Source organism: Cibotium barometz, chromosome 25 (genome assembly GCF_041138505.1).
Source record: "Cibotium barometz isolate CiBa-2024 chromosome 25, ASM4113850v1, whole genome shotgun sequence".
NCBI lineage: Eukaryota > Viridiplantae > Streptophyta > Polypodiopsida > Cyatheales > Cibotiaceae > Cibotium > Cibotium barometz.
This window is the reverse complement of record NC_141070.1, coordinates 4,561,131-4,633,219: the sequence shown is the minus strand read 5'-3', so window position 1 is coordinate 4,633,219 and position 72,089 is coordinate 4,561,131. Positions and strand designations below refer to the sequence as shown.

The following is a 72,089-nucleotide window of genomic DNA, read 5'->3' as shown; positions in this document are numbered from 1 at the left end:
GTCTAGAAGTAGATGGTAAGAAAGTGCGCTTGCAAGGTGAACATGACGTACCCGCCTCACCTCTTATATGCTCTATGGAACTCAATCGCCTTGTACAAGCTAATGAAGTAGAAAACATCTTTTTGTGCTACATGTTTCTTGATAATGTCATTTCTTTTTCCGCATGTGAAAACATAGGTGGTGTGAGTGAGCATAGTGTTTACATGACTTCTTTCAATCGAAGCATGTTAACAATAGAAAAGTTAATGAATCCTTAAAGCAATTGTTACAACAATTTAAGGATGTGATTCCAAATGAATTACCGAAAGCATTACCTCATGTTCGCCACGATGTTGAGCATCCAATCGAAGTGATACCTGGCTCAAAGCCCAGTAAGTAAGCCTCCTTAGCGACTTAGTTTTAAGGAAGCACAAGAAGTAGAACAACAGTCAAAGGAATACCTCAAAAGTGGATTCATTAGACCAAGCGCTTCGCCTTAGGCTTCACCAATTCTATTGGTGAAGAAAAAAGATAAGTCTATGTGGTTATGTGTAGACTACCGTGGTTTGAATCAAATCACAATTAAGAATAAGTAACCTTTGCCATGAACAAATGAGTTGTTTAAACAACTCCAAGGGACAAAGTACTTTACGAAAATCGATTTACAATCTGGATATTCTCAAGTGAGAATTCGGGAAGCAGATGTCTAAAAGACTGCTTTTCGAACTAAGTTTGGTCTTATAAGTTTTTAGTCATGCCCTTTAGTTTAACTAATTCTCTGGCTACATTCATGACACTCATGGATAGTGTCTTGAAACCTTATTTAGGAAAATTTGTCATGGTTTTCCTAGACTATATCCTGATCTATAGTCGCCAACTAAGAAAGAACATCTCGAACACGGCAAGTATTTGAGTTATTTAGGAAGCATTCACTTTATGCAAAAGAGAGTAAATGTGAATTCTTTGTCAAATAAATTCAATATTTAGGCCACATGATCTCGGAATAAGGCATTCGTATAGATCCAGCAAAAGTTGAAGCCATATTAAAATAGCCACATCTCACAAACTTAGAAGAATTTCAAATTTTTCTTGGTTTGTTTGGATTCTATAGAAAGTATATTCGAGATTATGCTAAGATAGTTGTTCCCATGATGGATGAGCTTAAAGGAAAGGGAAAGACCTTCGTTTGGGGGGATTCCCAACAAAGAAGTTTTGAAAAACTTAAGGTAGCTATAGCTACAGCTCTCATTCTCCAAGTTGTCAATCCGAATCAACCCTTTGTGGTAGAGACAAATCCCAGTAATGATACAATAGGAGAAATCCTCTTACAAGGGGGGAAACCTATTGCATTTGAAAGTAAAAAGTTGGACAGAGCTCAACAAAATTATTTAGCTTATGAAAGGGAGTTATATGCTATTATTCATGCCTTAAACAAGTGGAGGTATTATTTATATGGTGCCAGATTTGAGATAGTCTTTGATCATGAGAGTATCAAATGGCTATCTAGTCAAAAAGAGTTGAAAGGACGCAAAGCTTGATGGACAGAGTTGCTCCAAGAGTTTGACTTTCAATTGAGATATAGAAAAGGACATTATAATGTGGTAGCCGATTCATTGAGTCGCATGCCCATGGTTAACGAGTTGATTTTTACTCAAATTTTAGAATCACTTAAGGGAACGTACGTTGATGATCTGCATTATGACCACATGTGGAGTGTCGTAGAGAAGAGGGATCCCTTGACTATAAATCACTTCCACTAGCGGTAAGTCTCGAGAGATGTCTCAAGGAGACATGTCACTTTTACAAGTGATGAAAGAAATCATTGGAATAATTTTTCCATCGATAATAGTTACTTACTTTACAAAGGTAGAGTATGTATATCTTCGGACTTAGACATTAGGCCCCAAATTTTATATAAATCTCATGATAGTCTGAGTGCTGGTCATCCTAGAATACGGAAGACATATGCACTAGTTTAGAAAATTTTATTGGTCTGGCTTAAGTAAGGACGTCCAAGACTATGTCTTAAAATGCCAAAAGTTCCAGGTCAATAAAGTAGAATGCCTAAAGGTAGGTGGTTTATTAAGTCCACTAGAGATCCCAAATGGCAAGTGGGAGAGTATCTCAATGAACTTTATAGTTGGATTACCTAAAACGAATAGAGGCCACGATTCGATTTGGATGGTCATGGCGATAGGTTGACTAAAATGTGTCTATTTATTCTGCCACTAAAAACGACAGTAACTACGCCTCAATCAGCAAGGCTATTCATTGAGAATATCTATCGATTATAGTTAGTGATAGAGATACAAACTTTAATAGTCATTTCTAGCGTGCTGTGTTCAAGATATTGGACACCATGCTAAGTATGAGTACGACTGATCATCCTCAAAGTGATGTCAAACCAAGAAAGTCAACCAAGTCTTAGAGGACAAGGATAGATCAGAAGAAGGTTCTACTTGGAAAAAGGTAAGCACACTCAGAAAGAGATTTCCGAATTTCGTTTTCGAGGACAAAAACTCCTCTTAAGAGGGGAGTAATGTCAGGACAACGAAATTATTGGGAGCCTAGAGATCTTGACTATCCGGGCAAGGCACGGGCGAGGTTTAGGGGAGCCAAAAAGACTAGTTTGCGGACCCAAGAGTGGCCGGTCACTAGTTAGAGTGGCCAGGCACATGTGAAGAGCAACAAGCTAATAAAAGGGTTGGGTCCAATATTAGAGGGTCATGTATGCTTTTGCCTATGGTTGGGTGGAGAAGAGGAGAGGTCTCAACATCCCTTGTTCTTCTTGGGTAGAATCGTGTAGCTGAGGAGGCTGCCACAACATATGCTTGCAAAGGAGCATGTGGTTGGTTATTTGTTAATGCACAAATAAAAAGTAGGCCATCCTAGAAACTTGAGAATCTTCTGACATTAAACAGCTACATTGTTGATAATGATGTCCACTGCACCATCTACTCACACACACTATGTGGAGAAAATAAATGAATATGGTGTGGGGAGTAGATTCATAACCACACACTTTTTTGTCAATGTGATAAAAAGGGAGAAGTTGTTACATTATAGATTAGCCTTCTTGATTACTTTCTTTTATGAATGTGTATTTAGAGCAATCCATTTGTTGGTTGACTAAGAGAAGTGGACATGATTTTTTAAAAAATAAAGTGTGCCTACGTGGATGACACTTGTTGTGGGAAATGTGGAGAAAAGTGATGATGAAGAACCCATCACAAGTCAACAACAAAACAATATCACTTGCATTGGTATTGTTATTGCACAAGTAGATAATGTGTCTCCATCTCAAATTGCATAGAAATGAGGAATTGATAAGATATATGCATGTGAACCTAAAGCTTTTGATTCATTTGGATTGAATATAGAGATTAGAATATGCCTTTGATCTTTGATCACTTTCCCTTTCGATATAATTACTATGTGAATGAGGTTTGGGATTTGATGATTGTAGAGAGAGACAATGTGATGGCCAAAAGGAACTTAGAATGGTATTATGGATGACTTTTGTCATAAAAGGGTGGTAGATAGGTAACATACTTTCATTTTGGACATTAAAATCAAGACTTGTTTGCGGTATATGCATCTATTAAAGCCAAGGCTCTAGTAGTGCACAAAGATATCCTTTTAAACTTGGCTTCCACTTATGTTCATCTTTTTCCTATTAGTAATGTGTGAACTAAAAGATGTCATTAGGCATAATTTGTATATTTTTCTAAGCCCTTGTTTTAATTAATACTAGTTTGGTAATAGGATAAAAAATTGTCTGTGCACATATTTATGTCCTCTTTACTAGTTGACTTTATGAAATTATTTAGAACACATGGATAATGAAAATCAAAGGTTTCCTTTTTTCATATCATCAAGTACATAGTGAAGGAAAATTGGGATTTTTTGGGATCACATCGGTTATATCTAGACTTTTCAATTTCATAAGAATTCATAGGCCAAATTACAATATTCATAATGTAGAGCTGTTTGGACTATATTTGGATCAAAGGCTTTAATTAGCTAATTTCTCATTGCTTTCCAATGTTTTTGGATATGCATTGCATCACAAACATATATATGATGTAATATAATCCATCTCAGGCTCAAAAATTAATTAGAACTCCAAAATTTAGTCTTAATAAAAATTCTAAGGTATTTAACTGTCTTAAAAATTTTAACTTTGAGGATTTAATAGCTAATAAAAAAATTATAGGCTAGGACCAATTCTTGCACACATGTTCTATACAATGTTATGCTTTGCTGGTGCATTTTGTGAGATCTAATCACATATACACCTATCCTTTTAGGCAATTTGTTTTAGATACAAGTTTACAAATTTGGACCATATTTATTACTATAGAATAAGAGACTACTTCATGCATGTTTAAATATCTCATAAGGCTTTAAGTGGAATATCTAGTCATTTTATATAATAATAAATACTATTTTCATAAGTCTCTCACTAGATGATCCAAATATAAGCAAGGGTTCATATATGCTATTTTGTTATCACTACAGTTTTGAAAGTTGAGACCATCACCTTACCTTGTCTTCTAACCAAATTGAAATGTTTCAATATGTATTCTTGACCGTTTACTTTAGTGGAGACATTGATTTATTAGTATAACTAAAGTAAATCACCATATAAGTTTTGTCACATCATGAATACACACGCCTTAGAAGAGAAATGCTAAAATAATGCTCCCATCCATGAGATTTGATTTTTTTAGCAAACCCCTAAAAAGATATATTTATGTCTTTTTATGTCATGCCTACCAAACTAGTGTTAAACTCTTGGCATTTAAACTTTGGTCTACCAAAAAAACTAGCCATCAAAATGTAAACTCGACTAGATGGTTCTATGTGTTTATGCTATCACATCATCACCATTTGAATAAGCTTGCCAAATTATTTAAGATTTATTAAAATTCTTTTACAAACACAAACCTCCAACATATGTGAGCAAGGTTCATAAAGAAAGGGTTTGAAAACCTATTTCTTCCGCTTATTAATAAATTACTATACTATGCTTGAGGAGAAAATAGATGAGTCATGATGGTGTTGCTTCACATATAAGCCATAATTGAGGGTGGTTGATTGTTGTACATTGCTACTTAAAAAACATCCTTGAAACTTATTACATCGTGTGATTTCTATTACCAACTATGCTAAATATACCACTGGTCATGTTGATGGCCCTATAGCAAATTAAACTAACATGGGGAGAACAAGAGCAGTTTTAAAATCATAATGTTGTTAGTATGTGGAACAAAAATCTCTTGGGTCCCTCCCTCCCTTGGTTTCTTGCTCTTCATCCCACCCTCCTACCCACTACCCACGTGGTACAGAGTCCTACCCAATCACCAAAGGTTTAAACATGTGAAAGTATTGTGACATCACATGGATTGCTCCATTTTGCCTTTAAAATATCACATAGTTTTTGGAAACCTCAATTCAAGTTAGGATTAGAGAAAAGGAGAGTTACAAAAAATGGTTGAGAAGGAGGACTTGCATGGATTGTAAGACTATGATAATTACTAAGGATACAAGGCTTATTCTTGGTAATATGTTATCCATGAAAATCATTTACCCTATAATGCGTATGATTTTAAAAATATTAGTTAAAATTTTATTTATCTAGCAATTACAAACAATGATTGGTATGAAGTTCACACCTTGGATTATTGAATGAGAGTTCCAAACCCACATAATGAACATTTGAAAATCATTAGCAAGGTTGAAAGTTATGCTTCCACCTTATAAGTCATCATAATAAAAGAGCCAGCGTGTTTTCAAGAAAGTGTGAGATTAAGATTTTTTTTGAAAAATAGAGATATGGATGTTCATTCAATATCTCATCGATAATTTCTAGTCTTGCTTCTACAAATTCACATCCATGCATAATCTTGACAAATAGCTTTCTAACAAACATAATCATTTCAAAACTTTCTAATTATTCCTAATCATAGAATACATAAACATACATGAAGGACTAGGGTTATAAGCCTTTTCACACGTTTATTTGTATCTTCGTACTCTTACTAGTCAATGCTTGACACGATTTGTGATCATAGTAGAGCTATTGATACTGTAATATAACATGCAGTAATGCTATATTGGCTAAGGTTGCCACAAGTAAAGATAAAGCCATAAAGATATAGCCATGATTCAGATCTTTGATCCCATTAGAATTCAGATAGTAACTTTGTTGTTTTTAGCTTTTGCAGATGAGCTAAAACTTTGAATCTACAACAAAAGAAACTTTTCAAGATTCTACACTAAGGGAACATATCTACACAATTTTAAGGGATATTAATGGGAGGATGTTATTTTTGCTGCGCCTCCCGTATTTAATTACTCACTCAATGTTACCAACAATTACAACATTGAGGTCTTCTACATGAATTCGATAGATATACAATTGCAAAATGCCAATAATTGTTAATCACATAATACATAAACATACATGAAGGACTAGGGTTAGAAGACTTTTCACACGTTTATTTGTATCTTCTTGCTCTTCCTAGTCAATGCTTGACATGCAAAAGAACTATTGATTACTGTAATACAACATGCAGTAATGCTATATTGGCTAAGGTTGCCATGAGTAAAGATAAAGCCATAAAGATATAGCCATGACTCAGATCTTTGATCCCATTAGAATTCAGATAGTAACTTTGTTGTTTTCAGCTTTTGCACATGAGCTAAAACTTTGAATCTACAACAAAAGAAACTTTTCAAGATTCTACACTAAGGGAACATATCTACAAAATTTTAAGAGATATCAATGGGAGGATGTTATTTTTGCTACACCTCCCATATTTAATTAGTCACTCAATGTCACCAACAATTACAACATTGAGGTCTTCTACGTGAATTCAATATATATACAATTGCAAAATGTGAATAATTATTTGTTATAACCAAGCATGATACATATATAGAGGATATTCATATTCATTTAATCTTCATTTCTCTAGTATAGCATTACTTACATAATTTTGGTCACATTTGCTTGTAATTACGTGATTAAATTGAAAGCTAGTAGGAGCCAAAAAATGATCCAAACCCATTTGTTAAGACCATGCAGACAGATTCTTGTTTGCGTAGCTAGGACGAATTCAAATATCACAAAAGAGAGATGCAGATCGACCTTACTTGTGAGATGGCAAAGGGTGCACTTGGATTAATGTCTTGTATGTTGGATTCTTTACAAAGTCTATTGAGCTCTTTCCAACGCATCTCTTGAGAAGGAATCTCCAAGGCATACATGAATTGTGACATATATTGGTCGAAAGTGAAGGAGGAGGGCAATCATTGATTCCATGTACCATTGGTTAATTTAATAGGTTGAAAGACTTGCATTCTTTTAGATTATTTCTTTTGGGGCTTGTGCTCCTAGACGCCCTTTTTTTCGCACAGGGAAGCGGTGAGCGGGTGACCGCTTTCTTAGCAAAAGGAAGCTCTTCTAAAAACATGTCATTACTTCTGGGGGTTCGTAAGGAAGGGGGTGACTGTTGACACGTTGCAAGAAAAGGCCCTCGTTGTTCAAAAAGTCGTGAAAGCGAAGCAGTCCTGCATGAAACCTTTCATTAGGCTAGAGATAACAGAGATGGAGACGATGTATTATGCTAGGCAGCCATAGAGTGGGAGGTAACTGCGAACTTTGAAGATTAGAGCACACACAGAGAGAGAGAGAGAGAGAGAGAGAGAGAGAGGCGTTGGGGTGGGCGAAAGGTCGGGGACAGTGTGCTATGTAAGCTTCATAGCCAAGCGTGGTGTCTGTGTGTTGATGAGGGCAAGGCCAGGGAAGGAAAGGGGATCTGGTGATGTCGCATTACCTGCACCGCCCATAATAAAAAACCTTTAGTGTTCTTTGTTTTGCATGTGTAGCAGGAGAGGGATCCCTGCCCTAAAGAAGAGCAATCCCTGCTCTAAAGCAATTTGGCAGTCAAAAGATGAAGGCATTGAAGGGGTAACTCAAAACCAGCAGCTAAGGTTGTGAAGGCATATCAAAATACTGCTAGAGTCATTGAGGACTCTTTTCTTCAAAGTAACATACAGGAGGTCAGAGATTGCCTAAACGTTCTGACATTCAGCAGGATGTTGAAGGTATGGAACCCCATATGACAGAAGTGACACAGAGATGTCGATGTCATGGAAGCCTAACGCAGTGAAGATGTTGAAGGCACGGAGAGGAGACGCCAGTTAGCCCGAACCAACGGGATTACAGCATGAAACCCTAGATGCACCATGAAACCCTAAAGATATGAGATTATGAAGGCCAGAGACAGGAAGAGATTGAAGGCCAATATGCAGCAGAATGTTCAAGGTAAGGATGAGACCTAAACCCTAGGTTTAAGTGTGTTTACATGGAAGCTGCTTTTGCCTGAGAGCATGAAGAAGCAAAGCAGCAGCTGCAGCTATATTGTGTTCCTGGTCAGCTATAGGGATTTCTTCTGTGTCCTGACACGTATTTCTGTGTGGCTTGCATTTGCAATCTTGGTGCAAGATTTCATGATGTTTCCTGATAGTAGGAAGGGGATTACTTGGTTTTTTCTGATGGATATGTGGTAAGTTTTGTGCCTGGAGAAGACGACAATCTCGAAGAAGGCACCACACGTTCAGTTTCTTTTATGGCTCTGTTGTGTGGGATGTGGGTTCTCTGTTGGCCGGGGGTGGGGGCAGGTTAAAGAAGCCTTTTAAAGGAATTACAAGCAGAAGGAGATACAATTGAAAGAGATTCTTTTGTGTGATCAACAGCCTTATCTTTCCATACAGCAATGGACTCGTGTCTTTCTGAAGATGTAGGAACCCTTCCTTTTGATCCAGCAGCGGTTGAAAAGTATTTCAAACAGCTTTCATGGTCCAGGCATGCTCATCAGGATATGCACAAGCGATCTTGCCTTGTGAGTGCAAGCTTCTATGACCTATCTGAGATCAAGCAGCAAGAACCTTCTCTGCTCAGAGCGCATTCGGGCCTGGATGGGGCTCTTACATCTCACCTCTTTCTTGCTGAACTTAAGGGAAAGGAGGTGTATCCAACTTCGGGCAACGGCCTTATGAAGAATAATGGGCTGATTAGATCACAATCATATCCTCTCGAAGGCTGGCACAACACTACATGTAAGTCCATTCAAAAGTTCAGCAAGACTACTCAGAGTTCGACTGCCACTGGACTCGAGGGTTGCTTTTGCACAGTGAGCAATGAGCATCTCAGCTCTTCGAAAGACATCTTTTCTGCAACATGGACAAATAGAGTAGGCAGCAGCCCCCGCCAATGTGTACCCCCTATCATGGTTGAATTATCGCAGCACGAACAAGACAAAAAATGTCTGAAAACTGAGCAGCACTCTGGGATTTCTTCTACCAAGGTAGATGTTAGGGAGCCTACTGGTGGGGCCCCTTCAACTGGTGAGATTTCGATGGAGGTGGTGGCGGAAGTTCCTCCACTGTGCTCCAAAAGATCTGTTGACAGTCCACAGAGTGCTACTGTACCTGTTGCACCTAATGTGTTGGATTCATCTTCTGCTTCAAATATTGTTTTCGAGGAGGGACCTTCAACTTCCGTTGAAGTGTATGCCCAGCTGTGTTGTTGCATGGCAGCAAGACAGTGCCCTCCCAGCAGTAAGGTACTGGCTTGCGGCCGACGTAGAGAGATGGAAGATACAGCTGTCATTGTGCCATCGTTCACTGTGCTACCTTGTGGGGCAATGGGAATGTGTTGCTGTGAACATGATTCCGGAAAGAAAACGGCTTCTGACTTGCACTTTTTTGGCATATATGATGGCCATGGTGGTTCCCAGGCAAGGAGCTCACAAATGCTAGTATTTTGCATGCTATTAGTCCTCTTTCTTGTTCGAAAACTTTGTATATCTTGGCTTAATGATGTGCTACATGTATCATACCGCAGGCATCTACGTATTGCATGGAAAGGCTTCATCTTTTGCTTGCAGAAGAACTCCAAAACCTGGATATTGTGGAAGATGGCGATGATGATCTGGGTCATGGATGGACATCCAAGTGGGAGAAGACAATGACTGATTGTTTCTCAAAGTTAGACAAGGAGGTTGGTGGGGTTTGCCCTGATGGGATATGCGATAATGATGCCATCGAGAGCACTTGTACTTGCTGTGAAGATGCAATTGCCCCAGAGAATGTTGGTACAACAGCGGTGGTGGCAGTGGTCGGCTCATGTCAGATAGTTGTTGCTAATTGTGGAGATTCAAGAGCTGTCCTTTCCCGAGGTGGGAAGGCTGTTGCCCTGTCTAGGGATCACAAGGTGAGCAGTGATTTGTGCCTTTTAGCTATACTAGGCTACAGCATTGTCTCATCTTTCTCTCTTTCCTTCATGTGGTCATGGAATTGATCGGCCATTGCTCATGTGTCTCTCTGTTACCTTTGGTGCTATGCACAGCCTGAAAGAGATGATGAGACCAGACGCATTGAAGCTGCTGGTGGAAGAGTTATATGCTGGGATGGTTACAGAGTAGGAGGCTTTCTGGCTTTGTCCAGGGCAATAGGTTTGTTGTTATATTTGTAGCTGCTGGTTCTTTTTCGGTTTTGGTGGTTGTTATATACATAATTTTGAGCTTTTTGATTCCAATGCAGGGGATAGATACTTGAAGCGTTGTGTTATCTCTGAACCAGAGGTGACATGCGTACAGCGAGAGGAAGAGGATGATTGCTTGATCTTAGCAAGCGATGGTCTATGGGATGTGATAAGCAATGACACTGCCTGTGAAATTGCTCGGAAAGGTTTAGTGGCTGCAAGGAGAAAGCGTGAAAATAGAACTTTTCCACTTGGCGAGGACCCAGCATCATCCTCAGTGGCTGCCCTTTTGGTGAAGTTGGCTTACAGCAGAGGTAGCAAAGATAACATCAGTGTGGTGATAGTTGACTTGAAAAGCTAGGCAACAAGTCTGCTTTATGGCCTTTTTCCAAATGTGGACGCATGTTCCAAGTTCCTTTCTTTTCCAGCTCCTCTCAAAATGGTGCCTTGTTCATGCTGCAATGCTAGTTGATTTCTGGATATATTGCAAAGAGAATTGGTGGACTCCCACTGTAAGCAGTTTCATGCATGCTGATTGTTCACAATTTTTCAAGAAGCTGATAGAATGCTAGTTCTTTGGTTTTAAAGGTTCTTGCCAGTTTGTGGTGTGTGTGGATGGCCCCTCTGGCAGAGGATATAAATGCATTGTGAAACTATACATGCACATGCGTGTACGTTGTGTAAATATGTCTGATTTGTTGCGTAGCATCGGGAACTAAATGTTGGATTATTACACTTGGCAAGGAAGGTTGCATTTTAACTTTTATGCACAGAATACTGGAAAGTTTATGGGGTATTGACAGCCTTCTAGGAAACCTTTTTTTCAAGCAGCACAGTTTTTCATGAAGAGGAAGGTAAGAACTGCAGATCAAGCTGCCTGGATTAGAGCCGACAGCTTGAGAACGCTGCTTGGGTGCCCCAGCTCCAATCCGGATTGTTTGTTGGACCAGGGGGGCTGTGTTATAGCCTTTTCTTTCTCTTCCAACAATCTTTTTTCTCCCCTTCTGACCAGGATCAATGCTGCAGAGCAAGCTGTGCCACATATGCAGCCAGCCTGAGAACTTGTCCGGGCTGTAATCTCAAACCTGATTGCTTGTCTTTCCACGTAGGGTGCATTTAATAATGGCTGTTTTCCACAATCCAATCATGGAGCTCCTAAGTGCACGGGCATCTTGTGTAAAGTGAATCAAAATCCCTTCCTTCTTGTCAAAACCCCATAGATCTCCTCATAGAACGCTCTTGGTTCGAGACTCGAAACTTGCAAACAAACCAAACAAACAAGAAGGGGGTGGAGGCTTGACTCACCTCCCAACCACGATAGCCGTGGGCAAGCCCACAAGACTTGGCTGTCCCCACCGAGCCACGAGCTGAGCTAACTAGATGGACGTACCGACCAATCTCTACCTCGTAACGTCCCATACCGCCACGAAGCTAACCTCGCGGGCCTCGAGACTGTTGTCGGCCTCGGCTGCATGAAGCAGGTGCACGTCTGCACTAGATCCAGGCTCCAGACCATAGAGCTCTCACAAGTCACGTGAGACTCTATATGACTAATGACTAACCTTGGCCACCCTTTTATAGGCTCTTGGCCAGTCATCGGGCGTCCACACTTGGGCGCCCGTCCGTCCATACTTGGGTGCCCGCCCGTTAGTCTATCCCTAACTCAGCTCGCCAATCAGCCTACCTAGCTCCAAGCTTCCCCAAACCTCGAAGCTAGTCTTGTGTGCGTGTAGCACATGGTAGATACACACTGTGCACTCCTGAGCTCACTGAGAAGCCAGGGTAATCTCTCTAAAGAGTAGTCAATGTCTCCCATGTAGCGTCCTCCTCAACACGATCCTTCCACTTGATCTTGTATTCCGTGATAAGCGTATCACGCAATCTTCTTTCACGAAATCCAAGAATCTTTTTAGGTTCGTGTGGAACAAATGTCATGTCTTCGACATCTATGATTTCTTGAGAAGTAACTAACTGGTCTGTTCCACTCAGTACTTCCTTAAGTCTACTGACATGAAATACAAGATGAACTTTCACATGAGAAGGCAAATCCAGTTCATATGCAACTGAACCAATCTGTCGTGTAATACGAAATGGTCCACAGTATCTAGGGGATAATTTCGGAGATCGACATGTTCGTAAAGTCTCAGAATCTTTCGGAACTCACAAATACACCATCGTTTCTTAAGAGAACTCTCTGGGTTAACGATGTCTATTATAAAATCTGTCTCGGTCTTGAGCACTTCTAATAGATTCCTTCGCAACTTGTAACATTTCTTGCATATCTTGCAAAAAATTACGTGCTGTATCATGCTGAAGTCACGAGAATCCCACTGTAACATGTGATCTAGGTTGAAAACCATATATAAGCATGAAAGGACTAAAAGATGTACTCGTATGCTTAGTACTGTTATATGCAAATTCTAACATAGGAAGATAATCCTTCCATGAACTCTGTCGTTTGGATACATACGCCCGAAGCATATCTTCCAAAATCTGATTCACTCTTTCAGTTTGGCCATCAGATTGCGGATGAACTGAGGAACTCAAATTCAAAGTTGTTTCCAACTTCTCAAAAACAAGTTTCCAAAAATCACTCGTAAACTTAGAGTCCCTATCACTGATTATGTCCTGTGGTAACCCGTACAGTCTAAACAATTGCTCGATAAACTGCCGTGCTAATTGCGTAGCTGTAATAGTCTTCCGGGTTTGTAAAAATCTAGCCATCTTTGTTAAGCGATCTACCACAACCCAAATAGAATCGTGGCCTTGATGTGTTCTGGTAATAAAATCCATGGAAATACTTTCCTATTTATTACTTGAGATTTACAAAGGATGCAACAACCCAGTCTTCTAAAGCGTTAAGCTTTATTTGCTTGACAAACTTGACACTTGAGAACATAATCTTCTACATATCCTTTCATCTTTGGCCAATAAAAAGTGTGTTTCACTAACGATAATGTCCAGGGTGTCCAGCAGAAGGGCCGTCGTGACACTCCTTAAGAATCTTGGACCTAATGTTCGGGATCTGTGATACACAAATTTTGTCATTACGGAATAGTAAACCATTCCGAATCATCCACTGGCCTCTTGCTACCTGAATGGTAGGTTGGTCAGTCATCGAGTCTTGGTCAATCAATGAGCTCTCGTCTTGGGTCTTCTGCCAAAATGGACCAAAATAATTATCAGTTTTGCAAAGCCCTCTCAATGACGAAAATAAGTCAGAAGAAATCTCGGTGAACGACAAAGTATTCACCTCTCTAATTCGACTAAGCGCATTTGCAACACTATTCATGGATCCTTTACAATAACGAATCTCAAAATCAAAATCTTGCATTAACTCAGTCCAATGAGCTTTACTTTCTCTCAAATCATCCGCATCACATACATACTTGATTGACTGATGATCAGTCAATACCACAAACTTGGAGCCATATAAATAATGTCTCCAAACCTTGAGAGCGTGAATCACAGCATAAAGCTCCTTCTCAAGGGTTGGCCAACGAGATTGAGTGTCGTCTAGCTTTTTACTTTCAAAAGCAACAGGTCTACCATCTTAAAATAGAGCAGCCTCGATGGCATAGTCACTGGCATTAGTTTCAAGAACATAAGGCCGACTAGGATCGGGTAATGCTAAGATAGGTGCTTCCTTGACTTTATCTTTCAAAAGTCTGAAGGCCATATCCAAATCGTTATTTCAAGTGATAGGCTGATTTGACTTACGTCCACGACCTTTCAACAAATCGGTTATCGGTAGTGTGAGCTGAGAGTACTCCCGCACAGATTTTCGAAGAAAAACAACAAAATCGAGAAAAGAACGAAGTTGTTTCACTGTCCATGGTATAGGCCAGTCCAGAACCTTCTGAACTCGGTCATAGTCAATGCTCAATCCATCTCTAGTGATCTTGTGTCCCAAGTAAATGATGTCTGTCTCATAAAAAACTCACATTTACTTAACTTAGCATATAGTCGATTCTGTCTTGAAATAGATAAGACAACCGTGAGGTGTCTAACATGATTCTCAAGAGTACGACTATATATTAAAATATCATCCAGGAACACAATCACAAATTTTTTCAAATGTTCACGAAAAAGATCGTTCATCATTTGCTAGAAAGTGGCTGGAGCATTGGTTAATCCAAAAGGTAATACGAGAAACTCGTAATGGCCATACCTAGTTCGAAAGGCGGTTCTTTCGACATGCCTTTCATGAATACGTATCTGGTGATAGCCAGTACGTAAATCTATTTTCGTGAAATATTCCACTCTTGCTAACTGATCAATCAGGTCATCTGATCTAGGGAGAGGATAACGGTTCTTACTGGTGATAGCCAGTACGTAAATCTATTTTCGTGAAATATTTCGCTCTCGCTAAACCGATCAATCAGGTTATCTGATCTAGGGAGAGGATAACGGTTCTTAATTGTCAGCTTGTTCAATCTCTTGTAATCTATACACATTCTCCAGGAGTTGTCCTTCTTTCTCCTAAGCAACATAAACACAGGTGCACCCCAAGGTGATGGGTGCAAGGTGATTTACTTGGATGGATCTGGCCCATCCTCAAATAATCTTCGAGTTGTTTAGCCAACTCATCTTCCTCAGCTTGGCTCATCCTATAAGGTGGAATACTGACAGGATGAGCACTAGGGATCAAGTCAATACGATGATCTACTGCCCTTTCACGTGGTAAACCCGATGGCAGTTCCTTAGGAAATACATCTTGAAATGAATCAAGTATCTTCTATAATTCTTTGCTTTCAAATACACTTAATTCATTGACATCCATGGAAGGTATGAGAAATGAAGAAAGTCGAATCAATACACAATGGAAAGTGGTATACAAAGAAGAATCCATTATATTTCCAAAATCAACTGTATTTACAAGAGGTCCCTGAAAGGGATGTACACAATCACCTAAGATACTATATTGGGTGTTCCTACGTTGAAAAGAAAAAATATGACTAGACCAATCTATTTGGACTTGAAGAGTCTTAAACCACTCAATCCCTAATAACAAGTCTACATGTTCTAGGTGCATAATATAGCATTCCAGAGTATCTTTGTAGTCCTGAATCCGGATTGGTAGCATCTCCACCTTTCGATCCCAGACTTGCCGATCCGCAAGTAGGCGTACCTCATAGGTATGATCGCTGGGTGTCGTATCAAGACCCAATTATTGCACAAGTTTATAGTTAACAAAGTTGTGTGAGCTGCCAGAGTCTAGAAGAATGTGGATTCTATGGCCACTCACTTTTCCATAAACTCGGAGAAGATCATGCAAGCCAAAAACTTTCGAGTTGAACAAACAATCAGAAAATGTATAAGGGCGAGAAAGTACAGTAAAACTGACGTACCTGTCAAAGACAATAAAAACACAAAAGCAAAAGCGAAAGCGAACTTGAGCTTTTGCTTTTGTGTTTTTATATATATATATTGCTTTTGTGTTTTTTTTCAAATATATATATATAAAAACACAAAAGCAAAAGCTCAAGTTTGCTTTTGGGGAAGCTTATATAAACCGCTTAAGCGGGCTTCTTGCCACACATCTCTCAAGTTTTCAAGCTCTCAAGCTCTCAAGTTTTCAAGCTCTCTCAAGTTCTCTAGCACTTTTCTTGTGCAAGATCGAATTTTCTCTCCCCTTGCCCTCTTCAAGATGTCGATCCAAGAATCCGAGTTGGAGCCCCTTATCGAACGCGAAGGCCTGCCGGCTACTACGGAAGATACCGATGTCGATCTTTTCAACGATTATGTGTCAAAATCGTATTTCTAAGAGTTTAAAGTGGCTCTCGAAGCTTCTTCTTTGTAACGTCAAGCACAAATCGCCGCGCAAATGCAGGCTTTGCAGAACTCCATCTCTCTTTTGACCACTACCCTGTTTTCTTTAAAAAAAACACCTTTAAGCAATAAGTGGGACTTTAAACTCTTTAATAAGGTTTAATCCCTAAAAAAACAAAAGCTCAATTCGGCGCTAGAATGCTTTTATGTTTTTTTTTCCACTCGCTTGAAAATAGCGCCGCCTGTCGAACAGCCGACGGCATGCGTGGACCTCCTGTGCACGTCACCTGTGTGGGCCTGAAGATGTTGCCCGACTGCTCTGCGTGGACCTGAGGTCGCCGCCCGACTGCCTGCGACCAGCTAGAGAACCGAACCGCTTGCCTGCCTGCCTGCCTACACTGTCCACGTCAACAGCCCATGTGCTTACGCCGCCTGTACACCTGTGCCACAGCACGAGTGCAAGCCCCGGCCATTAGCACCCGACTGTGCATAAAATAGCCGGCAATCCTTTCTCTAGCTCTCTCTCTTTCTCTTACAACAATAGCCGATTGGCTTTTTTGTTTTTGTTTTTTTTTTGTCTCACAACAGTTCATACGACTGCAAAACACATCTAACCTTCTTCTTGTTAAACAAATCGACCCTTCCTAGACCACCATCTCCATCATCATGGGTTTCTTCGATGAAAAAGCAACATACTAATCTGAAAAAACAGCAGTATGCATAACAAAACAACAAGCTTCTTGAACACATACCTATCTTCGACCTCATCTTCTCTACCTACTGACTTGCTCGTTCACGAGGCACGCTTTGATACCACTGTCAAAACCCCATAGATCTCCTCGTAGAACGTTCCTAGTTCGAGACTCAAAACTTGCAAACAAACCAAACAAACAAGAAGGGGGTGCACGCCTGACTCACCTCCCAACCACGACAGCCGTGGGCAAGCCCACAAGACTTGGTTGTCCCCACCGAGCCACGAGCTGAGCTAACTAGATGGACATACCCACCAATCTCTACCTCGTGACGTCCCATACCGCCACGAAGCTACTCTCGCAGGCCTCGAGACTGCTGCTGGCCTCGGCTGCATGAAGCAGGTGCACGTCTGCACTAGATCCAGGCTCCAGACCATAGAGCTCTCACAAGTCACGCGAGACTTTATATAACTAATGACTAACCTTGGCCACTCTTTTATAGGCTCTTGGCCTCATCGGGCGTCCACACTTGGGCGCCCGCCGTCCATACTTGGGTGCCCGCCCATTAGTCTATCCCTAACTTAGCTCGTCAATCAATCTGCCTAGCTCCAAGCTTCCCCAAACCTCGAAGCTAGTCTTGTGTGCGTGTAGCACACGGTAGATACACACTGTGCACATGACACTAATCCACTACCTGGCTGTTTTCTCAAAGCTCCTTTCTCACTTTTAACCTATAAAAAGACCTTTGCACTTCTTGTTCAACCTGTTGCATTGACATAACTGTTTCCTGCTTTTTCATAGATAGATTGAGTTGGTTTTACAGTGTCTTTTGATGGTTTGATATTACAGTTTTACTTTGTGCTTTCAGTGTACTCTCTCTCTCCCTCCTCCCCCTCCTAACTCCTGTACAATTAATACAGTCCAGTAGAGACTCTCTGTAGCTAGTTGCACTTTGATGTTGCAGGCTCCAACTTGGGGGTTTTAAGGTAGTATTTTAGTTGGATGGGCATGATATCTGTACCTTACAGGAGAAATGAAATGGTGGACAAACACAGAAAGGAGGCACGCTTTTCTAGTAGAGCCTCATGTGAATTGAAGAAGTTTGTGTCAAGTTCGTACTAAAGCAGGATCTTGTGCAGACATAGAAGGGCATCTGCAATTGAGCCTTCAGGAGGTCTGTCGAGTGCTTTATGGAAAGTGGGGTTGCTTGCTTGAGAATGGATGTCTGTACACTTTGATTATGTATCGGAACTGGTTGGTGGTTGGTAAGGGCAGATTAAAAAATTTGTTGGAAGTCAATTCACATGAGGAGCCTAGGAGGAGCGGCAGCAGTACCTCCGAGGTTTTGATGAGGACCAGTTTGCAATGGAGTCACTTTGTGTTTGCCTACTGAGATATTTATTTATTTTTGCATAGAGGGCCAAAACTTGAATTAATGCCTTCTAACCTTTGGCTAAGTCCTTGCAAAACTTGATGCTAATTTCTACTTGCTTTGGAGAGCTTATTTTCGTCAAATATGAAGAACTTAATGTAAATTGAAGGTATACATGGTTTCTACTTGCTAAGATTGAAGCATTTGTTTCTTTAACTGCTTCAAATAGCCTTTACGATGGCGGTTTCCAACATTTTCTTCAAATAGTCTTTATAATGGTGATTTTCAACGACTTAATTAATTATGGAATTTTGCTAGTCATAATCATTCATGCTAATGAAATTGATTTTTTTGAGAAATTACCGGAACTCAAAACACTAATTGGGGACTTTATGTAACTCTTTTTATTATCATTTCCTCTTTATTTGGTAGAAGCTCCAATCTACCTCCATTCCAGGGTAAATTAAGGAGTTAACAACTTTTGGGATTATCAAGTTTGAGAGATTATTTGGGATTAATTGTATTGGTCATTGGATTAAATATTTTTGCATAAGGGTAGACACTCATTGGCTTAAATATTTTTGCATAAGGGTAGACACTAGCCTTGAGAATCAATAAGTTCTAAGAATCCCTTTTATTTCATTAGCATGCAGGCTAGTTCATTCCTCATGTCGATAAGAAGTTCACATGGCAGGTGAAAATCAAATGTTGTGATGAAGAATATATTACAGGGGGTTGTATGTGGAAGGGAGAAGTCTTCAGAGAACAAGAGGATTTATGGCTTAGTAGAGATGAAGACATTACCTATTATTGCATTAGGTTTGGGAGATGATTTCATTTATCTCATTATTGACAAAGTTATATCAAAAGGGATTTGGGATAAGCTATAGCCGTTTATATGGTAGTGATGTGTGGACATATGCTAATAATGAGCTGGGGAATTTTTTCCCTCTTTATAGGAGGTTCTTTCCCTCGAGCATATGTACGCACTCTTATGAGTGTGTATAAGTGACGTTATCATATCATGTCACTTGTACTTCACTCATTCTCATTAATCTCCTTTGAGGGTTATGCTTTGATCGATATCTTCTTGCTTGTTGCATTTATGTGTGTGTTGCTACCTTGTTTTCTACTCTAACAATTGGTATCAGAGCAAGTTCTCTTGGCTCTCACCCCCTTCTTGTCATCTTCTCCTTGAGTTGCAATTTTGAAAATCTTAGATTGAGCTATCCTCTTAGCTGGAGAAGGTATACCCTATAGTGTGTTGTTAACACTGTTAACAGTCAGGGCTCGTTCACATGCTATAGACATCCCATGGGAGTGTCAATTCGAACTATCTTTGTTTGATTTTGGGTTTTCTACACTGTAACATTTGGTGCATAGATTGGGCTATCATTATCTTTGACATTGCATCTTTGGGATTATCATCAGCTTCAACATCATCATCACATCGTTACATTTCCACACTCTACACTGCTATTTTTCATACACTTTGCATGTTTTCTTTGTCATTATCTACTATCACAACCATCTTAGTTACATTTAACGGGCATTGATAATACTTACATGTTTTGGGATATTTGTATTTTATGTTAAAGATTAGCTATTTATAGGTTGAAATGATAGGCAATGTTGTATTTCATATGCCTTCTATTGAGGATAAGCTTGATGGGACTAACTATCCATTGTGCTCATATATAATGCATCATGTATTGATTCCAAAGGACTTTGGAATGTCATCATCGGCATTGAGGCATATCCTTCCTTGCTAGCATAAAATAGTAGAAGTACTTTAGATGGTGACACTAGTTCACAAGTAATTGTGGCATCTGCCTTCGCATCTCCCATATCAAAAAAACTAGGTGGGATGGCAAGATGCACATGCACATGCATTCATGGCACTTTCTATGAAGAGGAGAAGTATTCCATATATTCGCTCATGTAAAACTACTAAGAAGGCTTAGGATGCGTGTTTTACCAAGTGCATAACAAGGCAAGAGTGGCCTACTTATGCAAGCAGCTAGAAACCAAGCATTCAAATGAGGGAGATTTAATGGATGAGTTACTCACAAGAATTCATGCATCGTATTATTTTGTGGATCATGCTCTCATTGTTGCCAGTATATACAATAAAAAGGAGCCTATTTCCTTTGAGGAAGCACATGAAAACGAGCATTAGATGCAGGCTAGACATGCCACATAGGATGAATACAATCAATCTTAAAAAATGACACTTGGTAGTTAGTAGATTTGCCATATGGCAAAAAGGTCATTGGTACAAAGTGGGTTTATAAGCTTAAGCATAATTATTGGTGGCCCTGATTGCTCTACAAGGCAAGGCTTGTTTTACAAAGGGTTATGCTTAAGAGAAGGGCATAGATTTTAATGAGATCTTTGTACCCACGTCTTGTATAACTATGATTAGGTGTATTATTGCATTGACAGTACATCATGTTTGGATTGTACATTAGTTAGATATCAAGTTTGCCTTCTTGAATGTTGATTTGTATGAGGAGGTTTATGTATCTTAGCCTCATGGTTTTGTCGAGATGGGACATGAATCTAAACTATGCAGGTTAAGAAAAGCTTTATATGGCCTTAAGAAGGCTCCTAGATCATAGTATGAGAATATAAACACATACTTGGATGTAAATGGTTTTTACAATAGTCCAATGATGCTAGTACCCTCAATGCAAAGAGGAGTAAATATTATTTTTTGGTGATCATTTTATACGTTGATGATATGTTCCTCATCATAGGCCCTAATGAGGAGAATATTTCAGCCTTCAAGGACGAATTACATGTGTCATTTGGAATGATTCATTGTATTATCATTTGGACATACAATTTATGCAGCGCGATAGTAACATTGTGATGTTGTAGTCAAGTACATACATAGGCTGCTTACACGGTTTGTTCTTGAAGACTGTAAACCTGCTACACCAGTAGAGACGTCAGACTCCTAGTAGAGAATGCAAAAGTAAGAGCAGATGCGGAGCTGATCACTGAAAACACACAGATGCTGTCACCAAGTGTGCCCAGAAAGGAAAGAGGTGAATTGTTGGTTGAGGTTTGGAAGCTGTAGGATGCCAACCAAGCTTTACTCAAAGAAAGTGAATGCATGAAAGGCTGACTAGTCAACAGTTCCTCAGCTCCATGGGCCAGCATAGACGAGCCATTCTTTGAGGCATGTCATGTAATGTTTTCTGAATTACTGAAGGCGGATATAGAGTTTGCCACATCACTTTAAAAATGAAGAAAGAATAAAGTCTATACTTACCCGGAAATCTCTTTCCCTTGAGCACCCGTGCACCCAATTTTTATTCACATAGACACCCGAGGGTAAGAGAATGCTTCCACCCAGAATGCAGCCACTCGCAAGTATCAACACATGGGAATGGTGCAGGAAAGAAGCAATAGAGGAAAGAGCAAAAAGCCCTTCTTCAGATAATCTAGTAGAGTATGAGGAGGCCGCCCAGGTTGAGTGAAGACCAATACCAATGGCAGAAAAGAAGATTATGGGGCAAACTCCACTCAGACCAATGGTGAGACATTTTGATGAAAAGACATCACAAGCAACCAAAAGGGGTCTGGGCTATTCAGAAGAACATGCAGAGAAGATGAAAAAGATTCAAAAAAATGCCACCAACTTTGATTAAATTTACATTTCGGATCACACTCCCCTAGAGATGTTCTTCAAGTTCAAGCAAAATTTATCAAGGGAATTGGTCCTGAAGCAGAAGCTCTATCACCGGGCATGCCAAGTGTTGCGCTTGGCGATGCAATATCAGCGAAAGGGTCAGTGGCAGTTGGCGGAGCAGTCAACCCACAACGCACGACGTGAGCACTTGCTAGGCTTAGTCTCTAGAATGCAGGTGAATGATTTGATGTGTCACTTTATCAGTAGTCTATTGGGTGTCTCATATCTATGTAATATGAGACTAGATATTCAATTTGGGTCTCCTAGTCGAGAGATTTATGCGTAGTCTCGAAAGTAGGCATTGGTAGGCTACTAACAAGTGACTATTTTGATACTTATGGATCTTATAACACGCAGTAGAGTGCCTATTCTATGCAAACGAGGGTGATCTTCAAGTGCATGCTTTCAATGATTCTAATTGAGCTCGATGTTAAAACACGCACTCGAGGGTGATCTTCAACTGCATGATTTCAGTGATTCTAATTGAGATGGATGTTATAACATGCACTCGAGTGTCTACTAGTGGCTTTTGCTTTCATTTTGGTGATTCATGTATATCAGGGCTTAGGTCACTTTAAGCTGTGAAGATAAGTACAAGACAAATTTTACAAACACCTTTTGGTCTAATTTCTTGATTATACATTTGTAGTTTTTCTAATCAATCGATTGAGAAACTATCAGTTTGAGCAATCTCGCAAACAGTTAAATCATTTGGCTTTCATAATTGCTGGCCCCTGGCTTCTTGATGTCATTATGGCTTGAACAATTATCGACTTCTCCAATCATTGATTCTTCAATTGTTTGCACTAAATTGCTCATTTTGCAGTCCAATCATCTGTAAGATTTTTTAATTTCTGATTTCATTGGTTCACCAATTGTTAGCTTATCCAATTGCTACACAAGGCAGTCGCTCTGATTTTCCAATCGTGGCTTCTTTAATTAGCTGGTCCAATTGTTTGATTGGTGATCTTCCAATCATCCAATTGGTGTTTTCTAATTGTTCGATCGGTATTCTCCAATCATCTAATTGGTGATTTCCAATCGATCATACCCCTTGGATCATCCATATCTCCAATCGTCCCATCTTACAGTTTAATCAACGTTTTTCCTTGATAATGCCTGATCGTTTGATCTATTTGTCTGATTTCACATTCTCCAATCGACAATTCTTCATCTCCAAATTGTTTGGTCAGAGACTCCAATCGACAATCTGACTAATATTTTTAAATACTTTTCAGAGAGTGCTCATCAGCACAGGCCGGGCTGACTTCAATTCAAGCTTTATTCCAGCATATTTCCTTCTTCACATCTCTAGTAGTCATGTATAGCCACCAACTTTGTAAATTATTTGTTTGGTATTATTTATAAAGAGGATAAATTAAATGGGTCATATTACTCCCTATGGAGTTTTATGGTCAGAAATGTCCTTATTGGAAAGGGCTTATGGGGGCATGTCAGTGTGGTGGTGATGATCCTCGCTCGAGCACAATTTCTCTTGCTACTCCTTAAAGTGGTTAGGTCCAACAAATTCAATATAAAGTTCCTCAAATTACTGCTGACTAAAGAAGATAAGATTAACATGATGCTCAAGCTTTGGCATTGATTACCTTGTAAGTCAAAAGGTATATTATTCCACTCATTTGCTGTTATGGAACATCCATGCTTGCTTAGAACACTCTAGAAGTTATGTATCAAGCTAAAAATGATGCAAGGATTGCCTATCTCAAAAGGCAACTTGATAATGAAAATATGCAAGAAAGGGGTCCATGAATGAACATTTAACAAAGTTATAAGACTTGAGAGAGTAACTTCTCAATATTGATGGTCATTTTTAAAAAGGATATAATCAATATCACCCTTAATTCTTTACGTGAATCTTATATGAGTTTCAATACTTCTCTTCATCTTTCATTAAGAGGTAATGCAACTCTTCTTACCTTATAAGGAGCTTATAAGCTTACTGTTTTAGGAGGAACAAAACGTTTCTGAGAGTTTTAGCAGCAGAGTGATTAGGCTTTAGCAACCAAAGATAATGGTAAGAAATTTCAACAGAAGACCAATTCGAACAAAACTTTTGAGGCTAAGGGTGATTCCAAAAAGTCAAAGAAGATGACTTACCGGTATTACAAGAAACAGGGCTATGTAATTGAAAATTGCTTTAAATTTCAAAACAAAGAAATGAAGAAGAAAGAATCAATAAAGGGTCCCTCAATTCCACCTTTGATGATAAGAGTTCTAAGAAAGAGGACTTCTCACTTATTATGGCTATTTTCAATTATAATCCCAAATAAGATGCACGTCTCACTGCACTGGCATGATGATAGTTGGTTTCTTAACAGTGGTGCTTCTAAGTACATAACTTCTGGTTGAACATATGGAGAATGCACTGAGTTGTCACATTGTCATGTGTGCCAATAATGCCTCTTACCCTATTAAAGGTATTGGTGAGATTATTCTCACAACTATTAGTGGTGAGGATATTTATCTTGAAAATATACTGTCTATTCCAAGAATTTACAAAAATTTACTTTCTGTACCCACTCTAGCAAGGGGAGTCTTAATGTTAAATTTGTAGATGATAAATGCATTGTCCGTGACATAGAATAGGACAAACAAATTATGCTTACTGGATTGTATAACCATAGGTGGTTTGTACAAATTGGATATATATGATAAGGTGATGTTGCTTGTTTGGTAGACATTTCAAACGATGCACCCAGTTATGCCATGCTAGGTCTAGCCACAATTCTATTAGTGGCTTAATGCTTTTACAACAACATGAGATGTTAGAGGATCTTCTTCACCTTGATCCACCACCAAGATATGTTTGTGAAGGATGCATCCTTGCCAAAATTTCTTGCTAACCTTTCCCAACAAAGAATGTAAGAGTCAAGCTGATCACAAATTGCAGCTCATACACAATGGTGTGTGTGATCCAATGAGAGGACTACTTCTTTGGAAGGAAACTTATATTTTGTTATATTCATTGATGACTATAGCAAATTCGGTTAGTCTTATAAGATAAATGAAAAAAAATAGAGATATTTCTCATTTTTCAATATTTTATTGCTATGGTTAAAAATAAAACCGGCTAAAAAATTCAAACCATCCATTCCGATAGAGGGAGGGAATACATTTCTAAAGGATTCAACAATTTTTTTGGCACAAAAAGGCATTAAGCACTAGTGTACAGCTCCTTGTACAACACCGTAATAAAAAGGTGTTGCTGAGAGATGCAACAACTCTGATGGAGATGGTTAGATGAACGGTTAAAGTTCAACAGCTTCCATATAAGTTTTGGATGGAAGCAGTTATATGTGCTACCTATGTGCTGAATAGAGGTGCCTCACTAAAGCTTTGAAGACTATCACTCCTTATGAGGCTTGGTTCAATAAAAAACCTAAGGTTGAACATATGTGTGTTTTTGGTTGTTTGCCATATACACATGTGCTAGCACAAAATCGAACTAAGCTTGATGACAAGGCAATGAAATGCATTTTTATCAGCTATCGTGTAGAAGGTATGCATGCTTAATTTTTCATGAATCTTCTAATACCAAATCTTGGTACCAGAAGATTCATGTCTAAATTGTTCTTGAAGCGAACAATGGGATCTGCAGTCCAGAGAGGGCATGTAGGTATGGCTCTTAAGCCTCTATTTGACTAGGCAGGGATTTCAAATAGTCCTATGGAAAGCACTTTATATGTAAAAAAAAGGACAAGCAAGAATTTCTTGTTATCATTCTCTATGTAGATAGCATGTTTTTGACAACAAGCACTAATGAGGATTTCATTAAGCCTTCAAGGATAATCTTACCTCTCAAATTTTGAGATCTCAGATCTTGGTCTTTTATACTACTATTTGGGTATATAGTTTATACGGTAGGATGATGGTATAGTCATTAAGAAGTCCAAGTATATTAAGGCACTGATCAAGAGGTTCAATATGGAAAGTTGTAAACCAATTTCTACACTGATGGTGGAACCTAGTGTAAAACTTAGTTTGTAGGATGTTCTAACAAAACTTTTGAGGTTAAGGGTGATCCAAAAAACTAAAGAAGATGACTTACTGGTATTGCAAAAAAAACCCTGGCTATGCAGTTGAAGACTTCAAAACAAAGAAACAAAGAAGAAGGAATCAATAAGGAGTCCCTCAAATTTTCCTCCGAACGATAAGAGTTCTAAGAAAGAGAACTCAGCTAATGCTATTGTCCATCAAGACTTCTCACTTATTATGGCTATTTACAATTATAATCCTGAAAAAGATACATGTCTCATTGCAACTGTCATGCTGATAGTTGGTTTCTTGATAGTGGTTCTTGCACATAACTTCTGAAAGAAGCTTGATTAAACATATGGAGAATGCACTAAGTGGTCACACTACGTGTGCCAACAATGCCTCTTACCTTGTTAAAGGTATTGGTAAGATTATTCTCACAATTGTTAGTGAGTGAGGACATTCATCTTGAAAATGTATTTTTTGTTCCAAGAGTTCACAAAAATATGCTTTTTGTACCCACTCTAGCAAGGGGAGTCTTAATGTTAAATTTGTAGATGATAAATGCATTTTCCGTGACATAGACTAGGACAAAAAAATTATGCTTATTGGATCGTTAATAACCACACATGGCTTGTTAAATTGGACATGTATGACAAGGTGATGTTGCTTGTTTGGTAGACATTTCTAACAATGGCCAATTGTGGCATGCTAGGTTTGGCCACACTTCTATTTTGGTGGTTTAATGCTTTTGCACAACAACATGGGGATGTTAGAGGATATTCTTCACCATGATCCACCAGCAAAATATGTTTGTGATGGATGCATCCTTGGCAAAGTTAGTCGCTAATCTTTCCCAAAGAAGGTAATAGATCGAGCTGATCACAAATTACAGTTTTTACACAGTGATATGTGTGGTCCAATGAGGACTACTTCTTTGGGAGGAAACTTATATTTTGTTACATTCATTGTGATGACTATAGCAAATTTGGTTAGTATTACTAAATGAAAGAAAAATCAGAGATATTTTCTCATTTTCAACATTTTGTTGCTATGGTTAAAAATGAAACCAACGTAAAAATTCAAACTCTCCATTCCGATAGAGGGAGGGAATACGTGTAAGGGATTCAAAGATTTTTATCACCAAAAGGCATTAAGCATCAATGTACAACTCCTTATACACCATAACAAAAATGTGTTACTGATAGATACAACAAGACTCTCATGGAGATGGTTAGTTGCATGGATAAAGGTTAGTAGCTTCCATATAAGTTTTGGATGGAAGTAGTTCTATGTGCTACCTATGTGCTGAACACAAGTGTCTCACTAAAGCTTTGAAGACTATCACTCCTTATGAGGCTTGGTTCAATTGAAAACCTAAGGTTAAACATATGTGTGTTTTTGGTTGTTTGTCATATACACATGTGCTAGCACAAAATCAAACTAAGCTTGAAGGTAATGAAATGCATTTTTATTGGCTACAGTGCCGAAAGCAAAGGTTATCATCTCTACAATCCTCTTATTGTTAGTAGGGATGCTATTTTTGTAGAGGATTCTATCTATTCATGCTCATTTATGGAATAGCATACCTACACAAATTCTCTAGATATGTTTGATGGGTTATTACCTGTGCGAGTTTCTACTGATCCTTTGTAGATTGTGCCTACTACTGATCCTTGTTTGATGAAAGGGGGGAATGATCAAGGAATTGATGCACCAACTTTAGTTTAGCTGAAAGATGCAGTAAATGTTGAAAGATCAACAATCAATGAATCTAGGGTTATGCCTAGATGGGTTAGAAGCACCTTGTAAGATAGCACATTGTTTGCTCCTTTACAAAGTAGAACCACTTCTTCAGCAAATATTACTAAGTTTGTATTTCTTAGTTCTCTACATGATGTAGATGAGAACCCGAGTCTTTTGAAGATGATTAAGACGATCCAAATTGGGTGAAAGCTATACAAGGTGAAATTTATTCCATACAAAAAACTAGGGGGATGCACTACTAAGAAACCCTATGTATCACGTGCGTTCAAGGGATATTTAAAAAACGCCTTACCTATATGAAGTTTTCATTAATAGAATGACCCCATTTTCTTTATGGACTTTCGGGTTTTTTTTTTCAAAATCGATTAAAAACCCCTTCTGTAAATATATTTCTATAAATTTTCCTTAAAATTTTGGATTAAAAACCTGTTTCATTTGAACTCACGTGGTATAGTTACATATTTTCAGGTAAACCCCCCAAGTCATAAAAATGGTACTTGGGATTTATTGGATCTACCACTTGGCAGGAAAGCTATTGGTGCTAAGTGGGTTTTCAAAGTAAAGAGAAAGGCAAATAGATCTATTGACAAATTCAAGGCCAAACTCGTTTGCAAAAGGTTATGCCCAACAGCCAAAGGGATTGATTCCTAGTAGAAAGGGATTGATTATGTTGAAAGTTTTGCTCCCACTTCTTGTATAACCACTATCTGATTTGTTAATACTTTGGCAGTCCCCATCATAGATGAAGAGTGCTCCAGTTGGACATCCTTGAATGGTGACTTACAAGAAGAACTTTATACGAGTCAACCATCTAGATCTGCCCAACCTGGTCAAGAACATAAGGTATGCATGCTTAATTTTATATGAATCTTCTGGTACCAAAGATTGGTACCAAAAGATTCATGCCTATTTGATTGGATAAGGATTTCAAAATAGTCATATAGAAATCACTTTATATGTAAAAAAGGACAACCAAGATTTGCTTGTTATCATTCTCTATGTAGATAGCATGTTTTTGACAGGCACTAATGAGGATTTCAGATCTTGGTCTTTTATACTACTATTTGGTTATGTAGTTTTATATAGTAAGATGATGGTATAGTCATTAAGCAGTCCAAGTACATTCAGGCACTGATTAAGAGGTTCAATATGGAAAGTTACAAACCAATTTCTACACTGATGGAACTCGATGTAAAACTTTCTTCCCTTTTTCAGAGACTGATCTATAATCTTTGTAAACCTCACATTTATACTACAAGAGGGTTTGTTAAATATTTGTTAGTACTACACAGTGTAGTACTAGGTCTTTTTCTATGGCCATCTAGGTGTGAACGAGCATCTTAGGGTTAGCTAGTATATATAAGCAACCTCATCCTCAATTCAGGGTTGTTGTTCATTTTTGTACTTCATTTTACCTTAAGCTATTTCTCCAAGGGAAATAGCCTTCTACACACTCTCTCTCCCATGTATTCTCTTTAATCTATGAACATTGGCTTTGCTTCCATCAAAGCTAACACATAGGCCTTTTCAAGGTCCAAGGTCCATGATACATTTATGCAAGTCAGATACAACATCCAATTCCTCCCCAACCAAAACATTCATAATATTGTCATAAATAGATCTACACTTTATGAAACTAAACTCTCTCTTACTGACACATTCATGAAGAAGAGGGGACATTCTAATAGCAATAACCTTGGCTAGGATTTTATAAATAACATTGAGCAAGGCAATTGGCCTCCAATGACCAAAATAGTTACAAGTTAGTTTCTTTCAGGGATCAATTTAATAATCCCATCTTTACTCTCTTCTCCAGTTCCCCTTCCCTAAATGTGTTGGCTATAATCCTAGTAACTTGATTCTTAAGCTTCTCCCAAAACTCAATCAAGAATTCCACTGATAGCCCATCACACCCTCAAATTTTATCTTTTTCCATTATGTTAAGGTAGTCAGACATTCATCTTGTTCAATTTATCTTTCAACCCACTTATCTTGGTTAGAAGACACCCTTTGGGTTACCCTTTAAGCCGTAAACCTAGCATGTGACATATCTCCATGCATACTCAATATCTTTCCCAAATAGCTTACCTATTTCTGGGCCATATCCTTGGAATTTCTCTAAATGACCTCGTCTTGGTCTTTCACAAGATCAATAGAGTCTCTCACTTTCTTATCCTTTAGGGATCTAAAGAAGAATTTAAAGGGCAATGTGAAGTAAGAAAAGTTAGTTTTCTGGAAATAATCCTTCCCCTCTAAGCATTATTAGAATCCCATATCTACATTTGCCTTTTTCATTCCTCTAACTTGATCCAATCTTCTTGAAGTTCTCCCTGGCTTTTTATCATTAATAACAAGTTCCTTTTCCTTCTCACTTCTTGGTGCTTCTGCCTTCTCTCCTTAGCCCTTTTTCTCTCTACTTGTCTTATCACATCTTGCATATCTCGCAGGTAAAAGCGCATCATTTCTCTTGGCATCCTCCTCTCCTTTCTAGTTTTTGATGAATGTCTTTATCTGTAAGCTTAACAAACAACTGATCCTTAAATAAAGAGTTGTTAACCATTAATAACCTTTTAGGAAAATCCTTTCTATTCCAACCAATATCTTTCCAATCCCATCTAAGAGGGATATGATTAAAAAGCATAGAGAAAGTATCCACCGAAACTTTGAGAGTGTGAGGAATAATAGAAGAATGGTCACCAAAGTACACTATATCAAGTCTAGTTGAGGTCTCCTTATACTCAAGGCTAAAATAAGTATAACCTCTCTCATCTCTCCAATCCCCAAATTTCCATCCATCAAGAAAGCCTCTCTCATCTCTCTAGTCCCCAAGTTTCCATCAAGAAGGCCTCCTATTAACTAGCTCCTCACATGATTTGTTTTAGAGTTAGTTATAGAACACCACCCACACCCACACCCACACCCACACCCACACCCACACCCATCTCCCCACCCCTTCCTTTTCTATCCCCCTTGTCCTCAACCACATTGAAGTCTCCATTTAAAATCCAAGCATGGTCACCTCTAACTTTGCCTAGCCAATCCAATAATTGCTTTGATTGTTTAGTAGTATGCTAGCCATACACACTCACAAACCATCTTATCTCCAAAATTTTTACTTCCATAATTAGAGCTCTCCCATTGAGATTATTTGCCACAATAGAGGGACAAAGTCTCCTACGAATGACACTTACTAAATCCTTCCTCCAAACCCCCATAAAACACTTACTAAATCCTTCCTCCAAACCCCCATAAAACACCAATCATTTTCTAAAGTCCATCTTTCTTTCACCATTGTACCCATGATGTACCCATGTAGGTAATGCTCCTGAAAAGACCAAATATCATAGCCCTTGCTCGTCACTTGCTCCCAAAAGGAAGCATGCTTACCCTTATCTCTAATCCCTTTCACATTCCAACTTTCCCCTTATAGAGTTGCACTTTGAGAGGAAGTGTTGGGAACCATCATCTCCTCATCATCCTCACCTCTCCCTCAACATCATCAAGCTAGATCATTGGAAAAATAACTCAATCTAATGATTTTGGATGATTTATCATGTTTAGCGTACTACATATTATTGATGCTTGAACATTAGCTATACCTTTCATGTTATCTTATCGTCGGGATTGATGAACATGCAATCACTTGAGTATATCCTTCCTAGTTATTATATCCATACTTATTGGATAAAATGTGCTGCCACGTCATTATAAATCCTTCGTCATGCTTAAATCACGAGAGGTTATGCGAGAGAGCTTGCATAGCTGATACAAATAAGAGCTTATGCAAAGCTCTCTTTATGCATAAGATAGCTTTCTTATATGCATACCTCTCTTTATGCATAAGAGAGCTATCTTATGCATAGCTTATGTGAGCTCTCTTTTATGAATATACCTCATGCATAAAAGAGCTCTCCTTATACTCTATGCATGCAATACATATTCTATGCATTCCCAACCAAAGGGATAGAGCAAAATACTCTCTGCATATAGTATTACGTATAGAGCTCATGCATAAAGACAAAGAATTACACATGTCAAGTAGGGTATGACAAGAGCTTTACTTAAGAGTGTATGGCAAGGGAGAATAGAGGCTGCACAAGCTAGATAGAAGACCTACACATCAAAGAAAAACGACTTATAAGAAAAACATTAAGCCTATGATGAGAGCTTATTTGAGAGCTCATGCATAACTCATGAGAGGTTATCCAAGAGAGCTCTCTTTATGCATATCTAATGAGAGCTTAGTATAGCTCATACAAATAAGAGCCCATGCATAACCGTTAAGAGAGCTCATTCTTATCTCATATACATAATAGCTTATGCATAGCTCTCTTCATGCATAAGAAATCTTATAATAGCCCTCTTTTATGCATAGCTCATACATAAAAGAGCTCTCTTTATACTCTATGCATGCCCAACCAAAGGCATAGAGCATAATACTCTATGCATAGAGTATATGTATAGAGCTCATGTATAACCCATAAGAGGTTATGTAAGAGAGCTCTCTTTATGCATAGCTCTTTAGAGCTCATGCATAACTCATGAGCGGTTATGCACGAGAGCTCATGCACATCTTATACAAAAAAGAGCTCATGCATAGCTCTTATGAGAGATCGTGCATAGGTTGAATACAAATAATATATTATGCATAGCTCTATTTATACAAAAGTGGGCTTATAAGAGCTCTATTTATACAGAAGTGGGCTTATAAGAGCTCACTTTTATGCATAGCTCATCCATAGAAGAGATCTCTTTATACTCTATGTATGCAACACACTTAATGCATGCCCCAACCAAATGCATAGAACACATGATACTCTAGGCATCTAATGCATGATACTCTAGGCATAGAGCACATGATACTTCATGCATAGAGTATTATGTATAGAGCTCATGCATGTATGATACTCTAGGCATAGAACACATGATACTCGATGCATAGAGTATTATGTATAGAGCTCATGCATAAAGATAAAGAATTACACATAAGCATGGTGTGACGAGAGGAACATCAAAGAAACATGAGTTATATAAAAAATATTATGCATAAGAGAGGTCATGCATAACTCATAAGAGGTTATGCAAGAAAGCTCATGCGCATAGCTCTCATTATGCTCCCTTGTGCATACTCTTTCATGCATATCTCATACATAAAGGAGCTCTCTACACACCCTATGCATGCAATATACTCTACACGTGCGAACCAAAAGGATAGATCATAATGCATAGAGTTTAGAGTAGAGAGCTCATGCACAAAGCACAAACAAAACAAGCTCATGCACAAAGCACAAACAAAACCCAAACAATAGTTCCACCAATGGAATGTCCTAGGCTTGATATTAGCAGCTCTATTTTCCAACAGAGACATCAGTGTTGGGGGGGCCCAACAGAGATAACGTGGATGGATATGGGCTGACTGGTGTGTCCAGCGTGGCAAGAAAGCGACTGGTGGAACTTCATGAGAAGCTACCCTCCAGGGCTTGCGTGTGCGTGTTTAAGGCCGTGTCGGCGCACGAAAGCGCAGCCAGGTCGGTGCTGGGCTAACACGCGGCTGCCGTGCTGCCTGCGTATCCAGCTATATAGCATCTGTGGTCTCTCGGCAGGGGTGCTCACCAGCATCCTTTGATCCGCTCTCGTAAACCTACGCCTAATTATTACTACCTTCAGCCTAAATCAAGCCTTCACCCCAATCAATTATCCCGAAGATATGGCTACTAGCGCCTCTCACCACCACGCCAAAAGCAGCTCTGCGCGGACTAGCGTGGAGAAGCAGGCCGGACGATCAGCTGAGGCAGCGGCGAAGAAGCACAAGCATCGCCAGCACGTAGCGGACACGTGCGCTGTGGCCGCGGGCGCATTTGCTCTGGTGAGTCCCACTCTTACATTCGCGTACTGTGGTGGATTTTAACGTGTTGATCCGAATATCTGATGGACGTTCTGGGCGTCAAATGCAGCACGAGAGGCACGAGGCTAAGAAGCATCCTGAGCAGCACCACACGCACAAGGTCCGTGAGCACGTGGCTGCTGCCATTGCCGTCGGAGCTGGTGCGCTCGCTGCGCACGAGAAGCACGAGAGGAAGCAGGCCAAGAAGGAGGCGAAAGAGGCCCACAAGCATGCTCATCAGCATCACTAGCTCTCCTCCAATTAAACAAATCAGCGCATCTATGACTGATCATTAGAATCAACCCATTAGTTCATCCATCCACCCACCATCCTCTCTCTCTCTCTCTCTCTCTCTCTCTCTCTCTAACTCTCTCTCTCTCACTCACACACACACACACCCCGACCAAATTTTAATGGTTATTCCGGTAATGACTTCAATGCATTGAAATCATTTTTTTTTTGTTTAACACTACAAATGTAATGACAAGATCGCTACACTTTGTAACTCCTTCCTAACTTCTTAATGCCTTTGCTTTGGAAAAAAAATAATACTACAAATCTAATGACAAGATCTCCTTTAGTTGAGCTTTAAAATTTACAAAGGCCACCATCCTCTCTCCCCCTCTCTCTTTCTCTCTCTCTCTCTCTCTCTCTCTCTCTCACTCACACTCACACTCATATACGAAATTCTGTTGGTCTCCCTCTCTCTTTCTCTCTCTCTCTCTCTCACTCACACTCACACTCATATACGAAATTCTGTTGGTTATTTTGCTAATGATTTTAGTGCATTGAAAGCATTTTTTTGTTTAATACTTCAAATGTAATGACAAGATCTTGTTTAGCTCCACTTTAAAAGTTACGATAACAAACATTTAAGGATTTGCCTAGGGATTTTTATAGCCATCTTTGTGAGAAAAGGAAATACCTTTCTTCTGTCTTTAGTTTCTAGAAGGAAGGGAAGGAGATTAGTAGACCAAGTGAAGTATAGTTTGGCTTTTGTGAAGGGGCCCATGGATAGATTGCAAGCTCCCCCCTTTGTCAGTAGAGTGGGAGAGTAGTGAGGGTCTCAAGGCTAACTTTCGACCACCACCATCTGGTGGAGGTATCGCTAATTGGGCTTTATTTTTATTAAAAATTAAAAATATTAATAAACCCTTTTTTGTCATTGTTATCACTATATTTCCATTCGTTCAGACATCTACTTGTTTCCCATTTTTCTCTGTCTCACAACTTGTGCCCAACCTGCAATTTGGTTCTAGCTCTTTGCACCTAGCCCCCACAGCCCCCCTCACCCCCCTCTCCCACTCCTTTGCCTTGGCGCTTACCCACACCCCCATGCCTTGCCCCCACCTTGGCACTTACCCACACCCCCATGCCTTGCCCCCACCTTCGCTCTTGCCCCTATTCCTTTTGCCTTCCTTTTGATCTTTTCTCATCCAAACCCCACCCCCCTCGCGCCCCCCCCCCCCCCCCCCCCCCCGCAGTGGCGCGGCCCTTCTTACCCTTCCCTCCTTAGGTCTTTCTGCACTTTTCCACCCTCTTCTTGAAGCATGGAGTCACGCTCTTCCATTGCCAAGCTCATTTAGTTCATTGACTGAGAGCTCTTGATGGTCGTGATAGTGTGATGGTATACTCCACATAGCGACAGATCGAGAGGCTATGCTAGCATCACTACGTAGCCTTGAGCATACTTACTATGCCCATCTCCATGCATTTATCATGATGTAGGAAACGATCCCTAGGATAGAGGATGCCATCTTGGACATGTTTGTAAATAGCCAAGGCATCTTGTAATAACTGCTAGATCTCTCACTATCTCTAGGTGTTCTCACACCCATTGATAGCTTCACATATCTAATGTCTATGTAGTCACCTATCATCATTGGAGGAAGCCTTATACTATCTTGATAGTGGTGCTTGTAGGGAGATTACACTAGGCAGTAGCCTGGCAGAGCTATGCTAGTAGGGACTAGGCCTAGAGCTACGCATGAACAACCTACCATTCTTACTCTTGTTACCCCAAGCCTAGAGGAGAGACCCCTTCTTTCATTCCCATGACTCCTATTGTAGCTATGGGTAGCTAGATTAGAGTTGATGAGAGATGAACTAGTAACTTGAGCATTTAGTATGTTCTCACTATCATTTTACATAACTATATTTCCATTGTGTCTTTTAAATGTCTACATGAAATTTGAGATTATATTTTGCTTACAAAAGCATGAAAAGTTATGATTCTTGGTTATGTTAAACTTTTCATTTAGGCATCATCATCAGCCCTACATGTTAAGCCAGTTGTGGAGCCCACACCACCTCGAGTTACAAAGCTTATCCCATGTAACACAAAAATGCAATGTTGGACATACATTGAGAGACTTACTCAAGGAATGGTAGAGATGAGAGATCAATTGTACAAGGGAAAGTTTGACAAAAGGCACACAATTCTATATTACAAGAGGTTTGAGAGACTTACTCAAGGAATGGTAGAGATGAGAGATCAATTGTACAAGGGAATGTTTGACAAAAGGCACATGATTCTATATCACAAGAGGTAGAGCATTTCTACCAGTAGTACAAGGAGACGATGAGATGAATGCCTTGCAGATCTTGAGAGGTAGAGCATTGCTACCAGTAGTACAAACATGTCACTCATCGAGGGGGCATGAGGAATAGGCCATACATAACCCTCTACCCATGAGCATAGATCATGGGATGTCCACACCACCATGTCACATGGCCAAGGCATGAGGACTAGGCCATACATAGCCCTCTACCCACCATGAGCAAAAATCATGGGACATCGAGTAGTACAAGCATGTCACACATCGAGGGGGCATGGGAAATAGGCCATACATAGTCCATAAGCAGAGATCATCCACACCACCATTCCCATTGCATGCTCTAGCATATGTGAATGAAAACATCCATTTTATTTATCTATCTGCCTAAGTGATAGGATTTTATGCACTTGGATGTTGGCAACTCTTCCACATTTCTTGCATTACTAGCCCAATGTTACTAATGTACCCACTTGTGCCCGCTTTATAACACTAAGGTTTATTGTTATTGCATATCGAGTTTTGGGCATAGATAACCTTTCTTTTGGCATGGATGACATCGATCTTTCACTCTCATGAGGTTGGAGGGCCACATTAATATCCTTGTTGTAAACTTCAAGGAGTTTGCGATATTACAGCAGAGGACTTCAGACTTTGAGGATGATGTTAGTGCCAAGGTCTTGGAGTAAAGTGTGAAGGTGTGAGCATAATACCATAGGCATAGGATAGACTCTTGAAATCTTGACATACATAGGGTGGGAGGTGCGATTTGGTGTAATCTTTCATCTATGGACCATGAGGTAGGGACAATTTCATAGGGTTCGACATGGCGATGCAAGGAGAGCTCTTGAGATAGTGTGCACACAATAATTACCCAAGGGCTATTGAGACAGTGTGTGCATGTAACAATTATCCAAAGGGGTAGAGCCGAGCACCTAGGTAGACTGTCCCACACAAGCTAGTTTGGGTACTAGACATACCTCAACAATGTCATTGAGATATATAGAAAAGTTTGAGTCATCTTCTCACACTTGAGCTAATACTACTGATAGTGACAAAACCTAGAGTAGCTAGGTTAACACTGCTCCATCCATTTTCCTTTTGATCATGCTATTGTATATCTTTGGTTTACTATCTATATATTTCATTTTGAGTGTCAGAAATTTGTGTGTGTGTGTGTGTGTGTGTGTGTGTGTGTGTAAGAGAGAGAGAGAGAGAGAGAGAGAGAGAGAGAGAGAGAGAGAGAGAGAGAGAGAGAGAGAGATACCTTCATGCATTAAGGCCTTGATATGCTAAGGCCTTAATGCTCTAAGCCTAATTGCTCTAAGGCCTTAATGCATTATGGCTTTAGTGCTCTAAATCCGTAATGGATTTAAGCATGAAGTATGAGGGCCATAATGTTGTAAGTCCCTTTGTAAGTCCATACTATTATATTTAGGCCTTAAAGCATTTAGACCTTAAGGCATTAAGTCCTTGGTGGTAAGGCCTTAGTTCAGTAGGTATTAATTCAATAACGCCTAAATACTATAAGGACTTATAACATTAGTTCACTAAGGCATAAATACTCCAAGGACTTATAACATTAGTTCACTAAGGCATAAATACTATAAGGACTTATAACATTAAGGCTTTATGACACTAAGGCCTTAATTCATTAAGGACTTATGACATTAAGGCTTTAGTGCAATAAGGCCTTAATGCATTGAGGCCTAAATGCATTAAGAACTTACAACATTAAGGCTTCAGTGCAGTAAGGCCTTAATGCATTTAGGCCTAAATGGTCTAAGGTATTAATGCATTTAGGGCTTAAAGCATTAAGGCCTAAGACCATTTAGGCCTTTGCGCATTTAGGCCTAAAACACTTAGGGTTGAATGCATTATGGCTTTGCTACTAAGGCCTTAATCATTAAGGCCTAAATTCTCTAAGACCTTAATGCATTATGGCTTTGGTGCTAAGCTCTTAATGTATCAAGGCCTAAATGCTCTAATACCTTAATGCATTAAGGGTTTAGCTCACCAAGGCCTAAATGCTCTAAGGCCTCAAAGTTATAAGGCCTCAAAGTTATAATGCATTAAGGGTTTAGCTCACCAAGGCCTTCAAACATTAAGGTCTTAATGATTTTAGGCCCATAGGGATTAGGGTTGAGGGGTGTTCAAGTCAGGAACTTACCTTAGCCTTGATAAGAAGCTCTTTTTGTCTTGGGGGGTTCACTATAATAAGTAAACCCTTTGTATCACGTGCATTCAAGGCCTATTTTAAAAATCTCTTATCTATGAATTTTTCATGAATAAAACATACCCTTTTTCTATTCAACCTATGAATACCCCCTCCAAATGGTACCCTTTCTGTATGTAAAAAATGTGTAAAAAAGGGATTAAAAAAACACATTTTGTTGAACCCACATGCTACGCTTACATATTTATGAGTGAAACCACCCCTCCCCCCAAGATAAGAAGGAGATACCCTTGAAAAGATTAGGGGAGGAGAGAGAGCTTGAGCTCTTGCAAGTACACATACTGTCACACAACAATGGATAAGACACACAAACATGGAATGGGGCTGAGATCTTCTTCTTCTTCTTGTTCTCAAAAGAGGTCTACAAAAGATAAATAAAAACCAACATAAGTACTAGAGTACTATGTACAAGGGTCTATAATGTGAACATGCCAAGTAGGTGAGCATGCAAGATAAGTATGCCATAACTCGGTTGGACTAGATAGGTGTAGTCCAAGATAAGTATGCCATAACTCGGTTGGACGAGATAGGTGTAGTCCAAGATAAGTATGTTATAACTCAGTTGGTCTAGATAGGTGTAGTCCAACCAAGTTAACTGGAGAAGATTCATCGTGTGTCACATGCTAGTGGTGTAAAGGGGGGATGGTCACCCAGGCATGTCATGAGTGTCAACTCGTGTTGAGATTTTAACATCTCAACACTCCCCCACAAGCTCAACCTCCATATCCAAGACTCCAAGCATAGTGTACAATCTATCGAGCATCTTTTCTCCCAAGGCCTTCGTGAACATGTTATAGCTACCTACTCCTTTGTGCTGATGACGTTGATGTGTTTGGGAGAACCTGCCTCTATAACCCATTCAGAGCACATCATCTCGTGAGGAGGAACTATTACCAACTGCACCAAAACCCAGCACAAACATTAAATAAAGGCACCAATACACTCAGTTGATGTCCCCTCATCTTCAGCTGACACATGTGGACACTTAAGCTCACTCCAAGCTCCTCAAAATATGTAGCTGTCTCTCTTTGACATCCTCCCAGGTCAGATCTGATCTCCAAAAGCTATGACAATCCACCTAAAAGCCTCTCTTGACCCTAGCCACCACTAGTAGCTGGCCATAAATACTCTTAGCTCTGCCCCCCACATATGTTGACAGAATACATGCTTCTGAATTTTGATGCTAACCCTAGTCCAAAATGAGTATTCCAGGATCCTCTATTGTCCTCTAATGTCAACTAACCTTACATACAACCTCGGGGGGTTCACTATATGTAAACTCTTTATATCACGTGCGTTCAAGGCCTAATTTAAAAACCCCTTACCTATAAATTTTTCATAAATAAAACACAACCTTTTTCTATTCAATCTGTAAATACCCCCTTTAAATGGTACCCTTCTGTATGTAAAAAAAGTGTAAAAAAGGGATTAAAAAACCCCTTCTGTTGAACCCACATGCTATGCTTACATATTTATGAGTGACCCCCTGGAGAATTCAACCCCAAGTCCTTCCTAGACCCCTTGCCAACCCTCTTCCGACCTTACTCTGACCTTCACCTACCACTGGGATCTCCCTCAGAAGCCTGGACGAAGAACCGACCAATTCAGAAGACCTCAACTAAAATAGAATCTTCTCCTCAGGCGTCCTTTGGCATCTCCCAACTCTTAGGCTATACTTATATAATCAAGAAATCACCCTAGAATATCTCTACTACCTACAACTGATACAGTTGTCTCCAATCTGGCTACCCTCATAGCTTGAATTGGCTGAGATAGAGCCAGCTATCAGAAATAGTTTTGACAGACCCAACTATCTAAACTGAAGAAGCAAAACTCTTCACTCATGGGTCCTTTGACCGTCCTTGAATCTCAAGCTACTCAAATCTCAAAGAGTTACCACACCAAAGACTCACTATACTGACTCCGATAGACTATATTCTGACTTCTGACCAATCTAACCCAACATACCTAACTAGAGTAGAATTTCTTTTCTCTGTGTTTATTGACCCTTTTAAGCCCTCAAGAAATTCAAACCCCACCAAGACTCATCTCTCTACACCCCCACTGCTGATTGTTGATGGTCTACCAACTTAGAAATATCTTTTCCTTCAATTTTGTCCAACTGTGCTGAGAGAGACAGCTAACAGTACCTAACTCAAATTTTTTCCCTTCAGTACATAGAGACTAAAACCACTTCTGAATACCCAAAATTAACCTCTATTGGGCTTTAGCATATCCAGGCTAACTCCCTTCTGACCTGTCATAGTATTTAGATGGCACCTAGACCAAGCCAATGCTCAAGATGTCAGACTAACTTGTGATTACTTCTGATTAGCCTAGACCTCATAAATGTTAAACAAGACCAGACCAATACTCAAACAACCTCACCTAACCTATGGTGACACACAGCTAATCAAGCTGCCTCTTTTAGAACTTGCCGACTTAAACACAAACTAACTAGCATAGATATGATTCAACACAAGTCATCTCTTCATTCACAGTTGCTTCTTCTCAACAAACTCCATCAAAACAATATAACTAAAACCAAAACATAAGATTTCATAAATCCATTATAAACATGCTTCCTTGTGTATATACAATAGAGCAAATCTCAACACCCTTGAGATTTGGGAATAAAGAAGAAGAAAAAGAACATAACGAAACCAAGGAACCTTTGTATTATTATCCTAGCAAAACCTTGTATTCTCGACTTCACAAAAAACCAGAAAAAAACCACCATAGCTATAGGCAGCACACTGCAAACATCCACCAACATAGAGAGGATTGTTTAATGAAGGCTTTGAGCGGTCCAAGTTCTAACAAAATTGCAACCACAGAGGTCTTAGGGAACCTACCTCCTACGAGACCCCCTCACCTTTGCAACTTTTGCTTTGGACGAAACTCAAGTCAATTCAAACAAAACCTACTGCATCTTGTGCTCACACATAACAGTTGCATCAAACTTCTCCAAAAATTCTCTCCCAGAAAAACGTACCTCTTTTGCTCCTCACGACTCTATTGCTTTTTTTCACCCTTTTGACCTTCTTCTCAATTTCTCGTCTCTACTCTCTTCTTGACGTCTAGCTCACACAATCCAATCTTCACTGTCTACCAACTTCTTTTTCCACACTTCTCCAATTCCAAGCTTATCTCCATATCTTCCCACAACAATTGCCCTTGTTTCGTAGTCTACCCTCTCTAGTGCATACATGTGTACTTTCTTCTATTGGCTAGGGTGGCACAAGGGCTAATTTTAATTTTTTGGAAAGTGGCCATGCAACAACTACCTTTCCTAAGGTTTATAACCATACATCTATGATTTATTTTGTTTTCTTGGGTTAGGGTAGACATTTAATTTGGGCACAAAAAACCCTATCATATTTTGCACAACCCCCATAGTGGTTAGAGCATTCATGCTCAATCGCCGCCGCTGGCTTACTAAGACAGTCCTCAAAGAAACAATACATCCAAATCCCAACAAACATCTGCTGCATCACTTGTTGACACGTGCACATGAGCAGGCTAATTTATATCCATAATCTCTGCATCCTTCTGAATTGTCATAATTTTGCACCAATATAGCTTTAACCTGTAATAACCATTGACTCTCTTGGTATGCAGTTTTGGCGCCATGCAAGTCAGCTAGTTGATAAGTACCATTTTCATATATATGTACAACCTTGAAAGGACCCTCCCATAGTCAAGAAGGTGTTGTCCAGCTTGTTAATATATCTGAGCACCAGGTCTCCTTCTTTGATGCCTTTGTCCTTGACTATCTCATTGAAATGTTCAGCTTTTTTATTGCTTAGCTAGATATAGTGGTCCAAGGCTTCGTCTCTAGCTAACTTTAACTCTTGAAGATCCAGCAATCTCTCTTTATACACATCGAAGCTGCTATCTTGATATGCCAAAAGAAACTGTAAACTCGGAATCTTAACTTCAATGGGCATCATAGCCTCTTTCCATAATCAATGCCATATGTTTGTGCATATCCTTTGGCTACCAATCTAGCCTTGTACTTGCTTATGCTTCCATCACTATTATGTTTTACTTTGTACACCCACTTGCATCCAATGGCTTTCTTGCCTTCAGGAAATTGCACTAAATCCCATGTCTCATTTCCATATAGTGCATCCATCTCTTCATCCATAGCTTTCTCCCAACACACATTTCCAACAGCCTCATCAATGCATGTGGGCTGTAGAACCTTTACAACTTTTGCCATGTATGCATAGTGATGTGCCACATAACCATCATAGGTAAACCTCTGCACAGGGTTCTTCACTCTCCCAGATCTTTGCAGCTTTGCATTCATGGCTTCCATAGCCTTCTTTACACCAGGTGTTCTCATAGCTGGGATCCCAAGCTCCTCATCAAGGTTCATCTCTGAGCCACTAGACTCTCCATCAACTTTGATCTAAGACTAGCTTACGCAAGCATCCAGGGGAAATAAATGAATGAGTACTGCCTGAATCAATCAAAAGTTTGAATGACTTACCCTTATACTCAGCTGGAGTATGGATGACAGAGAATTGACGATTTTGCCCTTGGTTTTCAATTGCGGCATAAATCTGGCCTCTTTCCTCTTCCACTACTTCTGCTATTGTAACTGCTCTGGCAGCTACAGACTACTGGGGCAGAACTCTTTCTCTTTGGTTACCCTAGTTCTGGGAGGGAGTTCTGAGATTACTCTGTACAGAGGCAGATGGTTAAACTAGATTCCTCCTTCCATTGCCCTCATTTTGACGAGACGACGGACCCTGATTTGACTGATAGGAAGGAGCTGGTCTCTGCATTCTACTTCCCTGCTCTCTTGACATGGCAGGAGTCGAGCAGTCTTTAAGCTGATGTCCAAAACCCTGACATCCAAAACATCTGTTCTCACTTCTAAGCTCATCCCTCTGAGTCCTTGAGAAAGGTGGGGCTCCTGAGAAAGTGTTTTGAGGGAAGGGTCTTCCTTCACTTCTGAATCTACCAGCATCTTGATTCTGATTGGGGCCTTGCTGCCTCTTTGGGGGTGGAAAGTTTGAAGCACTTCCCAGGGTTTGGGGTGCAGGCTTTGGCGGGACCTTGACAACAAATGCCTTGGCAAAGTCCTTTGCCATTCTGACAGCTTCCGCCATTGAGACTGTTTCGGCATTTTTCACTAAAGTGTCTGATGGCTCGTTCATTCCTTGAATGAATCTGGCCATCAGCTGCTCTTCATCCAAAAGTGGAGAATATTTGAGGAGAAGGGCAAATGCCTAATGATATTCTTCAATTGTCCGGCTATCCTACTTCAACTCCAGGAACTCATTCATTTTGGTTTCCAAGAAGCCCGGAGGACAGAACTTCTTTCTGAGGTAAGCTTTAAGATCTGACCAGGTCTAGGTATTTTGGTCGAGACGGTTTGTCTCGCAATGGTTCCTCCATGCGGCCCTGGCCGTTTCCACAATTTTTAATCTGGCGAGAGCCATCTTGCTCCTCTCATTGTAACCGGTTACATCAAAGTACTCTTCCATTGCCTCAATCCATTTTTCCACTGTTTCTCCCAACTGTTCCCCTTCACCCTTAAATGGACCAGGTTAGGATCAGTGCAGGGCTTTACGAACATCCGGATCTAACTCCTCATCATCGATAAGAGGATCTGGTTGCCTAGCACGGGCCGCGCGCCTCATGATTCTGACAAAACGAGATTTTTGTCAACTTAACTTCGTCATCAGATTTATGACTTTTTTTTGAGATTTATTTCTTAAACAACAATTATTCCATCATAATTTTTGAAAACAAGATTCACTCTGATAATTTTGCTAATTAATATTCACAACCACGAAATCAATTTGGAATCTTTTGCAAAACACACTCACACACCATACAATATTACATGTGGCATTCTTATCTTGCCATAATATCTTGCACCTCTAGGGTGCTTTCCCACATACACCAAAGATTACATCTCTCAACACTTTGTACATGAGCTCTCTACTCTAAACTCTATGCATAAAGTAATTGGTTCACATATGCGTAAAGTATATTGCATATGCATAGGTGTAAAGAGAGCTCATTTATGCATGCATATGCTTAGAAAGGGGTACATTTTATTTTTTAGAGAAACTTAAATAGGGGATTTTCACAAGTTTCATGCATGATGCAGGTGACGTCCCCTATCTATGGGTATGGATATACCTTTGAAGTCTCAGACCTTTTTGTGGGGAGTTTGTATGTGGGCCCTTCCCCTTGGATATAAATTGGTACATAGAAACTTTACTTCAAGGATTTTATCCAGATCTGGATCTGCAGTAGAGGATGGTAGACATGCCTTCTAGGGATGCCCTGCTATTAGGGGTCTATGGAGAAAAATTGATAAGTGGGTATTTTCTAACACAGGGGTAAAGGGGTCTTGGGAAAGGAGGTCTCCCTTGCTATGGTAATGCCTCTAATAGTGTTGGTAATACCAAATTTATTGGCTTGGTCTATAGGAGTCAATTATATTAAATAGGAAAGTGGTCTTGATTCATTGTTGCCACAAATGGTTGATTCCCCTCATTGTTCCTAATAGTGAGAGGCTCTGCCCTCCTGCACAAGAAGTGCTACTTCTACTGCTAGCACCCCAGAATTCATTGCACAGAGGGGGAAGGGATCTTTCAGAGCCTGAGCTCTTACAAGCACACACACACACACACAACAATGGATAAGAAGGAGATAACCTTGAAAAGATTGGATAAGGATAGAGAGTTTGAGCTCTTGCAAGCACACACACACACAACAATGGATAAGGCACACACAAAGATAGAAGGCTAAAAATTTTCTTTATCTTATTGCTCTCAAAAGTGGTATATAAAACATAAGTGAAAACCAACATAAGTACTAGAGTACTATATACAAGCGGTTCTTAATGTTAACATGGCAAGTAGGTGAGCTAGCAAGATAAGTATGCCATAGCTCGAATGGACTAGATAGGTGTAGTCTAGCTGTAGAAACAGTAGCAAAATCCGTTGTGTGTCAGCTACCAAACACGTTAGTGGTGTAAAGGGGGAATGATCACCTAGGTACATCATGTTAACTCATGTTAAGATTTTGACATCTCAACACTCCCCCTCAAGATCAACTCCATCTCCAAGACTCATTAGGAGAAATTCAAGCTCCAAATGGGTCCTCTTGGAGCATTCATGATCCCCCATGCCTACAAGCCGTGGTGGTGCAAGCATTTAGTCGAGTCGTGGGGGGGGTGATTATGGATAAATACTTTTGTGATACTCATGGACAATTTGTGATTGACAAATTTGGTATCTAGCCAGCCTAGAGATTTCCCTTTCTTGCCATCAGAGAAGATGCAAATATATACAGGGCATCTCCAAGGCACCTTCAACCCACTGTTTATGCCAATCAAGGGAAAGTTCACTACCAGAGAGTTCCACAAAAGGCATGCTCAGGACTCTCACTTGATCTACAATTTTCCTTACATTCAATACAGTGAATTAATAACAAAGATCAACTCCTTCTTACATTGTCAATTATATTGAATTTACACATTGTATCACATCTGTGTTCTTAATATGTGAATTCTAGTTAACTAGGTTGATGCAGAATATTATTGTTGGGTAGGGGAAGCTTGCTCTTGATGTGGGGGAGAGTAGGCTTACTCTTACTATTGGGGAGATTCACGAGCATTCTCTTGCTATGCTTACTCCCACCAAGGGGATGGAGTATCTCCAAGGTGGATCCACTACCTTTCGGTTGGCATTTGCAAATATTGCCATAGCAGTGGCATTCGTCTTGGCCATTGTGGAAGGGGCACAAACGCATATGGCACATTAGGCTCTGGTTGCCTAATATTGTTGATGAGAGCTTCAATTGTTGTGGCCCTACATAGTCGTACATCCAAATCCATATATTTTTCTAATCGTGGATTCTACAGATTTGAAAAATTACATGTGTGCTATCAGTGAATGTAGTACAAGGAAATTGAGATATCATTTTAAAAGAAGAAGTGCATGCTTGCATTTTCTAAGGGCAATCCCAACATTGAGTGTAGCAACAACATGGTGTTATAGCACACTCTCTAACCACAGCTAAAGCCATCTCATTACTGGAGTACTCTACATCTAACGATCTCCGTTGTCTCTAAAATATTCTCCTAGGTAAGGACTTTGATACTAGCTATTAAATTTCTAGATTTGCACAACCATTTTTCAATTGTCAATATTCTCTCTCTCTCTCTCTCTCTCTCTCTCTCTCTCTCTCTCTCTCTCTCTCTCTCTCTCCTCTCTTAGTAATATAAAAAATGATCGTGTAGACTTACTGCCTCATGTTGCCATGAAATCTTGTAGCAATTGAATTGGTAAGATAATATCTCTTTGACTCGCTATCTATAATAATCAAACTCCAGTCTACACTACAAAATTCAATAAAAAATATAAGATGGTAAATCTAGTATCCATGTCAAAGTACAAAAAGTACAATTTAGGTCACGTGACACTTACTTTTCATGGTAGGCCATTACAAAGATCTAGGCTTAGTCCAAAACTACATGCCTAAACCATGGACATACATCCTGGAGCATACATCCATGTAGGAAACCTCCTTTGAAACCAGAAGCGAGGATATAAGAGAATCCAAAACATATACCTTGCACTGAGCTTCCCATGGGAGATTTGATAAAACCAGGCTACACAGATAATTCACATCGTATTACTTTGAGAAAGTATAATAGGTTCAAGTTTAGGGCATGGACATAGCAAACCTTAAAATAGCCTGCATAACTGTCATTGACCTCCTTGTGCATTCTGGATAAGACATCAATCTCCTCCACATCGAAAGGGAAGTATTGAGGAGTGTTTCACACTAGAAGCCTCACAATGAAGGAGGGAGACAAATACCTTAAATCTTCAACATTAGCATTATGCAATTCTAGGCAAGCAGCTTATTTCCTCGCCCTTTCAATACTCTCCCTATTAGTCTGGCTATTTCTTGCTTTGTTATTGGTCATTTGTGCATTGAGTTGTATGTCATGCGAATGATTGACCTTTATCTCTTCAGTGACAATAACTCTTTTCCTCAGGGGGAGGGATCTCTAAGATTCCTTTCATCTATGTTAGTGAGGTTAACTAGCGCCAGAGTATTGTCATACCTAAACCTAAGAAGTCGTGCAATGAGTACATGTCCCTTGACATCACTATCACTATGTGTGCATAGGAATCTATTACGTAGTGGTCCTTCGATATCACTATCACTCTATATGCAACATGGGAAGCTAGTACGTAGTAGCAGTCCTCAAAATACTCAATAAGACAATCCTCGCCAGCCTCCTACAAGCAACCTAGCGCCGAGCCCTGCCAACATATACCAATGTGGTTCCTTTCGCAAATGGATCTAACAAGGTGCTAGAATGGGGAGCTTCAAAATTGCACCCTACATGTGCCTCTTGTTGAGATGTCGAGCTCATCTAATGAGGCGGTGGACACTGAGCCTAGGGGATAGGCCCCCACACTTACACCACTGGCATGGTTGGTGAGATCATGGGTGATATGCGGCCAATGGGATGATAGGCTGTGTGACACCCATTCTAGAGACTGGCATAGTTATAGCGCCAGCTCATTTAGTTGGGTTCACACTATAGAGAACCCTAGTATGTATTTGGTTGAGTACCTTTTCATATTGTGTGTACTCTTATCTTTGTATATGGTGTGTTGTTGTGTGAAGAAGAAGAAGATTTTCAGCCTCTCACCTTGTGTGTTCTCTTTTAGGGTTTTGTGAGTGTGTGTGTGCTTGTAAGAGCTCAAGCTCTCTTCTCCCCTGCAGTACTACAGAGGCCGAGTACAGAGGTGCTGCTAGAGCAAGAAGCAGCCTATGGTTGCTCTATCCAGTACTACAGAGGCCGAGTACAGAGGTGCTGTTATAGCTGCATGTGAGGTAGCTTGGTTAAGAAAGCTACTTGCAAATTTGGGTCTATCAGTGGTGGATAGATAAGTTGTCATTTTCTAGCAGTATATAGTTGGCCAGGAACCCAGTTTTTCATGCTCGCACGAAGCATATAGAGGTCCACTACCATTTTGTCAGAGAGAAGGTTTTGGCAGGAAATGTTGACCTTGTTTATGTCAGCACACAGGATCAGGTCGCTGACATCTTCACCAAAGCATTGGGTATTATAGAGAAGCTCTGCGCAGATTCAGGGCTTTGCTTGGTGTACATGAGTTGGTGTACATGAGATGGAGTTGAGCTCGAGGGGGAGTTTGAAATATCGAGCTCATCTAATGAGGCGGTGGACACTGATGACCCGCCTGGGGGATAGGCCCCGTAAAAACGTTGCTATTTTCACTGCTACACCCTCATTTTATTGTAGTGGATGACTTTGCTTGGTTGTAGAGATCTACTTCTTTTATGCTCTCATTATTACTATTTTCTAAAGTTTCCAATGTAGACGATGTCGAAACATCGTGCAAATTATATTACAAGTATCCCAAGTATTCCACTATAAATGCACAACAAGATATTGATGGCCTTCGTAACTTTTAAAGTGGAGCTAAACAAGATCTTGTCAAATTTGAAGTATTAAACAAAAAATGATTTCAATGCATTGAAATCATTAGCAGATATCCGATAGAATTTCGTGTGTGTGTGTGTGTGTGTGTGTGTGTGTGTGAGAGAGAGAGAGAGAGAGAGAGAGAGAGAGGGGGGGGGGGGGGGGGGGAGGATGGTGGCCTTTGTAAATTTTAAAGATGAGATAATGGAGATTTGGCCATTACATTTGTAGTATTAAACAAAAAATGATTTCAATGCATTGAAGTCATTACCGGAATAACCATTAGAATTTGGTCGGCGTGTGTGTGAGTGTGTGTGTGTGTGAGAGAGAGAGAGAGAGAGAGAGAGAGAGAGGATGGATGGATGGATGGATGGATGAATGAATGGGTTGATTATAATGACCAGTGGGCGAGGTACATAGATGCGCTGATTTGTTCAATTGGAGGAGAGCTAGTGATGCTGATGAGCATGCTTGTGGGCCTCTTTCGCCTCCTTCTTGGCCTGCTTCCTCTCGTGCTTCTCGTGCGCAGCGAGCGCACCAGCCCCGACGGCAATGGCAGCAGCCACGTGCTCACGGACCTTGTGCGTGTGGTGCTGCTCAGGATGCTTCTTGGCCTCGTGCCTCTCGTGCTGCATTTGACGCCCAGAACGTCCATCAGATATTCGGATCAACACGTTAAAATCCACCACAGTACGCGAATATATATAGGAGGGGGACTCACCAGAGCAAATGCGCCCGCGGCCACAGCGCACGTGTCCGCTACGTGCTGGCGATGCTTGTGCTTCTTCGCCGCTGCCTCAGCTGATCGTCCGGCCTGCTTCTCCACGCTAGTCCGCGCAGAGCTGCTTTTGGCGTGGTGGTGAGAGGCGCTAGTAGCCATATCTTCGGGATAATTGATTGGGGTGAAGGCTTGATTTAGGCTGATTCACAAGGTAATAATAATTAGGCGTAGGTTTACGAGAGCGGATCAAAGGATGCTGGTGAGCACCCCTGCCGAGACACCACAGATGCTATATAGCTAGATAGGCAGGCAGCACGGCAGCCGCGTGTTAGCCCAGCACCGACCTGGCTGCGCTTTCGTGCGCCGACACGGCCTTAAACACGCACACGCAAGCCCTGGAGGGTAGCTTCTCAGGAAGTTCCACTCTCGTGACCAGTCGCTTTCTTGCCACGCTGGACACACCAGTCAGCCCATATCCATCCACGTTATCTCTGTTGGGCCCCCGCAACACGGTCTGTTGAAAAATAGAGCTGCTGATATCAAGCCTAGGACATTCCATTGGTGGAACTATTGTTTGCGTTTTGTTTGTGCTTTGTGCATGAGCTTGTTTTGTTTGTGCTTTGTGCATGAGCTCTCTACTCTAAACTCTATGCATTATGATCTATCCTTTTGGTTCGCACGTGTAGAGTATATTGCATGCATAGGGTGTGTAGAGAGCTCCTTTATGCATGAGATATGCATGAAAGAGTATGCACAAGGGAGCATAATGAGAGCTATGCGCATGAGCTTTCTTGCATAACCTCTTATGAGTTATGCATGACCTCTCTTATGCATAATATTTTTTTATATAACTCATGTTTCTTTGATGTTCCTCTCGTCACACCATGCTTATGTGTAATTCTTTATCTTTATGCATGAGCTCTATACATAATACTCTATGCATAGAGTATCATGTGTTCTATGCCTAGAGTATCATACATGCATGAGCTCTATACATAATACTCTATGCATGAAGTATCATGTGCTCTATGCCTAGAGTATCATGCATTAGATGCCTAGAGTATCATGTGTTCTATGCATTTGGTTGGGGCATGCATTAAGTGTGTTGCATACATAGAGTATAAAGAGATCTCTTCTATGGATGAGCTATGCATAAAAGTGAGCTCTTATAAACCCACTTTTGTATAAATAGAGCTCTTATAAGCCCACTTTTGTATAAATAGAGCTATGCATAATATATTATTTGTATTCAACCTATGCATGATCTCTCATAAGAGCTATGCATGAGCTCTTTTTTGTATAAGATGTGCATGAGCTCTCTTGCATAACCGCTCATGAGTTATGCATGAGCTCTAAAGAGCTATGCATAAAGAGAGCTCTCTTACATAACCTCTTATGGGTTATACATGAGCTCTATACATATACTCTATGCCTTTGGTTGGGCATGCATAGAGTATAAAGAGAGCTCTTTTATGTATGAGCTATGCATAAAAGAGGGCTATTATAAGATTTCTTATGCAGGAAGAGAGCTATGCATAAGCTATTATGTATATGAGATAAGAATGAGCTCTCTTAACGGTTATGCATGGGCTCTTATTTGTATGAGCTATACTAAGCTCTCATTAGATATGCATAAAGAGAGCTCACTTGGATAACCTCTCATGAGTTATGCATGAGCTCTCAAATAAGCTCTCATCATAGGCTTAATGTTTTTCTTATAAGTCGTTTTTCTTTGATGTGTAGGTCTTCTATCTAGCTTGTGCAACCTCTATTCTCCCTTGCCATACACTCTTAAGTAAAGCTCTTGTCATACCCTACTTGACATGTGTAATTCTTTGTCTTTATGCATGAGCTCTATACGTAATACTATATGCAGAGAGTATTGTGCTCTATCCCTTTGGTTGGGAATGCATAGAATCTGTATTGCATGCATAGAGTATAAGGAGAGCTCTTTTATGCATGAGGTATATTCATAAAAGAGAGCTCACATAAGCTATGCATAAGATAGCTCTCTTATGCATAAAGAGAGGTATGCATATAAGAAAGTTATCTTATGCATAAAGAGAGCTTTGCATAAGCTCTTATTTGTATCAGCTATGCAAGCTCTCTCGCATAACCTCTCGTGATTTAAGCATGACGAAGGATTTATAATGACGTGGCAGCACATTTTATCCAATAAGTATGGATATAATAACTAGGAAGGATATACTCAAGTGATTGCATGTTCATCAATCTCGATAAGATAACATGAAAGGTATAGCTAATGTTCAAGCATCAATAATAGGTAGTACGCTAAACATGATAAATCATCCAAAATCATTAGATTGAGTTATTTTTTCAATGATCTAGCTTGATGATGTTGAGGGAGAGGTGAGGATGATGAGGAGATGATGGTTCCCAACACTTCCTCTCAAAGTGCAACTCTATAAGGGGAAAGTTGGAATGTGAAAGGGATTAGAGATAAGGGTAAGCATGCTTCCTTTTGGGAGCAAGTGACGAACAAGGGCTATGATATTTGGTCTTTTCAGGAGCATTACCTACATGGGTACATCATGGGTACAATGGTGAAAGAAAGATGGACTTTAGAAAATGATTGGTGTTTTATGGGGGTTTGGAGGAAGGATTTAGTAAGTGTCATTCGTAGGAGACTTTGTCCCTCTATTGTGGCAAATAATCCCAATGGGAGAGCTCTAATTATGGAAGTAAAAATTTTGGAGATAAGATGGTTTGTGAGTGTGTATGGCTAGCTACTAAACAATCAACGCAATTATTGGATTGGCTAGGCAAAGTTAGAGGTGACCATGCTTGGATTTTAAATGGAGACTTCAATGTGGTTGAGGACAAGGGGGATAGAAAAGGAAGGGGCGGGGAGATGGGTGTGGGTGTGGGGTGGAGGGTGTTCTGTAACTAACTCTAAAACAAATCATGTGAGGAGCTAGTTAATAGGAGGCCTTCTTGATGGATGGAAACTGGATGGAAACTTGGGGACTAGAGAGATGAGAGAGGCTTTCTTGATGGATGGAAATTTGGGGATTGGAGAGATGAGAGAGGTTATACTTATTTTAGCCTTGAGTATAAGGAGACCTCAACTAGACTTGATATAGTGTACTTTGGTGACCATTCTTCTATTATTCCTCACACTCTCAAAGTTTCGGTGGATACTTTCTCTATGCTTTTTAATCATATCCCTCTTAGATGGGATTGGAAAGATATTGGTTGGAATAGAAAGGATTTTCCTAAAAGGTTATTAATGGTTAACAACTCTTTATTTAAGGATCAGTTGTTTGTTAAGCTTACAGATAAAGACATTCATCAAAAACTAGAAAGGAGAGGAGGATGCCAAGAGAAATGATACGCTTTTACCTGCGATATGCAAGATGTGATAAGACAAGTTGAGAGAGAAAAAGGGCTAAGGAGAGAAGGCAGAAGCACCAAGAAGTGAGAAGGAAAAGGAACTTGTTATTAATGATAAAAAGACATGGAGAACTTCAAGAAGATTGGATCAAGTTAGAGGAATGAAAAAGGCAAATGTAGATATGGGATTCTAATAATGCTTAGAGGGGAAGGATTATTTCCAGAAAACTAACTTTTCTTACTTCACATTGCCCCTTTAAATTCTTCTTTAGATCCCTAAAGGATAAGAAAGTGAGAGACTCTATTGATCTTGTGAAAGACCAAGACGAGGTCATTCAGAGAAATCCCAAGGATATGGCCCAGAAATAGGTAAGCTATTTGGGAAAGATATTGAGTATGATTGGAGATATGTCACATGCTAGGTTTACGGCTTAAAGGGTAACCCAAAGGGTGTCTTCTAACCAAGATAAGTGGGTTGAAAGATAAATTGAACAAGATGAATGTCTGACTACCTTAACGGAAACTAACTTGTAACATCCAATATGATGTGTCATAACTTTCTATGTTTATGCATTGCTCAGCATTAAGCATTGGCAAGAAGTTAAATGTATCTTTCGATACTTGCAAAGCACTCAAGATCTTAGATTGTTTTATGCCAAGGGTAGTGATTTACAACTACAAACCTTCAATGATTTAGATTTGGCAGGTAATTATGATACACGACAATCCACTTTTGAAATTTGTTTCTTTCTTGGCAGTTCGTTTATATATTGGCTAAGAAAGAAACAACCAACTTTGGCAATTTGTATATATTGTTTCTTTCTTGGCAATTTGTTTATATATTGGCTAAGAAAGAAACAACCAACTTTGGCAACATTGTCCTGTGAAGATGAATATAGAGCATCCATTGTGACAATTGAATGTGTATGGTTGAGAAGATTGATGGAGGATCTAATTTGTGTCCCTTTAGAAACCCCTACTCCTATTATTACTGCCTGCTTACAATCAAAGTACAATGGTAGTTACAACAAGAATCACGTCTTTCATGCCAAGACCAAGAACATTAAACTAAAGTTGGTGCATCAATTCCTTGATCATTCCCCCCTTTCATCAAACAAGGATCAGTAGTAGGCACAATCTACAAAGGATCAGTAGAAACTCGCACAGGTAATAACCCATCAAACATATCTAGAGAATTTGTGTAGGTATGCTATTCCATCAATGATGAATAGATAGAATCCTCTACGAAAATAGCATCCCTACTAACAATAAGAGGATTGTAGAGATGATAACCTTTGCTTTCGGCACTGTAGCCAATAAAAATGCATTTCATTACCTTCAAGCTTAGTTTGATTTTGTGCTAGCACATGTGTAGATGACAAACAACCAAAAACACACATATGTTTAACCTTAGGTTTTCAATTGAACCAAGCCTCATAAGGAGTGATAGTCTTCAAAGCTTAAGTGAGACACTTGTGTTCAGCACATAGGTAGCACATAGAACTACTTCCATCCAAAACTTATATGGAAGCTACTAACCTTTATCCATGCAACTAACCATCTCCATGAGAGTCTTGTTGTATCTATCAGTAACACATTTTTGTTATGGTGTAGAAGGAGTTGTACATTGATGCTTAATGCCTTTTGGTGATAAAAATCTTTGAATCCATTAGACATGTATTCCCTCCCTCTATCGGAATGGAGAGTTTGAATTTTTACGCTGGTTTCATTTTTAACCATAGCAAACAACAACAAAATGTTGAAAATGAGAAAATATCTCTGATTTTCTTTCATTTAGTAATACTAACCAAATTTGCTATAGTCATCACAATGAATGTAACAAAATATAAGTTTCCTCCCAAAGAAGTAGTCCTCATTGGACCACACATATCACTGTGTAAAAACTGTAATTTGTGATCAGCTCGATCTGTTACCTTCTTTGGGAAAGGTTAGCGAGTAACTTTGCCAAGGATGCATCCATCACAAACTTATTTTGTTGGTGGATCATGGTGAAGAATATCCTCTAACATCCCATGTTGTTGTGCAAAAGCATTAAACCACTAAAATAGAAGTGTGGCCAAACCTAGCATGCCACAATTGGGCATTGTTAGAAATGTCTACCAAACAAGCAACATCACCTTGTCATACATGTCCAATTTAACAAGCCATGTGTGGTTATTAACGATCCAATAAGCATAATTTTTTTGTCCTAGTCTATGTCACGGAAAATGCATTTATCATCTACAAATTTAACATTAAGACCCCCCTTGTTAGAGTGGGTACAAAAAGCAGATTTTTGTGAACTCTTGGAACAAAAAATACATTTTCAAGATGAATGTCCTCACTCACTAACAATTGTGAGAATAATCTTACCAATACCTTTAACAAGGTAAGAGGCATTGTTGGCACATGTAGTGTGACCACTTAGTGCATTCTCCATATATTTAATCAAGCTTCTTTGAGAATTTATGTGACTAGTCATGTGGTTAGAGGCACCATAATCTATATACCATATATCCTGAGATTTTAAAAAATCTCATGTTATGAAATTAAGCATGTGCTGCATCACAAATAGTTGCTCACTTCTTTCATCACCACCCTATTTACTAGTTGATGCATAATTACCTTGCTATAAATTTACACTTTTAATGCCATTCTATTTTTTATAGCAGTACTTTGCCATGTCCCTTGCTTTGCCATAATAATAGCACTCTATGCTATTTGCACTCTGATTTCTTTGCCAAGCACCTCGGCCTCTTTGGCTCCCCTTGCTTCTAAACTGGCCTCTTCCACTATGTATGATTGCTGCTGTGTAGTTCGAATCATTGGAGTGTTGTTGTCCAGAATTCTAGTTTGCTTATCAGCCACACCTTGGCGTCGACCACGATCTCTACCTTTACCTCTACCTGAATTAGAGTAAAAGGCATGTTCCGATGTGTTCTTGCTTTTTGTGAAGAACAGTCCTCACCAAGAGACTTTTCTTCTATGATCAACATAGACACTAAGTTCCAAAAGTTGGGAATATTCTCTTTGACTGCAATAGAAATCTTGAATGGCTGGTACTCTTTACCAAGCCTACTCAAACAGACACTTACTAAATCATCATCTTCCACCAATACATTAATAGATCCATGTAGTAAGAAATGTTGATGTTACACCACATGTAGAAGAGCAGCAAATCAGAGGTGCTTAGTGGACTTAGAGAGTCCTCTAGCAGTGGATCCAATGTTAGTCCATGGTCAAGTAGGTTGAGGACAGATGTAGGCACACGTGTATCACGCAAAGGGAAGGAAAATTTATGCCTAATCTCTAAGCAAGTCACTCATATGTGGATGGTGATTCTAGCGGCTCAAAGCAGAGCCTTGATGAGGAGCTTGGCATTCCGTTTGTGGGCACTCCTAGTGTAAGGAGAACGAGTGTTGTTTTAAGGACACCTGGCAGTGATCCAAGTGTACGCAGGTCTACGAGGGCTAGGTATCTTGTTGATGACAGGTTAAGATATGATGGATATACAATCCATGATTATGCTTACATGGTTAAAGCAGCATAGGAGTTGGAGCCCACTTGTTTTGAGCAGGCACTTAGAAATAAGAAATGGAAAGATTCCATAAATGAGGAGATGGAAGCATTGGATGAAAACGCAACATGGACGTTAGTGCCTTCATATAAGGAAAATAAGGCAATTGGATGTAAGTGGGTATATAAGGTCAAGCATAACGCTGATGATTCAGTGTGAGAAAGTATAAATCAAGATTAGTTGCCAAGGGCTATACACACACTTATGGCATTGACTATGAAGAGACATTCAGCCCAGTTACAAGAATGGCAACCGTGAGCGCTGTCATTGCTATGGCTGCAGCATTAGCAAAGGGTTGGTCTTTACATCAAATGGATGTAAAGAATGCCATCTTGCATGGTGATTTGCAAGAAGAAGTATACATGATGCAGCCACCAAGTTATGAGAGTGATACACACCTTTTTTTGTGTGCAGGTTACGCAAAGCCTTGTATGGCTTGAAGTAGGCACCTAGAGCATGGTCAAATAAGAACAGGGAGTATCTTGTTACCATTGGATTTGAGATATCCAATGCAAATTTTTCACTTTATGTGAAAAAGACAGATAAAGGGATCATGCTATTAGTCATCTATGTGGATGACTTGATTATCACTAGTGATAGTGATGTTGACATACATGATGTCAAAAGGCTTTTGAAGTAGAAGTTTGAGATGAAATATTTGGGTGAGCTGTGGTATTTCTTGGGCATAGAGTTGGTGAGATCACCTCATGGTATTTCGTTATTGCAGAGGCAGTATGGCTTGGACATGTTGTCCAAGTATGGTATGATAGGCTGTAAGCCTATTTCAGTGCCATTGGAGCAAAACACAAAGCTTTCCACAGATACAGGTGAGCTTTTGTGCTTTGTGTGCGAGCATGAAAAATTGGGCTTCTCGCAACTGCTAATGCGCTCTGACTGTCAGTGTAGATAGAGGTGGCAGACTCCCTGTACTCAGCTTCACAACTAGAAGTGGCCACAGCAGGTTGCTTCTTGCTCAACCAAGATATGCATGAGCTACCAGAGCATGAAACAAAAACCACTTGTGGACACTCTTGTGTCATAGCAACCAGCCCAATCTGAGTCCGAAAAAGCATGTAAATCTAGTGGCAACGATCCCCCCTTGGGATAAAACAACCCAAGATGTATGGTGCCACTCAAGTAGCGAAAGATGCGTTTAACTGCCTTCCAATGCTGCGACCCTGGGCTATGCATAAACCTGCTCACCTGTGAGACTGCAAACTGAATGTCCGGCCTTGTAATGCATACATAAATGAGTTAGTGGGTAATTAACAAATAGATTAATGTAGGCATGGATAATCAAAAACCAGCAAATTCTCATTAGGGCAATGCCTCAATTTATAGAGTTTACATCCAAGCATCATATCCAATTGATTTCTCCATGATTCACCCCACCTCTTTTCCCTGATTCTCTCCACCTCTTCACTTTTCCCAAAATATCTCCCATAATATCTCCACACTTCCCAGAATATCTCCACACTTCCTAAATCTTCTCATGCTACCCTTTATTCTCTCCCAGTAGATTCTTCTCACCTTTTCACAGGTTCTTTCACATTTACACATCCTCTTTTACAACCTCTAACCAAGGGCTTATTCCCGTACACACCCTATTCACTTGTATTTTTAACACCTCCCCTCAAGTGAATACTTCTCTAGCACACCTAGACCCTATACAAAGTTTCCCTCTTACTTGATAGTCCGCGACCAGTGTCTACTCCTCCCCTCAAGTTAACTTAGCACACCTGGACCCTCTATCAAGTTTCTTTCTTACTTGACAGCCCGCGACCAGTGCCTCAAGTCCCTAAACTCCATAGTCCTTGACACTCTCTCTCTCTATGTGTCCAAGGCTACTATAAGTGTCCGCGACCTTGACTAAAGTGCTCACACATACATCTACCACGTGGCCTCATCATCGGTGGCTCAGAGATGGTTTTACTTTGTTGGGGCAGGTTACATTGGGTTGTGGGGTCTCTCTCTCTCTCTCTCTCTCTCTCTCTCTCTCTCTCTCTCTCTCTCTCTCTCTCTCAGAGATTTTTACATGGCTCCTCACTCTTTGGAGCCTCACATCTTCTCTTGTCTTCAGTCTTCTTGTCCTGGCAGCTTCTCTCCACGTGTCCGTCTCTTCTTTCAGTCTTCTTGTGGCAGCTTCTCTTCTCGTGTCCATGTCTTCCTTCAATGCTTCCTTTAGATTTTCTTGGTGTGGATCTTCCTCTTGGAAAGAGATATTCTTCTTCTTTCATGGCTGGGGCCAAGCTCATGGCTGGGGCCATGAGCTTGTCCGTCAGGTCGTTTTGCTCCATGTGAGCAGCATGTTTCAATGTTTTGCTAACAGTTTCTTTGGGCTTTTGATGTTCATCTTGTGTCATTATGCAATGCAAACCCAAATTTATGCGGGAGGTCTTACCTCTTGCCTTATTCTGGACAAGGGCAGTGTCTGATCCCATTTTTTACACTGATGCAATGTGCCCACTTATTCTGGACAAGGGCAGTGTCTGATCCCATTTTTACACTGATGCAATGTGCCCAATATACATAATGTGTATAGCATGCGTATAGCATTCATTCTCATGCGCATTCCAAATGCAACTCTAGCTATGAATAATTTTGAATTTGAGTGAGATTTACAGGCATTAACCAAGGGTTAAATGCAAAATGATGATTATCACAATTTTATCAGCACAATTTTACCAGAAATTACATTAAATCAAGGGTAACTAATTTGTACAGGATGGTTGGAGTATCAAACCAACTCCGAATTGCAATCTAAAGTTATAGGGATCTGTATCAAATACCTAATGGTTAATTTGAACCCTCATTTGTACCAAAATATAGTGATTAGCACTGATTAATCACTGATTAGTAAATTAATTCACTGTTTTGTGTGCAAAAAATAGAGTATGCGGGGAGTCCAGATCTGGTGCCTTAGACTTCAAATGAGCTCAAATTCTTTCAAAGCCATCAATAGCAATGAGTCTAGTAGAGGATTAAGCCAAGAACCACAAGATTTGACCAAATATTGAAAGCTAAATCTCTGTTTTACCAAAGTCACCTGCAGATTTGATGAAGAGCTTGGATCTCACTGTAGACTTTATGAAACTGAATTGTGTCTTCACCAGCTTGTAGAGCATGCTTGAAAACACCTTGGGCTAAGAGGAATTAGAGGCATTTGATCTGAGCAAGAAGAAATATCAAAAACCCTTCAAAAAACGGTGCCTGGTAAATTTGTAATTTCTGCTGCATCCGTTCGGCGGTTTGCTGCGTGGAGTTGATGAGCTTAAAGAGTATTGAGATGGCTAGCTATGGTTAGAAGCACTAGAGCTAATTTTAACTGTGCAAGGAGAATGGAATCCTCCACTGGCTGGGGGTACAGAGGTGAGTTGAAAACTAACTAAAATTTTGATTATTTTTTAATTATCTACTAATCTTAATTAATTAGATAATGGGCTCATAAACCTGATGGATTCTAGGCATGGCTCTGATACCATGTTGAAATTAGGGCATTGTGATGAGCTATGGTGGATCAAACACTAGACATGACACCCCAAAAATTTTTGAATTTTCACGTTGTGTGTGTTCTATATCTCAAGAGCTAATGGTGGGTTGCAAGAGCCCAAGTACCCTAAGATTGGTGGAATACATCAATGGGAGAGTTACTCACATTTTAGTGGGTTCGAGAAGCATCCATAGCTTCATCAATTCCAAACCCCTTAACTCTCTTAAGCTCACTCCAATGGAGCTACCCATTAGGAAGGTGATTTGGTGGTATTGGACATGGGTCCTATTGACATAATATGGGGGTGTGATTGGTTGCCATCACTTGGTGACTTTCATATGAACCTTCAACAAAGGATTATGAGCTTTGAACATCATGGAGAGAACGAGGCAACTTCTTCAACTATGCAAGGACAACATGAAGAAAGCCAAAGAGGTTATGAAGGCTAATGCGGATGAGCTTAGGTGTAATGTGAAGTTTCAAGAAGGAGATTATTTACTCTTGAAGCTACCTAAGAGCCACCACAACAAACTCAATGGCTCTACTAATGCTCAAAAGGATTGGTGATTTCGCGTACGAGCTCTTCTATTGGAATCCATATTATATTCCATGCATCCAATCCCAAGAAGTATGTGGATTCTATACCTCATGAAGTGGAAGAGCTTCCTACTATGGATGAAGAGGGAGAAATCATTTATAAGCTGGAGAGGATTGTGGGAAAAAGGACAAGAGGGCTGAGTAATAAAAGCATAAAGGAGTTCCTCATCAAATGGAAGCATTTACCCTTTCATGAGGCTACATGGCAACCACTTTTCTATGTGCAACAACAAGGTCTACCTATGAAAGATATTTCTTGACCATGTGGCAAAAATCTACATAAGCATTTTTTAGAGTCTTTTCTCTATTCCAGTGGCTATTATGATGAAGACTTATAATGTGGGAATGGTTTGACATTGTGTATAATTCATTTGCAACTCATTTCAAGATGTTTTTCATGAAGAAATTAGAAGGGTTTGCAACTATGACATGGGTTGTCCAATCCTCTACATGTGAATTGATTATTATTCTTCATTTGGTGATTGAAGCTTATGGTCTAAAGCCTTCCAAGCTTGTTCATTTTTGGAGGCTTCAACACTATCTTCTAGTGGTATGATTCATTCATGGGAGCATATTGAAGATCAAGGACACTCTTTTCTCATGATTGAAAGATCTAGTTTCTGCATCTATGGACTAGTGGATTTTTATGGTTCATACGTCATTAACGTAGCTATTTTTGGAGATTCTTCTATCTATTCTTATGGTCTTATGGATATGATAAAACCTTCACTTCTCATTTATGTATATTTGACATTGGCTAATTATACATATGATAGATTTTGAGGACAAAATCATTGGGAAGAGATGGTTTGTAATGAAGTAGCAATTTTATGAGTTAGGTGTAGGGGCTGTGGTCATGGGCTCAAGTATAAAAAGGGACTCATAGGCCACTATCGGCATCTTTCAGATATATTACTTTTGAAAAATCTTGGAGCCTTTGGCTTACACACATTTGGTTTATAGAAGGCTATTTTCATCCTTATGGTGAGCAGATAACCACTCAGGCATCATGGATTTGTATGTGATTTCTACCTTGATGCTAGCGCTTTCATGGTGATTGCACTATTTTAATGTAATAGAGAATCACCACGAAAAATAGAGGATCCTAGTGATTCTCTATTACATTAAAATAGTGCAATCATCATGAAAGCTTTTATGCAATCAAGGCAGAAATCACATACAAATCCATGACGACTGGTTTAGCCTCTCACCATGAGGATGGAAATAAGAAGCCAAATGTGTATAAGTCAAAGGCTCCAAGATTTTCCAAAAGTAAAAATACCAATGGTGGCCCATGAGCCCCTTTTATACTCGAGTCCATGACCATAGTCCCTAAACCTAACTAATAAAGTTGCTACTTCATTACATCATGCATGATGACAATAGCAATTTTAATGAAGGCCCAAAGTTGTTCTATGTGTGCACAAATAAGAATAAAGACTTCAGAGAAACTTCAATCCTAGCAACTAAGCTCGCGCCTAATGCAGAAGTGTAAATACAAGATATCACACATGACGCCTACATCTCCTTCAGATCATCTCATGAGCAACCGTTTAGCTGGTCACCCCACCCATCTACTGCTACCCGTATATAACTTTCTAAAGTGAAGGCTACTTTACAAATATAAGTAAGTTATTAAATAGAATATAGCATTGACATAGTTGAATGGCAAGCCTTCATTGTTGTATGTGGAAGGGTTGGTTAAGTGAAGCAAACTTTAGTAACAAGTGGTATTATATTGATTGATGCTTTTTGCTTGATTGTAAAAAGAAAGGGGTTGAATGCATCCACAAGATTATCCATTTGGATCATGAAGAGTTCAAAGATTGATGGTCCACACTTGGCTGCCACCTTCATATCAACTTCACACTTATGGTCCAACCCTTATCATTTCTCAAGTCTTTTACTCTACTAATTAGGATGTTCTAGAATACATAGAATTATTTTTCAGATGGTTTTACCATTTTTCTCCAAGTCCGAGTAAAATAGAATCGTAACCGACAAACAGCAACTTAGGAGAAGATTAGAGAGCCGAGCCAGATCATCAATGCCGAGATCATACTAGCGTGCACCATCGCATGCAAAGGCATACAAAAAGTCACCATGAGACCACATAAACAAGAAAGACTCTTCCGATGTTTAAAAACACAGTGGACGCATACATAAACAAGAAATATATCATCTTGCTAGGTCTGATTGAGAGCTGAATGACCGGAAACCAGTGCTGCTGGACAAAAGCCCCGATCTGCCAGCAGCCCTTTCTAAGTCACTCATTGCTACTGTGTAGGGAGGGGGGCGATCGGGTACAACAGGCAAAGGCTGGTCAGTTTCCATAAGTTTTAAAACCTGATCTATGGGAGGTCTCGAAGATACATGAGGATGTGAACACAATAAAGCTATGTGAACATACTTCTTGACGACCTCTGGCGGGCCTAAGTTGTCCATGTGTGGATCTAGAACATCCATTATTTTACCCTCTTTTACCAATGACCATGCCCAGTCAGTAATAAGGAGTGGTCCCTCTGAATCCTTGGAAAAACTGATGATCTTTTTCCCTGCCAGAAGTTCAAGAAGTAGAACCCCAAAGCTGTATACATCACTCTTCTCATTGATCTTGCCATAAAGAACATACTCGGGTGCTACATAGCCATGGGTACCAGCCACTCGAGTAGTGACATGAGTGGCACCCTCTGGTGTGAACTTTGCCAGCCCAAAGTCTGCAACACGAGCATTCCAATGGCTGTCGAGGAGAATGTTGCTGGACTTGATATCTCTGTGAATGATAGCCGGTTGCACATCCTGGTGAAGGTATGCTAAACCTCTCACTATCCCAAGGGCTATGTTCTGCCGTTTGGGCCAATCAAGTGATGTTTTCTGGGTAAAGAGATGGTCATGGAGACTGCCATTCGGCATGTAATCATAGACTATGATCCGCTGATGGCCTCTTGGGTCCGACTTATCTACGCAGCAGCCTCGCAAGGCCACTAAATTGCGGTGCTTCACACTGCTAATGACCTCAACCTCGTGAAAGAACTCCTCGTCCCCTGCAGGAGAGCTATCCTTGAACCTCTTCACAGCAACCTGTGTTCCATCCAGGAGTATACCCTTATACACGCTGCCAAAACCACCAGATCCCAGCAACTTGCACACAGAGAAATTGTCTGTGGCTGCTTTGATTTCATCTAGTGTGTACCATGTGAGATTGCTATTGGATTTTGCCATCTTTTCTTTGCTGGCTTCAAGGTCCCGTTTGCTCGCGGCGATTATCCGCATCCGATGTCGAAAATAGATGGATAGAAGCAAGCCCAAAGCTAACACAAGTGTCACTGCTGCTCCTATAGAACCAAAGATGAACGTAGAGTGGGTGGCTTTATGATCCTTGTGAAGCACGAGGTTAAGCAGGCAAGTTGAAACATTTATTCTTGAATCTGTGTTGGGCATAGTAGAAGCCCCATACAGTTGCAACAGGTCTTGGCAACTGTTGATGTTTCCACTGGAGTTCCCAACAGGCATGTGATCATTAGTAGCTTGCACCACGGCCTCAGTGCAAGCTGAGCAGCTACTTAGCCAATCTGCAGAAGCATTTATGCACTTGACGGAGATGTCGGATAAGACCCCGACAGGCACCACCCTCTTTAAGATTTGGACTGTAGTGATGTTCTTGCAGCTATCTGATCCTTGGGCTATGGAGGCAGTCATGAAATTGCATTCTGATCTGACATTTACAGCGTCACCAAGAGCGCCAAGCTTCTTGTCGAAGGCATCCCAACATGCATTGGCAGATACACTCGGAACCCAGAAGTGTCCGGAACGGGCCACATAGTCCACCATGACAAACTGGAGAGCTTGGACAAAACTGGTGCATCTGTAAGTGTTGTTAGGGAAGCCCTTAACGTCTTCACCTATGGATCTTAATGAATCAAGAAGGGTGAAATTCAAGGGGCAAAAAGAAGAGAAAGGGGGCGGATGGGAGTGGACTAAGAAGGGTGGTGGTGGAGTGAGGCCCATAACCCACATGATGGAAAGAAGAGGACAGAGCAGCCTTGGAGCCAAGCCAGTCCTTACCATAGTCCAAGCTTTACATACTCAGGTCACTCCATAAACTCATTCACACAATAACCCAAATCAAATCCTTCGCAGATATCAACAAGAGAACCGAGAGGAAGACAGCAATAACAACGTAGATTTACTTTCAATAGAAAAGCCTAGCTTAGCTTAACCCTTTTCCACCTCTTAAATTAAGAGAAACCCTACCATAGCCAGCATATTGGTAGCAGAAAATCATAATCAAGCCTCTGTCACGGTACATGCTGATTCGCCCCATCAAAGCATGCACCCCACTCTGTTAGGTGCACTTGGAATCGGATTCCTCACTTTCCGTGCTCCTTCCAGGCAGAGGCCTCCTACATCCCCAAAATTATAAATAATGTGGATGGTAGAAGAAAGGGCATAGGCAAATGGGCCTCTTTTAGTTGTTCAAGGATTTTAGCACTGAACTAACAAAAATGTGGATGGTAGAAGAAAGGGCATAGGCAAATGGGCCTCTTTTAGTTGTTCAAGGATTTTAGCACTGAACTAACAAAAAGTGAAAATGAGCAAAAACTGGTACTCCCATAAATAACTATAACATAACACATGGCCCTCTCACATCTAGGGCCTCCATGTGTGTGTGTGTGCGCACGCGCGCACGCGCACGTGTGCATATGCAGGCATGCACATGTATGTGTGTGTGAGTGCTATGCGCGATATCATCCTTTACACGCAATCGATGTGAGTTGGGTTTTGTATAAAATTCTTACCAATGCAATAAAGGGCATACACTTTACCACCATATCACAGCTAAGCACACCTAGATATACCAGGAAATTATTGAATAAAAAGCAAGCATTTGGAAAATATGTTATCATGAACCATAATTGGGCTTGAAGGGGAATTCTTTTTTTGTAATTTTATGGTCTCTCATGATTGACAACAAAACATAGAAGTGTTTTCTAAGATTTGTGGTGTATCATAGTGGAAAAAATTTTATTTTTATCCAAGTTTTCCATTTAAAAAAATGTGCACTTCTAAGGCGATGTGAATGGCATACCATTATGGAGGAGGAAGGGGTGGTTTGTTTACTAAGAGGAGGGAGAAAAGCAATGGGCAGCCGGGGGGGAGGGGGGTGTGCTTGTGTTGTTGACGATATCATGTGGGAATGTTGTCAATATTTGAACACATTATTTTCTTAGGCAAAGCCAAATCCTAAATTGGAATCAATCGATTACATTTATCAACTCAAATTGATATACTATTATAATAGCATGCATAAAGCTTACATTATCAACTCAAATTGCATTATGGAAGAATATTTGGAACATAGGTGGGATAGGGAATAAAATACAAAGGCAATATAGGTCATTGACTTTGTATGGCCATAAAAAAACACTAGCATAGAATAAATTGGTCTTACTAATGCATTCTCCCTATGCTTTTCCTCTAAAAGACCATGTCAATCTCATTATATATAAAAATCATTGTATGTATGCATTTCTTTTTTAAAACTTGGCAAAGAGATCACAAAGAGGAATCTTGGATGAACTTTGCAATCCATGATTAAGTGTATGTATCACTTTGTATATCAATATCTATGTATAATCATGCTTTAATTATAGACCTACTTAATACGTACGCTACATCTTCCGATCTAGCATATTAGTATTTCAACATCAAAAAGAAGATTTTTGCTAATTTGTTCAAAATAGAAAAGTTGTATTTTTTTTAACTTGTATAACATACACAATGGAATGTTAAACATGAAAAAGAGCAAGAAACCACACATTTTAGACTAAATAAAAAAGGTGCACATGACGCATTAGTATGGAGCTTGTGCATGGCTTACTTCTTGTTGGTAATGCTAAAACCATGCACAAGCTCATTGCCTTAAAAGTGCATAAGCTCTTCACATAGTCATTCCACAAGTGGCACTCGATGTCAATTCTCCTTTAAGGGATATATAGGTATTTATCCTCCTAAGAATGACTCTTTCACACGATATCTTAATTGGTCCATCTATAGATTGCACTTCATTTCACTCTCAACTCTTTTTACTTAAAACATAATTTTTTAATTCCCCTTTGTTTTCAAGCTATATCTTAAACACCATGTTACAAGGTGGCCATGTGCTAGAAAAATGTGGGTTATATCATATCTTTAGTTTGTGTATGCCATCCTTGATCTATATCATATCTTTGATTTATGTACGCCATCCTTGATCTAATATTGTGAAGGCTATTATGAAAGCAATCAAATCTTGGTAGAGTATTTGATTTCTTGATTCTTTTTATCGAATTGTAAATTGACATTTTACATTATGGATAAGTTCTAGAATATTAGTGTATATAAGGTCTTCCTCTAGTTGGTGTTTTTTATACAAAAACTAGTGGACCTTATTGCTAAACTCTTTAGCTCCTAAGCTTTTTAGAACATGCCCTCCCATGTTTGTATAACCCCTTGTAAACAACTCATAAGCCCTTGTAAAAAACAACACATAAAAAAGAGGGTTCACCCTACACAAAAAGAGGCTACCCCCATGTAAACACAATTTACATACAAATACATTTCTAATGGTCAAATAAATATTATGAATCCACCTTATTTATTAAAAAAATCCGTACTGTGAATGCACGTTTAATGATCCTGGGTGATAAGTGGATTAAATATTCAAGATTTGTTTACAATTTGTGTGTTGTTGAGAAGAAAGAGAAATGAACCCCAAAGGTGCCAGGCGATACATTTTTTTATATCTTTGGGATGGTTCTGATTAGGTGGAGGGAGGTTCATCAAAGGGCATTATAGCTTAGCATGGTTCATAAAGGGGAAGTCATTATAAATTTGATTAGGTTATGGAGAGTGACTTGGCCTTTGAATGCATGGATAGCAAATGGAGAGACCTATAGGAATTGCATAAAGAGAATGTGGGGGAGAGAGAGAGAGAGCTTAAGTTAAACACTACCACACACAAGAGAGTGCAAGACATAAGAGAGAGATGGATGGTTGAATTTTTTTCTATCTTCTTTTCTTCTCTACAACCATTTAACTAAAAGATAAGAGTACATATATAAATGGAAAGTACTCTCCTACAACATACAAAGTGGTCAGTCTGGATAGTGTGAACCCGACTATATGAGCTAGCTTTATAACTATGCCATAACTCTAGTTCTCCAAAGTGGCTGTCACACAGCCTGTCATCCACTAGTGGAATATCGACCATAATCTCACCAACCATGCCAGTGGCATAAGTGTGGAAGCCGACTATATGAGCTGGCTTTATAACTATGCCATAACTCTAGTTCTCCAAAGTGGCTGTCACACAGCCTGTCATCCACTAGTGGAATATCGACCATAATCTCACCAACCATGCCAGTGGCATAAGTGTGAACCCGACTATATGAGCTGGCTTTATAACTATGCCATAACTCTAGTTCTCCAAAGTGGCTGTCACACAGCCTATCATCCACTAGTGGAATATCGACCATAATCTCACCAACCATGCCAGTGGCATAAGTGTGGAAGCTGTCGCCCAAGCGGGTCATCAATGTCCGTCGTAGCACTAGAGTTGAGCTCCATATCTCAACACTCCCCCTCAAGCTCAACTCTACACACTGCAAAGCTCCTAAACCTGTGGAGCTTCTCTATGCCCAATGCCTTCGTGAAGATGTCAGCCACCTGATCCTCTATGCTAACATATACCAGATCTACATCACTTGTCTACAACCTTCTCCCTCACAAAGTGATAGTGTACCTCAATGTGCTTCGTTCTAGCATGGTATACTGGGTTACTAGCCAATTATATGCTATTCATGTTATCATAATAAATGACAACTACCCTATCCACGGGCTCACCCATATCACCGAGTAGCTTCTGAAACCAAGCTACCTCACAAGTTGCCAATAGAGCTGCACCCCTGTACTATGCCTCTGTACTTGACAAGGTAAGTGTTGGCTGCTTCTTACTGCTCCAAATCACAGCAGCACTCCCAAATGAGAACAGAAAACCACTGGTAAATCTCCTATCTATAACACTACTAGCCCAATCAGCATCTGTGTACCCATGTCGCTGTATCTCTATACCAGCCTCATAGAAAAGTCCATAATCAATTGTGGACTTTATGTACGTGAGAATCCATCTAGCCGCATCCAAGTGTGGCTTCCTAGGGGCTTGCATAAACTGACTCACAAGTCCAACAGTATAACTCAAGATTGGCATAGTAATGGTCATGTAGATCAAGCTACCCACTATGTGCCTGTATGTAGTGGGGTCCTCCAAAAGCTCACCTATATCTGCGGAAAGCTTTGTGTTCTGCTACAATGGCACTAAATAGGCTTACAGCCTGTCATACCATACTTGGACAACATGTCCAAGCCATATCGCCTCTACAATAGCCAAATGCAATGAGATGATCTCACCACCTCTATGCCCAAAAAATATCGCAGCTCACCCAAATCCTTCATCTCAAACTTTTGCTTCAAAAGCCTCCTAACATCCTGTATGTCAACATCACTATCACTGAAAGATCCCTTCCCCCTCCGTGCATTGAATTCTGGGGTGCTAGCAGCAGCGGAAGTAGCACTTCTTGCGCCGGCCAGAGTCTCTCACTCAAGGCCTCGCCTACGGATATCCAAACAAGAGACCCTCGGTTCTTCCAAACCCGGAAAAACTTCCCTCGCCCAGCAAACAGGCAATTCCTCCAGGATATTTTATTCTAACGTAGTCAAACTAATCCGATCGAACCCGCAAGTCTCATGGTCAGATCAAGGAAGAGACTTGCACTTGGATCATAGAGTCCAACGCTTTTTTCCTCATCAAGGGTTATCCGAGATTTACTTCAACTATCGTAACTTAACAGAATTGAGTCTCATTTTAGGGATCCATCAGTCCAGCCTAACCCCATCCAATCCTATGGGTTAGCCAACCACCCAACCACTGTAGTGATAGGATCCATTTAGGAATTTTGTTATGTTTTGCCCCGGGTACCAGGGAAAAGAGTTTCCAAGCTCCCTAACCGGCGCTTCAAGCAAAGTTCAAGAGAGTCACACCACTTACAACTTACAAGGAGTATTTATAGAACTTCCTTGAAGTCTTTATGGATGACCTATGTGTCAACTCTACATGGAAATTACATTTATGGTGTTTGAGAAAAGTGCTAGAGGGATGCAAACTCTATAGAATCTCTCTTAACCCCTTAAAATGCTAGTTTTGGGTCCAACATGGAGTGATCCTGGGACACATTATTTCAAAACATGGCATTTCCATGGATGATAACGAGGTGCGACTCATTCTCAAGTTTCCACCTCCCTCCACCGCCACCTCCTACCAACTTTAAAGGAGTCCAATGATTTATGGGGCATGTGGATTATTACCAACGCTTCATCTTCATATATGCAAAAATAGTTCGTTCCCTTTATGGACTCCTGGTGGTTGTTTTCGAATGGATAGAGGAATGTTAGCAAGCAAATGATACCCTCAAGATAGCATTGGCAACAACGAGTGCTCGGATTTTGAGATTCCTCAACAATTGGGAAATAATATTTCATATCAATATAGATGTTTGTGCTTTCACAATTGGTTGTGTACTGGCTTAATTGGAGATCATAACAAGGAATTCCATGTTAGCTTTGCTAGTCGTTGGCCTATATGGTCAAAAAGTTTTGTCATTATGTTCTAGAGACTAAATTTGTTTTCTTTATAGACCACCAATCTCTTCTTTACCTTGTGAACAAGCCTTGTACCATGGGTAGAATCACAAGATGGCTCCTAATTTTATTGGAGTTTGATTTTACCATTACAGTATAGAAGGGTTCCCAACATGTACTAGCTGACCACATGTTGCGCATTCCTAATGAAGAACCATCGGTAGGAATCAATGATGACTGATGCTTCCCTATTCCAACTTTCCTTGATTCTAGAATGGGGAGAGGAAGTTGTGCATTTCCTAGCTAATGGTATACCCACCGAAACATTGATCAATAAGGATCGAGCAAGATGCCTTATTAAGAAGGAAGGCCCCTATCAATTAATTGCGGCACAATTATACAAATAAGGAAAAGATAGAGTAATAAGACGAGGATTCCGTGAGGATGAGTACGTGTCTATTTTGGAACAGACCCCCCATATTGGGGTTGCCGGTGGACACTTCATAGCAGATAACACTGCTTGAAAGATCCTCCTGGTGGTAGACTTATGGTGGTTAACCCTATTTAGAGATGTATCTAAATATGTCAAATGATGTGATGAATGCCACAACATGCCATAATTTTTCACAATAAGGATAGAATACCGCTCTATCCCATAATGTCCTTGCAACCATTCAAGAAATAGGACATTGATTTCATTGGTCTCATTAGCCCAGCCACCCAAAACACCTAAGCACGGTATATCATAGAAGCAAACAAACTACTCCACTAAATGGGTGGAAGCTCGAGCCACAAGAAAGGCTTCCATGGCCAAATTCCTTTACGAGTGTGATATCACTCAATTTGGATGTCCTCTTAAGCTTGTTAGTGACAATGGCAGTAGTGCGATTCTTGCTACAAGACTTCTTGGTCACACACTGAAAATCTTCACCTTATTAGCCCCAAGATAATGGGCTAAGTAGAAAGCATTAACAAGATGATATATGCCATCCTAACCAAGATGATAGAGGCAAGTTGACAGGGAACATAAGTTATCGGGCAACACACTGGGCTTATAGGACATCATACAAAGTAGCCATTAACACAACACCCTTCAGCTTAACATAGGCATTAAAGCAATCATGCCTATGGAATTCTTGGTGCCTATGGTTGTGGTACATGAAAGGCTCACTGAGAACATCTTAAGTGATCGACTCTTTGAGCTCGAGAAACACGATGAAACGCGTCTAAGAGCGGTGTATGGGATGATTGTAGAAAAACTCAGGTGTAAACAATGGTTTGATGGCCACCTTAAGGACAAGGAGATGAGTGAGGGGGATATGGTCCTTTTATACAACATAAAATTTTTTAAAAAAAGAAGCTTAAATACATAGGATTATGGCCCTTCCTAGTAATTGAAATAATCCCATAGGGCATATGCATTGAAACACTCGATAGAGTAGAAATGGCGGGTTATTTCAATGGTAGCAAATTATGATGCTACTATGGGCCACTCACGCAAAACACCTTGAAGGAAATTCACCTCAAAATGGAAAAAAAAACAAAAACGAAACGAGATGAAAAAGGCAGCACAAAAGGAAGCCAAGGAAAGGTAAGGAAACCTCAAAGGAAAGCAAACCTTTGTGAACATGGCTCAAGCAGTTGACCTTGAGAAAGAGGATTGGGA

The 72,089-nt window shown here is 40.0% G+C and overlaps 3 protein-coding genes and 1 pseudogene across 4 annotated transcripts; 2 read left to right on the top strand and 2 right to left on the bottom strand.

Annotated features, from left to right (window-relative positions):
- The first annotated feature begins 7,362 nt into the window (after positions 1-7,362).
- LOC147624164 (putative protein phosphatase 2C 6) lies at positions 7,363-11,121 on the top strand. The gene is made up of 4 exons (XM_086819093.1): positions 7,363-9,788; positions 9,896-10,264; positions 10,400-10,505; positions 10,594-11,121. The coding sequence occupies exons 1-4, from the start codon at positions 8,766-8,768 to the stop codon at positions 10,893-10,895; spliced, it is 1,800 nt and encodes a 599-aa protein (XP_086675219.1). The 5' UTR covers positions 7,363-8,765; the 3' UTR covers positions 10,896-11,121.
- Positions 11,122-33,446: 22,325 nt separating this feature from the next.
- LOC147624163 (abscisic stress-ripening protein 3-like) lies at positions 33,447-34,142 on the top strand. The gene is made up of 2 exons (XM_086819092.1): positions 33,447-33,699; positions 33,788-34,142. Exons 1-2 carry the CDS (start codon positions 33,541-33,543, stop codon positions 33,965-33,967), a joined length of 339 nt encoding a protein of 112 aa, XP_086675218.1. The 5' UTR covers positions 33,447-33,540; the 3' UTR covers positions 33,968-34,142.
- A 15,238-nt stretch (positions 34,143-49,380) lies between these two features.
- On the bottom strand, positions 49,381-50,001 carry LOC147624162 (abscisic stress-ripening protein 3-like). The gene is made up of 2 exons (XM_086819091.1): positions 49,731-50,001; positions 49,381-49,638 (listed from the first exon to the last, which is right to left on the bottom strand). Exons 1-2 carry the CDS (start codon positions 49,887-49,889, stop codon positions 49,459-49,461), a joined length of 339 nt encoding a protein of 112 aa, XP_086675217.1. The 5' UTR covers positions 49,890-50,001; the 3' UTR covers positions 49,381-49,458.
- Positions 50,002-62,864: 12,863 nt separating this feature from the next.
- Positions 62,865-65,292, bottom strand: LOC147624161 (putative LRR receptor-like serine/threonine-protein kinase RKF3 pseudogene; annotated as a pseudogene). The gene has a single exon (XR_015269054.1). The product of XR_015269054.1 is annotated as a putative LRR receptor-like serine/threonine-protein kinase RKF3 pseudogene (transcript).
- Between the last annotated feature and the right edge of the window lie 6,797 nt (positions 65,293-72,089).

Excerpts from the sequence above, each read along its gene's own strand:
- LOC147624164 (XM_086819093.1), top strand. The coding sequence starts at position 8,766 with ATGGACTCGTGTCTTTCTGAAGATGTAGGAACCCTTCCTTTTGATCCA. Across the intron at positions 9,789-9,895 it reads ATGGCCATGGTGGTTCCCAG|GCATCTACGTATTGCATGGA; the intron begins GCAAGGAGCTCA and ends ATCATACCGCAG. Across the intron at positions 10,265-10,399 it reads CCCTGTCTAGGGATCACAAG|CCTGAAAGAGATGATGAGAC; the intron begins GTGAGCAGTGAT and ends TGCTATGCACAG.
- LOC147624163 (XM_086819092.1), top strand. The coding sequence starts at position 33,541 with ATGGCTACTAGCGCCTCTCACCACCACGCCAAAAGCAGCTCTGCGCGG. Across the intron at positions 33,700-33,787 it reads CCGCGGGCGCATTTGCTCTG|CACGAGAGGCACGAGGCTAA; the intron begins GTGAGTCCCACT and ends CGTCAAATGCAG.
- LOC147624162 (XM_086819091.1), bottom strand. The coding sequence starts at position 49,889 with ATGGCTACTAGCGCCTCTCACCACCACGCCAAAAGCAGCTCTGCGCGG. Across the intron at positions 49,639-49,730 it reads CCGCGGGCGCATTTGCTCTG|CACGAGAGGCACGAGGCCAA; the intron begins GTGAGTCCCCCT and ends CGTCAAATGCAG.